Source organism: Nelumbo nucifera, chromosome 2 (genome assembly GCF_055504915.1).
Source record: "Nelumbo nucifera cultivar China Antique chromosome 2, China Antique-T2T, whole genome shotgun sequence".
Lineage (NCBI taxonomy): Eukaryota > Viridiplantae > Streptophyta > Magnoliopsida > Proteales > Nelumbonaceae > Nelumbo > Nelumbo nucifera.
The window spans coordinates 95,267,903-95,339,424 of record NC_142650.1 but is presented as its reverse complement, the minus strand read 5'-3'; the positions used below and the strand labels follow the sequence as shown (position 1 = coordinate 95,339,424).

The 71,522-nt window shown below is 40.4% G+C and overlaps 2 pseudogenes; both read right to left on the bottom strand.

Annotated features, from left to right (window-relative positions):
• Positions 1-20,008: 20,008 nt before the first annotated feature.
• Positions 20,009-28,364, bottom strand: LOC104590911 (wall-associated receptor kinase 2 pseudogene; annotated as a pseudogene).
• A 5,720-nt stretch (positions 28,365-34,084) lies between these two features.
• LOC148802566 (auxin response factor 19 pseudogene) lies at positions 34,085-41,401 on the bottom strand (annotated as a pseudogene).
• Positions 41,402-71,522: the final 30,121 nt, after the last annotated feature.

The following is a 71,522-nucleotide window of genomic DNA, read 5'->3' as shown; positions in this document are numbered from 1 at the left end:
ATTCAATTTGGATTGGATTGGAGGACCGGATCGGACCAAGTCTAGTCCAATTGACAATCCTACCGGTAAACATCTATGTTGATGATTTTGGAGACCTAGGCCAGTGGTTTATGAATGTTAACACAATTTTTTTTAAGAATGAAAAGAAACAACATAAGACACTTATTAGTTCGAAAAGAATTCATTTTTCAGGATAAAAATCGTTTGATTCATAGCAATATTTTCTTAATTAACCCATTTTTACCCGTTCTTGCATTTTACAATTTTATCTTGAACAAGAATGAAAAAGATTGAGAATTGAACCAAACATGTCCTTAATTGATTTATAATTTCTCGGGTGCTCTGTGACAAATTAAACTTTTTAAAAATCTATTTTAAGAGTTAATAAAAAAGACTTTCAAGCCTTAAGGAGCTTGTACATGAAATCAAAGGACCTTTGATGATGCTACTATTTGAAAATCTTTCTAAAAGATAAGTCAGTAAAAAGTCCATTTTGATAATAGTGATTTGAGACTTTGATTAGGACTGATACATAATGCATGTAATAGAACATATGTATAGGTCTTAAATACATGCATGTATGTCATATATACATATACATGGGCTCTCCATGATAAGGTCGGCAGACACATCATGTGCACCCTGGATATATATTCCCATCCATGAGTACTCCCATAAATATGTAATAAGAAAATGAAGCCCAACATATATACTTACCTCTATATATATATATATGGCTGTCTTATGCACATTGTAGGGTGGTAATAAGTAGGGGTGCAAGTCAAACCGAGTTAGGTTAGGTGGAGCCCTGAGCCCAACCTAAGTAATTGAACCATCCTCACCCACTCCAATAAATTTTTTTTCTTTATTTTGTTTTTTTATATTATATTATATATAATTCTCATTTCTTAAAACTTAAGAATACCATTCTTATGGGATGGACGAAAGACATAGTGTGGACAGGCTGCTTGTTTTCTTTTTTACCTAATTTTTATTTTTTTAAAGAGAGGCTGGTTGCTTGATTAGATTAGTCATTGCTGAGACCCATGAAGACGAAGTAAAGATGTTGACATTTAGACTATTTCTTTCAGGACAATAATGGTGAATGGATTTGCCTTTGTACCATTTTGGAAAGGGAAAAATAAAAGAAAAAAAAAGAACATATCACATATCGTGTAACATTTTGTTTTATTTTCCTTTCGCCTTTAATTTGATGGTCAGCAGATGCCCTTTGCTGTCTGTTATATTTTCAAATTAAAGCATGCCCTTGATGGTTTTAGAAGGACCTTTTTTCCCAACGAAAAAAAGTTAAAAGATGAAAGGAGAGAGATTGGTTGGAGTTGGAGAGGGAACTTCATCTTACAAGAAGGTTTGTAAAATCAAATCGGATAATGAACTGGTTAGTGGTCTAGTTTTCGGGTTGAACAGTCTGACTGCTTGAATTGAATAGATGGCTTGTTCTAACAAAAAATTTTAAAAATGGCTAAAACCGCTGATTCAAATGGTTCGACTGTCCGGGTCAATGGTTTACTGATCAAATTATCATTTTTTTTGGCAAAATAATAACTTTAGGGTAAAATGGAACCGGTCACCTGACCAGTTCCCAGATTTTCCGATCTGATCATCTGGTCTGGTCCGGTTTTGAAAAATCATGCCTGACAATGTTCTTCTTTCTTAAATTGATTAGGAAACCCAGTATTAGTGAAATAAATTGTGTAATGTTGCTCGCTTGCAACATATCAAACTTGAAAATGGGGAATGTTCCATGGCACCCCTCTCTCCAAGCTACTATAGAAGCCCATTACAAATGTAATTTAAGCTCAAATTCCGACAAAACACCAAATAATGGGATTGCTCAAAGCTCCTGAAATCTGGTAAAAACACTTCCAACTCCACCTAGAATTGATTTGAGGTGATGTTATCGGGTTTTAGGAACTATTTTCCCTAAGACCCTTGCCTTTCTACCTCTTTTTCTCAATCTGGAGGAAGCTGTGAATGCAAATTTCCTAAGATTTCAAAGCTTTAAGCAACTTGAAACTGAATTAAAAGCAAGGAGATGGTGGAATGAGAGGCTTACCTCTCGTGTACGACCTTGAAACAAGCTTTCCAGCAGCTGAATGGACTTCCAAATAAAACTTGAATGAGGCAGGAGCTAGGTTGGGCGCTTCTGGTGTTGAGTCAGGAAAAACAGAGGATGAGACTTGAGCTTGGCTTCAAGGATTCCGGGATTAAAAGTAAGTTGGGTGTGTTATTGGAGTTAGAAAACTCTCTTCCTTCAATCTCAAGCTGAGCCTCTATTTATAGAGACGATGGAGGGAGATGGGTTTGAAACTTGTCCAACTATAGTGTCTGTAGCTCAGTAGAGTTTTTTCACTGAAATAGGCAAGGATTTTGAGAGAAGGGGGCTTACAGTTGACCCTTCCTGTTTATGCAACAAATCTTCTAGATTTTTGGTGTTTTCTCATGGGTTTCGTGCGTCCAATGAGGGATTGGGGCGTGCTAGACATTGCATCCCCGTATTTGGGTCTGACAGTGGCACAAAACATAAATTTGATGAGATTTTAAAAGTGGTTTTATCATTTCTTGGTTTTAAGTGAGGGCATGTTTGGTATTTTAGGTTTTTTAAGCCTATTAGGCTCAAAATCATTGGTCTAGGTGTTTTAATGGGGCTAAGTAAGGATCTGGTGTCAGCCCCCACCCACTTAAGATCCTATGTTGGACAATTGATGTGGCGGTTCAATCTGGTGCTTCAAAAAAGTATCTCTCTAGTTTAATGATCAAATGGATGAATCTGGTAATGAAATTTGGTGTGTTGGGATTTTTTGGGTCTCTGAACACAGTGGTGAGGTTTGATCGGATAAACAGGGTCAGGAAGATTGAGATCTGTGGCTGATAAGTTCATATCAATAAGATTTGTTGAAATAAAATCTTTATTCGATAAAGGGTCAAATGGGGGAACTTTGGAATGAAATATGGTGGGTAGGCATTTTCAAATATGCTAAATCTGATGGAAGTGATGGATCATTGATTAGAGGTGTTGATTGACTGATTTAGTTCAGATCATGGTCTTAGCTTATGGTTTTCAATCAAAGAGAGGGCCCAAAATGGAATCTTGCCTTTTTAATGGTCAAATGGAGGTGTTTAGTCAAGAAATTTGATGTGTTGGGATTCTTTGGGTCATTGAATATGGTGGTGGAGTTTGATTGGTCAGATAAGGATTGGATGATGGAGGTTTGTAACAGGTGAGCTTTTGATCAATAAAATTCGCCAAAACTGAATCCAAGCTTGATGTTAGGTCAAACGAGGGAATTTTGGGATAAAATTTGGTGGGTAGGTATGGATTGAGATTATGAGTCTGTTGGATGGGTTTAATCATATTAGGTGTGCACAGATCACGAGTTTTAGGTTCGAGGAGCGTCGTAATGTTATGTGCGTCGAAATGAGATCTTTGATGATTGGCTAAATCCAAGAATTTGGGGTTAAAATTTTGCGTGATTGGTTGTTTGAGGATTTTGTTTCACGTGATAGATTTTGATCAGGGATCAGGTATGGTGATGTGGCATAATCAAGACCATCAAAAGGGAATCAAGTATACTTAATAATGGACTTATGGGCATTTGGGTTAAAATTTGGTTTCTTAGAGTTTAGGCATATTTTAAAGTGATTGGTGTGGTCTATTCAGGCATCCGGAATGTAGGAAATGGGTCAAAGGGACCGAGCAAAAATTTGGTACCAATAGGGTGTAAACAATATTCAAAAATCCAAGTTTAAATTCAAGAATTAACATAATTAAATGGAATTCAGATTGTTTGAATACCATTAATGGTTGAATTCAAATAAGAATTTTTACAAATTAATTTATTGAATCAAATTCAATTCAATTTGATTCTATTATAATATATATCATAAATATATAAATTATATATATATATATATATGTATGTATGTATACCAATATTATTATTGTTGTTATATTCATACTAGAGGGGTGTGCCTACATTATAGGGGTTGATAAGAATGCATGAACACATTAAAAAGGCAATTTTATTCATCTAGGTAGATTTAAAGTTAGTTACTTGGGCAAATGAAGCAAATCAATTTAGTGTAATTTAATTAGTTATTTTTACTTAATTGACTAAATATGGTAAATTAATTAATTATTAATTTAATTAATCTAACTAAATACTTAAATTACATTAATTACTTAAATTAAAAAATAATTTTACAATTACAATTAATTAATTTAAAGTAATTAATAAAGTCTTAAAAAATACATTTAAGTGAAATTAAGTAACTTAACATATGATATGCAATAAGAAATTTCACTAAGTATTTATATTGTTGGATGGTTGAGGGGGAGGGGGGAAGAGAGTGGGAAGGGATGGTGGGGAGTGGTTGAATTCTTGGAGAGAGAAAGAGAGTGAGAGGAGAGAGAATGTTTTAAAATATTATTTTGCTCTTGTTCCATGAAATTCAATTGAGACATTAAAGAGATGTAGATGAAAAGGCCTAGTTTGGCCCAAAAATTCTAGGCTTGGTCCTAAGTTTGTGTTTAGACTTTGTCTACACCTAGCCCTGCAAATTTTTAGCCCAAGTTTTGGTACAATACTTTAGCCCAACCTAAGCAATCATTAGACTCACAAATTTCTAAGTCAAGTTTGGGCCCAACCAGCCTAAGCTTGACCTAACTCAAAAATTTAAGGCTGGATCTAGTTTTCTTGTTCAAGCTTGGCTCGGGGCTTAAGTGTACATTAGGCCAACAAGCTTCAAAGTTGGGTTTGTTTCCGAAACTTCAACTCCAACTTGTGGCTTGCCTAAATGAAACACAATTAGACAACTTAATTAATTAATGAATTAATTATATTTATTAATTAAAAATATTAGAAATATTTATTATCTTGTAAATAATATTAAAAGTTCATCCTATACTTCAATCCCAACTTGGGGCTTGCCTAGATGACAGATAATTAGAAGAATTAATTAATTAATTAATTATACTGATTAATGGAAAAATATATATTAGAAAAATTTATTCTCTTGTAAATATATATAATATTAAAATTTCATGGAGAGAATGGTTGAAGATAAATGAAAATTTGAAAACAAAGATAAATGAAAAGTTCAAAAAATAGTGTTATAGTGGGAGGGGAGAGAGGGATAGGGCTGTCAATGGGTTGGTCCAAGTAGAACCGCAACCAACCTGACAAGAATTACTAGGGACTCGAACTTAATCAGAGCCGATAGGATCTGTAATTTTAGAGACAAAATCAAACCAATCGGTTCTTGGGACAATCGGCCGGGTCTAACCCAATGGAGCTGAGTAATGGTTTTGTTAATCAAGAATGTAACAATCAAGACTTATAAACAAATTGAAAGAATCAAAATAATGGTTTAATCAATTTGTCAAAAAACTAAGATAAACTATAATAAGAATGGCCAAAACAAAGTCAATTGCATAGTTTATTTTTTATAATAATAATAATGTTATTAAAATACTATTAATTATTGAAAATAGTGTTAATTAATGAAAACATTGTTAATAACTAAAATACTGCTAATTAATTTAAATACTATTAATTATTAAAATATTCTTAATTATTGAAAATACTATTAATTATTATTATTTATAATATAAAAATATAATATATTTTGTTATATTATTAAAATACTGTTAATTATTAAAATATTGTTAATTAATGAAAATACTGTTAGTTATTATTTATAATATAAAAATATATTATATTCTACTATATTATTAAAATACTGTTATTGTTTTTCTTCTTATTATTTCTGATGATGATGATGAGGATGATGATGATTATTATTATTATTATTATTATTTATTTAAAATATATTATGCACATTTCCAGCTGACCCGTAATCAGTATGGGTCCAAATCAGCTGGACCCAACTATTCATATTTGGGTTTTTTAAAAACGAGTTGTCGCAAACCCGTTTTCGTTGTCTTCTTTGCTTGAAATGTTATACGGGTCATTCATCAACCCGTCTAGTTTCTATCTGTTTCTTTGTTTTCTCACTCTTTTTTTTTGTTAAATCTTCATTTTTTCAGTTATTTATGCGTCGTTTCTCAATAAAATAGAGGTTTACCTTCTACCTGCTGTTTGGGAACGTTTGAAGAAGCTGAAATGTATCTGGAACATTTGGCAACGTCTGCTCAACTCAAAAGCAGCTGGAATGTATGCTCTATCAGAAATAAAAAAAAGGTAAAATGTATGAAACTCCTACAACATTTGCAACGACTGAAACCTCACTGAAACTTTTGCAACGCTGGCAACCGAAGAAGCTAAAACTTTTGCTTGGAAGAAAACCTACGTAAAAAACTTAGAAGTGATCAGAGGTTACATACGAATGAAAGGAAAGAAAATCTCAGTAAAAAAGAGTGGCTGAGATGGTTCAGCCTTTGGTCTCTTGAAGGTGTCCACAGTCCGAGATAGGGTGTGGGAGTACTAAATGTTGCTACACATTTTCAGAAGTCATTGAATCAGTTCTCTCTCTAACAGTAAAGCTCTCTTCCAATCTTTGTTTCATTCCAATGTGAGTCGTTGCATCTTCCAAAGTTAGTTAGTTCCAAAGTTAGTTGATTCTGCTCCCAAGGTGAGTTAATGTCAGTCTTCGTTCAATGTAAGTTGGTTCACCTTCAACCGACTCCATCTAATATAAATATCTCCCTCTTGTATTGGTTTAGATCATCAGAGAGAAACAACAGAATACATCTACAAAATTTTTCTCTTGATCTACTAAGTTCTTTTCTCTCTTTTCTATCATATATTTTACTGTTTTTTCTGTTACTATCATCTGCAAACCATCAGTGGTATCAGAGCTTCGTCCGATCTATTTTCTGGGCGTGATTTCTTCTAACCATTATGTGTGCTGACTCCAATCGCTCTACTCTTTCTCTTCCAATTTTCAATGGAGAAAACTATGACTTCTGGTCCATCAAAATGAAGACCTATTTTCGGTCACAAAGTCTATGGAAAATTGTTGAGGAAGGATTCTGCATTGCTGAAGATACTTCTACTCTTTCAACAAATCAAAAGAAAATCTATGAAGAGAATCAACAAAAGGATTGTCAAGCACTATTCTGCTTGCAACAAGCAATGGCTGAGGAGATATTTCCTCGAATCATGGGGAGGAGTTTCAAGGATCTGTCAAGGTATGCACTGTTAAATTGCAGAAGTTTAGAAGGGATTTTGAAAATCTTAAGATGAAGGATAATGAGACTGCAAAAGATTACTATTCTAGAATAAAAGAAATAGTAAATCAAATTAGAGCCTATGGGGAGACTATTTCTCACAAGAAAATAGTCGAAAAAATTCTAATGTCTTGTATAGAGAGATATGATGCAATAATTTCGGTGATAGAAGAAACAAAGGATCTAGAAACACTATCACCAACTGAATTAATGGGTTCTCTCGAGACATATGAAAATAGGCGTGATAGACAGAATGAAAATTCGGTTGAAGCTGCCTTTCAATCTAAAGTTAATCTACAGTCTCATAAACCAAAAGTTGATGGGAGAAAGTCACAAGGAAAATCAAAAGAAAATAATGACAAGTATTCTTCCTGTGGTATTTGTAAGAAGAGAAACCACTTGGAGAAAGATTACTAGTTTAAAAGAAAACCACAGTGCCAAAATTGTAAAAAATTCGGCCATGTTGAAAAAGCTTGTAGATTTAAGAAAACCCATCAAGCTAATTTTTCAAAAAAGAAAAATGAGGAAAATAATCTCTTTTATGCTTGTCATTCTGCAATAGAAGAAAAAAAATGATGCTTGGTGCCTTGACCACATGACTAAAAATGAAAGCATCTTCCATAGTCTTAATAAAATCAAGACAAAAGTCAAAATTGGTAATTGCAACTTCATGGAAGCAACCGGCAAAGGCACCATTGTTGCTGACACCAAAGAAGGCAAGAAATACATAAATGATGTACTTTTGGTCCCCAATATTGATCAAAATCTACTCAGTGTGGGCCAAATGATAGAAAGAGGTTACTCTTTACATTTTGAGGGAAACTCTTACACAATCTATGACAAGCAAGACAAGTCCCTTGAAATTGCAAATACAAAAATGACAGAAAACAGATGTTTTCCCATTCAATGGAGAGATGCAAGTTATATAGCAATGCAAGCACAAGTGGACGAGTCATGGCTATGGCATAGAAGATTCGGACACTTTAATTTCTATGGATTAAAGATTCTTCAGTAGAAGAATATGATGCGTGATCTACCAGCTATCAAGGAGTTCAACAATGTTTGTGAAGGGTGTATGCTCGGAAATCAACATCGACATCCCTTCCCATCCGGAAAGGCTTGGAGAGCCAAAGAGCCACTAGAGTTAATTCATACAGATGTTTGTGGTCCAATGCGTACTCCATCAAATAATCAAAACAGGTATTTCATTCTCTTCATTGATGATTATACTAGAATGACATGGGTTTATTTCTTGCGAGAAAAATCGTAGGTTTTTGATATTTTTAAAAAATTCAAAGCCCGTGTCGAGAAGCAAAGTGGTCACAATATCAAGACCATAAGAAGTGATAGAGGCAAAGAATATACTTCTAATGAATTCAACAAGTTCTATGAAGATGAAGGCATGGAGCATCAACTCATAGTCGAGTACGCTCCAGAACAAAATGGAGTATCTGAAAGAAAAAACATAATAGTTATGGAGACAGCAAGAGCCATGCTCATGGAAAAGGGTCTTCCCAAAATTTTTTGGGTAGAGGCAATAAGCACTGTTGTCTATCTGCTCAATAGATATCCAACTAAAGCTGTGCAAGATAGGACACCAATTGAAGCTTGGAGTGGGAAAAAGCCATCAGCAAAGCATCTCAGAGTTTTTGGGTGCATATGCTACACACACATCCCACAAGAGAAAAGAGGCAAACTGGATGAGAAGACTAAGAAAGGAATTTTTTTAGGCTATAGCACTCAATCAAAAGGATATCGAGTCTATAGCTTAAGAAAAGAAAAACTCATAATCAATCGAGGCATAAGATTAGACGAGGATGCTGCATACAATTGGGAGACAAAAGAAGTTGAAAGAAAGATTATCAACTTGCCTCTATTACCAAGTCAAGGAATTGAAGAAGATCATGATCAAATCAGTTCGCCAACACAATCGGAACCGGAACAAGCTTCACAGTCTACTCCAGACTCACCACCAAGGCGAACTAAATCCTTAATAGAAATATATGAAACATGCAACTTGATGATCATAGAACCAGAAAGCTTTGAAGAAGCTTTTAAGGAAGAAAGATGGAGAAAAGCTATGAATGAAGAGATAAAAATGATTGAAAAAAATGAGACTTGGGAGCTTGTGGATCGTCCACAAGACAAAGACACTATTGGAGTTAAGTGGGTCTACAAGACAAATGTTAACTCAGATGGCTCAATCCAGAAGCTTAAAACAAGGCTAGTTGCCAAAGGATACTCTCAATAATACAGTATCGACTACAATGAGACATTTGCTCCAGTTGCTCGCCTTAACACAATCAGGGCATTAATAGCACTAGCTGCACAGAAGAAATGAAAAACTTTTCAACTAGATGTGAAATCTGCATTCCTCAATGGCTATCTTAAGGAGGAAATCTATGTGGAGCAACCTCAAGGGTTCGTGGTACAAGGGCAAGAAGACAAAGTTCTCAGATTAAAGAAGGAATTATATGGCTTAAAACAAGCTCCACGAGTTTGGTATAGCAGAATCGACTACTTCTTGGAGCAAGGATTCAGGAGGAGCTATAGTGAACCAACACTCTACATCAAGACTCAAGGTACAAATGACACTCTCAATGTTTCTCTATATGTCGGTGATCTCATTTATATAGGAAATAATGAGAAGATGGTCAAGAAGTTTAAAGAAGACATGATGAAGACTTTTGAGATGACCGATTTGGGCCTAATGCACTACTTTCTTTGAATTAAAATAACACAAGAAGAATAAGGAACCTCATCTCACAAAAGAAGTATATAGAAACTCTTTTAAAGAAATTCAAAAAGGAGGGATGCAAAACAATCTCCACCCCATTAGACAACACTAGAGCATTCAAAAAGGAAGATGGCTCACCCAAGGCAAATGAATCACAATTTCAGAGCATGATTGGAAGTCTCCTCTATTTAACTGCTACAAGACTAGACATCATGTATGCAGTTAGTCTACTATCAAGATTCAGGCAGAATCTAAGTCAAGTCCATCTTGGAGCAGCTAAAAGAATACTAAAGTATTTGCGAGGTACAAAGAGCTATGGAATTTGGTACAAAGTCACACATGACTCTAAGCTTATTGGCTACACAGACAGTGACTGGGTAGGTTCGGTAGATGACATGAAAAGTACATCTGGTTATGCTTTCACAATTGGATAAGGGATATTTTCTTGGGCTTCAAAGAAGGAAGCAGCAGTTGCCCAATCATCAGCTGAAGCAGAATATATTGCAGCAGCAATAACAACAAGCCAAGCTATATGGCTCAAAAGGATATTTGATGACATGGTAGAACCACAAGTTAGTGCTACTGAAATCTACTGCGATAGCAAATCAGCTATTGCAATGAAAAAGAATCCCATATTTCACAACAGAACAAAACATATTGGCATCAAGTATCACTTTATCAAAGAAGCTAAAGAAAACAAAGAAATAGAACTCAGACATTGCAAAACTGAAGAACAGTTAGCTGACATATTCACAGAGGCACTACCAAAAGGCAAGTTCGAATTATTACGAGACATGATTGGAGTTGCTGAAATGTGCACCAAGGAGGAGTATTAAATTTTGCTACTCATTTTCAGAAGTCATTGAATCAGTTCTCTCTCGAACAGTAAAGCTCTCTTCCAATGTTTGATTCATTCCAATGTGAGTCATTGCATCTTCCAAAGTTAGTTAGTTCCAAAGTTAGTCGATTCTGCTCCCAAGGTGAGTTAATGTCAGTCGTCGTTCAATGTAAGTCAGTTCACCTTCAATCGACTCCATCTAATATAAATATCTCCCTCCTGTACTGGTTCGGATCATCTGAGAGAAACAACATAATACATCTACAAAATTTTTCTCTCGATCTACTAAGTTCTTTTCTATCATATATTTTTCTGTTTTTTTCTGTTACTATCATCCGCAAACCATCAGGGGACGTTGGAGACTGGGTGTTCTTCATCTGCTGAAGGTAGTGAAGTTGTTTGCGGTCTAAGACTAAGAGAATGTGATTGCTGGAGGTCCGAGAGGGAGAGGGTCCTGTGTGTTAAGAGTTTGAATGTGAAAAGTGTTAGAGAGAAGAGATGTTTGGTTTCCCACCATGTTTTGGGAACCAACACGTCATTAATGTTTTCATCATAGATTTGTCCAGTACTTGTCACAAATGAATCCCATTGATTTTTTAACATACAATGGCAACCTATTTTTCCAAAAATGACCAAAGTGAAACATCAAAGCAACATTTTCGAATTGTTTATGTTATAATAAGAATTATCATTACATAGCTGAAATGAAAAATAAAAAGTTTTAAAAATCAAGAAATTGAAATAAAAATAAAATATTGAAAGAGAAAAACTTTAGAAGCATTCTTGGCTTACCAAAGGAGAGCCAGATTACAACACATTCAAAATATACATTATTAATTCAAGAGCTACAAGTAAGTAGATTTCTTTCATGTGTTCACTTAAGAAAACATGATAAAATTGGGATCACATTACAATAAATCAAATAAAACTAATAGTACCAATCAAAGGAAGTATTCTCAAATTCCATATCCTATAGCAATAATAAATCATTGGAAAAAAAAAAGACAGAGCCCACTTAGGTTGAAGAAAAAGTAGGATGCAATTCAAATGAATCGACCCCAATCGATTCAGGTCCATCGGGTCTAACTTGACCCATTGACAATCCTAAAGAGAGAGAGAGAGAGAGAGAGAGAGGTGTAATAAATGAAAAGTAAAGAGAGTAATAACAAGTGTTGTCATTTATAAAATAATAGCTAAGTTGATAACTAGTAGACTTCGTACTATCCTGAACAAGTGTATTGCTCCCAATTAGGTAGCTTTTGTATCAGGTCGTCAAATGTCAGACAATTCCATCATTGCTTAGAAAATGTTCCATTTTCTTAAATATAGAAAAAGAGGTATAGGCTATATGGCTCTAAAGTTAAACATGACAAAAGCTTATGATCGGTTGGAATGGAACTTTCTACTTAAAGTTATGTCTCTGTTAGGGTTTTTAGATGACTTCTGCCTTCTGATTAAAGAATGTATCTCCATAGTCTCCTTTTCAGTTCTTATTAATGATAATTCTGAAAGACATTTCTACCCTTCTAGAGGTCTTAGACATGAAGATCCTTTATCTCCTTATTTATTTATTTTAGCTATGGAAGGTCCTTTTAGACTTCTTTTCAAGGCATCCCTCTTACTCCTTCCCAAAAAATCTCCCATCTATTCTTTGCAGATGATGTGATGATTTTCCTTTGGGTCCATAGGGATGAAATTGCTAACATGAAATAAGTCTTAATCAAGTTCATATTACAATGCATGATCAAGAGACAACTTAATATTGGGTCTATCAATAAAAATTTTAAATATCTAGGATTTCCTCCTTTTTGGTCTAGGAGGGCCTATCAAGCATGCTAATTTGAATTACATTCTAAAAACTCTCAAAGCTAAGCTAAATAATTGGAGGGCCTCGATAATCAGCAAGGCAGGAAAGAGAATCTTAATTGAACCTGTACTCCAAGCCATCCCTCTCCATGCAACAACCTTAGTTAAGTTCCCTCAAAAAACAATTGATCACATGGAAAAACAATTAGGAATTTCTAGTGGGGTGTTTCCAACACTCGTAAGCATCCTTACCGTTAGTGTTCTTGGAATACTCTAACCCTTCCAAAATCTCATAGAGGCCTAGGATTTAAAAATTTAAATATAGTAAACCAAGTCCTCCTTAAAAAAGTTGTCTGGAAATTTCTAAATGAACAACATAAAATTTTGGTTCAGATATGGAAGTCTAAATATCTCAGAAACTAGACTATTTTTCCGTACTCTACAGCTTCTTCGGGTTCCATTTACTGGAAAGCAATTTGCCCAAAGCTTATTGAACTAGCTACTGAATGTGGCTATTTAGTAAATGAAAACCCTGCTTTCCTGGTTTCCCAAGTCCCATGGATCTAATCAAAGAATAAATTTTCTTGGGTTTCTCTCCCTTTAGACCCTCACCTTTGAAACTTAAATATTTCCCACCTATTCCTTTCAGGGAGTTGGAATGTGAATCTCATTCATTCTTTATTCCCCTTAGTTGAGTCATCCAAAATTTTGAGGAGCCCTATCTTTCCCTCTAACAATGATCTTTCTTGGATCTGGACAAGTCACATTTCTAGTAAACATTCGGTTAAAGAAAATTATAAGAATGAGTAGCCAATTTTCTTCCCAATATCACACCTGGTTTCAAATTTTATCTATAAAAAATTTGGACGTTGACTATTCCTCCCCGATTCCAATTATTTTTGTGGAGAATAATTAACAACTCCATTCCAATAAAAGAGCTCCTATGTCTAGAAGATCAACAAAAGCTTTGTGTCCAACGCAACTCGGAACTAGAATCCTTAAGTCATCTATTTCTTACTATGCAATTCTCTTTGAAAATCCATGGAATCTTCAATTGCCTTATATTTTTCAAAACTCTTGGATTTCGGGTATCTAAAATTTACATAACATAATTTCTGATCAGCCTCTTTTTATGCGAGTGTTAGGATGGATAGCTATGGCATGTTATTATATTTGGTATGCTTGGAATGAAAAATCTTTTAAAAATAGGCAAATTTTACCTTTAACAATTGCCAATATGGTCAATCATGCTTTCCTAGGTAATTTAAATGTTACTAAATCTGTATCAAATCATCTAGGAGAAAATATATTTTCTCTTGTTATAAATCAAGCTACTAAGTTCATCGTTTTCAATGATGCAAGGAAAATATCAGACTCCCTATATAGCTATGGCTTCATTATCTTGTCACCAAATTGTTCCTACCTGAAAATTATTGGAGGCCAAACCTCTCAAGTTACTTCTGTTATCCAAGCTGAATTATTTGCTATTATGCAGGTTTTACTGGAACTTCAAAGTTGGATTTTTGAAGAAGTCAGTATCTTCTCAGATGCCCAGCAAGTTATAATGGCTTTTGAGCAACAAGTGGATATTCCATGGTCCTGCCAATGGCTTTTGTCTACAACCAAGAACTTACGATGAACCTTTGTAAAGTTAATTTTTGCTATGTAAATAGAACTTTGAACAAGCCCATGAGGTATCCCAAATAGCTAAGTCTCACTTATCATCTTCTTTTGTAGTATTAGATTATCTAGATGGGATATCTAGGGTTGAGGACTTTGTTATTCTCTCTGTTCGCAAATATAGTATTTACCTTTCAAAAAAAAAAGTTTGTATCAATATTATTATTACATTTTGATGGCACTTTTGTAATTACATGAAACTCAATGTCATATGCACAATTACAAAAGAGGCAATGATTGCTTTCAATGGAACTTGTAATTATTAAAAAACTCAAGGTGAAAAATAATGACATTCTTGTAATTATATGAAAACTCGATGACATATGCACAACTAAAAAAAAGGCAATGATTGCTTTTAATAGCACTCTTGTAATTAATAAAGAACTTAAGGCGAAAAACAATGACACTCTTCTAATTAGGAAAAAACACAATATGAAAAATAATGGCATTTTTGTAATTAGTAAGTGCTCATGAACATCACACGAACCATTGGTGCCAAAATAGCAAAATATTTCATATGACTTCTTATAACCTTCACATGCTAGGATTCTATTTCAAGCAAAATGAATGCTTTGTTCGTACCCATTTTTCTTTTAGTATATACTAACAGGATGCCCCTGCATTGCGAAGGCTAATAATAATACGAGAACACATTAAATAGGCAATTTTATTCATCTAGGAATATTTAAAGTTAGCTACTTGGGTAAATGAAGAAAATTAATTTAGTGTAATTTAATTAGTTAATTTAACTTAATTTATTAAATATGGTAAATTAATTAATATATTAAATACTTAAATTACATTAATTACTCAAATTTGAAAACAAATAATTTTACAATTACAATTAATAACTTTAAAATAATTAATAAAATCTTAGAAAATGCATTTAAGTGAAATCTAGTAACTTAACATATGATATGCACTAAAACACTTTAACAAGTGTAACTATTTGAGGGGTTAATAGAGGGGGGAGGGGAAGGAGTAGTTAAATTCATGGAGAGAGAGAGAGAGAGAGAGACTGTTTTAAAATATTAGTTTGCTTTTGTTCCATGGAATTCAATTGAGATGTTAAAGAGATGTAGATAAAAGGCCCTACTTGACCTAAAAATTCTAGGTTGTCTTATGTTTTGTGTTTAGACTTGGTCTAGGCTTGGCCCTACAAAGTTTTAGCCCAAGCTTTGGCCCAATAATTTAGTCCAACCTAATCTCACATTAGGCTCACAAATTTCCAAGTCAAGGTTGGGCTCAACCAACCTAATCCCACCAAACTAAAAATTATAGGCTTAGGCCTAGGTATTTTATTCAAGCCTGGCCCTAGGCTTGAGTGTGTATTAGGCCCATAAGTTTACAATTGGGTTTGTTTCCAACACTTTAATCCCAAATAGGGGCTTGCCTAATAAAACATAATTAGAAGACTTAATTAATTAATTAAAAAATATATTAAAAGCATTTATTATCTTTTAAATAATATTAAATGTTCATAGGGATAGTAGTTGAAAATAAGTGAAGATTTGAATATAAAGATAAATGAAAAATTAAAAATAGTATTATTAGTAGGAGTGAAGAGAGAAAGAGAGATAAGGTTGTCAATGGGTCGGGTCTAGGGTAGAACCGGAACTGACCCGACAAGAATATTGAGAACCCAAAACTGAATCGGACTTGACAGGTCTATAATTTTAGACCCAGAATTGAACTGATTAGTTCTTGGGTTAATCAAGTCTGACCCGATGCACCAATTTATAATAAACCTATTGAAAATATTATATATATAATATTAGTTTATTTAATATATTATACGTTTACTATATATATATATATATACTAAGTTATATATACAAAGCTTGGGTCAAATCAGAATCAGTTCGTGACTAAGTGGAATCAGCTCTGACACGATAAGATTCAGGACAATATATCAAGAATTGAAACTGAACTAACCGAATCAATTTGGGTCCATTAGGTCCAACCCAACCCATTGGCAACCCTAGAGAGAGAGAGAGAAGGGGTAATAAATAAAAAGTAAAGAGAGTAATAACAATTTTGTGACAATATTGTAATTATATGTGATGACACTCTTGTAATTACATGAAATCTCAATGTCATATGCACAACTAAAAATGTGGAAATGATTTTTTTCAATGACATTCCTATTATTAATAAAAAACTCAAGGTGAAAAATAATGATACTCTTATAATTAGATGAAAATTCATCGTCATATGTACAAATAAAAGAAAGGCAATGATTACTTTCAATGGCACTCTTGTAATTAGTAAAAAACTCAAGGTGACAAATAATGACATTCTTGTAATTAATAATAGAAAATTCAAGGAGACAAATAATGTCATTCTTGTAATTAGTAAATGCTTGTTAGGATTCCATTTCAAGCAAAACGGGTGGTGTGCTCGTACCCATTTTACTTTTAGTATATATATGATATGATTAAATAAATATATTAATGCATTATTTTGTTAAAGTATAGGGTGATGATTTTTGAAAATTCTCCTTCAAATATTATTTTAGTAATAAAAGAATTGAATGAAAAGACTATTGTATTGGCAATGATGATTTCTTGAAACAAATAATATTTTATTATTTTTTTTATCAAAAGGCGGATATCTCCTATGTTTTTTTTTCATTTCACAATTATAGTTTCACTTTCTTCTTCTTCTTCAATTCACCATCTGCATTTCTTCTTTGTTCTTCTTAAATTCACCATATACATTTAGAAGTCTTTTTGTTTCTTCATTTTTCAATTCATCTCTCCCTCTCTTCCTCTTTCCCTTTCTCTTGCTTTCTCTACTCTATTCATGTTGTTGAGCACAAGAACATAATTTCTCTATGACTATTGCAAACCACACCAATGGTGATCTATGTGGTTGTAGAGCACACCAACATGGCAATACCACATAGATAGCAATGGTTAAAAAATTTTTTTAACTTGTTTTTGTCTTAAAAGTTGGATTGATAGAGAATGAGAGAAAACTTTGAACCAAGTTTCTTTTTCCTCCTTCCATGAAGTTGGAGAGATTAGAATTAAGGCGCCATTCGCTTTTCACTAAGTTACTTAACCAGGTAAATGTACTTACCTGGGTAAGTTTTTATTGGGAAACACTTACCCAGGTAAGTGCATTTACATGTGTTCTTTTATTTCTCATGTAAATAAGGCAATAACCATTTTAGCCATAAAAATTCATTATTAAAAGGGACATTTTTGTCCCATTCAAGTGTTGGCAACTTTCCCCCTAGGTGGGAAAGTTATTTACCCACCTATGAGATGGGTATACCCAGGAAAATAAATTTTCCTTGGTCCCCACATAAATCTAAGAAAAAAAGAATATGGGATTCTTGGTCAATGGGAACCAAAATCCCATTCACCAACTTCCCCCCTTTTCAAAATCCGAAAAAAAAACACCCCCTAAAGATTTTGACAAATTCAAATTGAACTTGAATATTTGATTAATTAGATGACTTTGAATTTGGTGTATTGTTTTAAAATAACCATCAGATATCAAATTGAATTCAAATGCATCTTTATCTACTTAAACAATTTTGAATTTGAATTAGGCCTGATTCAATTTAAATTTACTCCATTTACGCTGCTATTTTCAGCCCTTCTCGCTTGTTTTGATATAGGGGAAACAGAATTTGCAATATAAAAGAGGCAAAACATAGCTGAAATATTTTTTCTTGAAGAAAATTTCAAATTGTTTTATGTTGAAACAATGGAACCTATTGGAAAATTTCCAGATGCTCTTGGAAGAAAATAAAAAGATGTTAATGATGTAATTAGGACGCTATTTTACATATTGAAATTTTAGAAGCAAGATGCTTGAAGCCATTTACTACTATTGATAGCATATTGAAAAGACTTCGAAATTAGGAAACAAGTTGTAGGTTCCCATTTTAAAAATTACAACAAAATCAATTACATGTGAGATCCTTGTGATAGAATACTAGTAAATGATTGGAACAAGAAACAATGCTACACGTCAACATGATCACTCAAATATATATATATATGTCATATATGAAGTGACATCTATATAACCATGAAGTAGCAAGCATTAAGGCTCGTTCGTTTACCTGTAAATAGGGGCGAGAGGAAGTTGGTCAATGGATATGTTTTTCCCATTCACCAATTTTATAGCATTCTTTTTATATTAACTACGGGGCCCTACTGTCAAAAGAGTAAAATAGGTAATTATATTACTTAGTTGGAAATTAAAAGAACATGGGTAAATGAATTTATTTAGATAAATTCTACCTAGGACATATTTATTTGGGTAACTGCACTTATCCGGGTAAGTTACAAAATTGTAAATGAGAAAGGCCTAATTGTAAATAAGGATATACTAGCAGAGGGACCCCGCTTCACAGGGGATGAAATGGAACCATTGACCTGTTGACCCAGTCCTTGACCAAAAACAGTTGAATCGGTCAATGACCCATTGACCCAAGCGGTTGAATCATCGACCCGTTGACCCATTCAATGGTTTTTGGCCTTTTTTATTTTTTTTAATTGGGAATCATCTAGGCAACCGGTTCCGTTTTAACCTAATCTCGATCCCTAGCCAAAAATCATTGAATCAGTCAACAACCCATTGACCTGGGTGGTCAAACCATTGACTCGTTCAATGGCTTCTAGTCATTTTTTTTTATTTTTTCATTTTTGTTATCAGAATGGGCCATTTGTTTAAACCAAACAATCGAACCGTCGACCCCAAAAACTGGTGGCCAGAACGGTTTTGTTTTAGGTCATATGAGTAACATGCTTGAATGGCATAACACCTATGGTACTGCTTAATGGACCTCACACACTCAATTCTTTGCCTGTAATTTTTTTGTCAAAACGGGTCATCCGTTTTTTTGTTATTTTTAATTGGGAATGGTCCAAGCAACCAGTTCCATTTTACCCCAATCCCGGTCCCTAGCCAAAAACCGTTGAATTGGTCAACGATCCATTGACCCGAGTAGTTGAACCGTCAACCCGTTGACCCATTCAATGGTTTTTGGTCTTTTTCTTATTTTTTTTTAAATTTGATTGTCAAAACGGGCCGTCCATTTGAACCGAATGGTCGAACTATCAACCCAAAAACCAGTGGCTAGAACGGTTCCATTTTCGTGTCGTATGAGTCACGCACTCGAATGACATAACATCATGGCTTTTAAAACCAACCCGGAGACTGAACCGGTCAGGGTTCCGGTTACCGGGTCGAATGGTTTGACCATTTGAACCGAATGGTTGGCCCATTCTAACAAAAAAAAGTAAAAATTAAAAAAATTAAAAAACAGTCAAAACCACACGAACGGTTCGATATCTAGTTATTAACAATATTTATAATAATTATTATATATTTATATAATTAGATAATTATAGCACAATTATATATGTAATTATATAGGAAATGGGTTGCTCTCACGTGAGAATCTTCTCGTACGAGTATATTCCATTTCCCACACGGAGAGAGAACCCCTGGTATATATATATATATATTCTAAGATGTGCAAGGATAAGATGTGTGCATATTAATAAAAGGTAGAACATGGCATCATAATAACTACAAATAAATTATTTTCCAGCATCCATATTTGGTGACAAAAGCGGGTAAATTTTTATTTCCTAATTGGAAGTTTTAGGTCTTTTTTCATGATTTTCTATCATTTTTTGTCATCCAAGTTGATATTTTCAGTCTACCCAGAAGTCCTTCACAGTGCATCCTATATCAATATCTTATTTTAAGATGATTGAGAGGATGGATTAACCAATAGTGGTTGTTCATCTAGTTGCAATATGGCACCACTCTCCAAACTTTTATGTCCAGCTGATATTAAACCTGTATCCCATAAACCTAATGGTTCTTCTATGATGAACTGCACCTCTTGAATGTTCTTTTGAACTTGAGAATATCTTCTATGTCTCTTCAATCCCTCAAGTTCTAATGCAACTTCTTTCATTGTTGTTCTTTCTTTGCCATTCAAACTCAAGCACCTTTTTGCAAGGTTGGCAACCTCTTGTAGCTCCTCTTTTCTATCCTCTTTTATGATATGAGCATCAAGAATCTCAAAAAGTCGATTCTCAGTTATCAAAGAAACAAAATATGTGATTAAGCTTCCCCCTTCTGTTGATCTAGTAGAAGATATTGGTTTCTTTCTTGTTAGGAGTTCCACAAGAACAACATCAAAACTATAAACATCACTTTTCTCTGTGAATTGGCTTGATGGGAAATACTCAGGATCCAAGTATCCAAAGGTCCCTTGCACCAATGTAGTTAAGTGGGTTTTATCAATTGCAATTGTCCTTGAAGTCCCAAAGTCTGATATTTTAGCTCTACGTTTATCATCCAAGAGAATGTTTGAAGATTTTATGTCTCTATGGTATATAGGCATGGAAACTGCTGAATGTAAGTAAGCAATTGTTCCTGCAACTTCTGTAGCAATTCTTAAGCGGTCATCCCATGACAATGGAAAATCCTCGTTTTCATTATGGATATTGTGGAAAAGTGTTCCACCAGAGATGAATTCATAAATTAATAGAGGAATTTCTGTTTCTAAACAGCATCCTAATAGTTGAACCACATTCCTATGATTGAGTTGGGAAAATATGACAACCTCATTAATGAATTGCTCAAGTTGACTTTCATCCACTATTTTGGATTTCTTAATTGCAACAATTCTTCCATCTGATAGCATGCCTTTATAGACCGTACGTTGTCCCCCTTGACCAAGAATTCAATTCGAATTATATTGATCAGTTGCCTTTGCTAACTCTTCTACAGTAAAAACTTTTATTTTATCGAAAGTACCTTCTTTTGATGAAATTTGTTGTTGTAATAACAAACCACCATTTCTTTTAAAGAAATTTCCTTTATGTACTTTAATTTGTCTTTTCTTCCAAAGTAGGTACAACATATAACCATCAAGAAGTAACACCATTCCTAAAACTGCACCTGCATAATGATAGAACTTTAATGAGAGTTAAAAATAAGTAATTTTCGAATGACCACAAAGAACTAGTCAAAGATACATATGTTTTAATTTTTTTTTTTTTAATTTTCCAAAGACCATAAAGGACTTTCCCTATAACTCTCACATCCTATATATCTTTCTTAATTTTAAACTCTGTGCCTGGTTGATTAAATTAGTTACGTTTTATATAAACAAAAAATAAGATTTTGAATGGCTAATGATAATTTTCAAAAATATTATTACAAGGTGGAAATATAACTGATATAGATTGTTCAATTGAATATATGTTTCCAATATAATGACCCCCTTTCCAATTAAGGCTGTCAATGTCTAAATCAAATCCATGTTTATTATCTCGGATGGATTTTAAATCATAATATTATTAAAACTATCCGTTTATATTTGTTCTTGTATTTAAATTTCTTATTTTTATTAGTATTTATTAAGTTTGATTTTTAAGTACAATTGAAATATTTTTAATTAACATCTTAAGAAAATCAAATTTCTTTTTTTTTTATTAACTATTGTAAGATAATAGTTATTGTTTTTAAGTTAAATTTAGTGGGTTCTAAATTAATAATTATTTATAATAATACTTTTATTTTGTTGTTTGATATTTTATTGTTTAACCAGCCTCAATTTATTAGGTTATTTGATTTATTAATTATTAATAGTTATTATATTTAGGTTAGTTTAGTGGAAGTTATCCTTTTTTTAGGGTATTACTTTTATTTTTTAGCCTCAACCTATTTAGACTAATATTTTAAATTAATATTTTATTATAGTATGTTGTGTCTCTCTCTCTCTTTTAAATGTCTCTCTATATCTCTTATATGTCTTTCTTAGATGTATAATCAGTTGCATTAAGATGAGATTTGTGATTCAATTTCAAATTACCCTATAGCTTGAGATGAGGCCTCTATATGTAATATGTACAATACCGTGTAGTTACAATGCAAGGGACAAGGGATGCATCTTAGGCAAGCCCAACTTAGCTTGAACTGGCACAACCCACATTTTTGCATGGATTGGGCTTCCATTTTCAGTCTTTAGGGTAATAAAATTATTAGTTTTAAGCTTAATTATTATTAATTTAAAATCCCATAGTCCATTAGAAATGTCACAATTTTCCTTCTTGGGGTGAAAGTTGTGTGTGTTGGGTCAAGTTGAGGGTCAACCCAAGCCCATCCTAAGTCTCAAATCTCAAATTCAGGCTTAGCCCAATTCAAGGTTAAGCCCAAGTTTACCAATGCACCCTAACCTAAGATTAACCTAACATCTCAATTTGGGCTTGCGGTAGGGTGTGTTTAGCTTTGTAGCCCAATTTCTAGGTAGAATAAATTAACAATAAATAGATATGTATATCATAAAATGTTGGGCAGGCTTAGGTTGAGTCAGGTGGAGCTTGGGCTAATCAATACCACAATCTAAACCCAACCTAAGTTTATGTTAGGCTTGATTATTTTGGCCCGAGCCAGCTTGATGTTTGAAAAATCAACCCCAACCCATGCAAAAGCTTAGATTGAGTCAAGTTTGGCTCAGATTGGGCCCATCCAAGTTGCATCCCTATCTCCTTTTGCCTAAAACTCTTTTAACAATGTATTACATGGGTCCCCACTAGTACATACATATATAGATATGTATTTTCATATATATTTATATATATATATATATATATATATATATTTACATCTGCAAACATATTTGCATAAGTACATATATGGATGTGTAATTTTAGAGTCGGTTCATTGACCAACCCAAACCCATCCAGGTCCAAGCCCAACCAAAGTGCATCAAATTACAATGCAGGTTGGGCTTGGGTTGGGAAGATCAGTCTTGACCTTGGCATCGATCCAAACTCGGGCCTTATGCCAACATCTTAGGTTTGGGCCTATGTTGAACATAAACCTGGCCCAAATCTAGGGTTCTCACTCTTAATTTTAAGGATAATTTACTACACATCCCCTATAGTTACATGGATTTATTAAAACCTGTCATATAGTTTTCATTTTACTAAAATACCCCCTATAATTGGGGTCAGGGTGTGGTGGGGATCCCTATCCCATTCCCACCTGGTACCCGGCAAATAAAACACAAGTCTTTTGTTTAGAATTTTAAACACCATGACCTAGTTTATTCATAATGCAGTTTCTAATGGTTCAAAAATATTGAGTGTGAATTCTGATTTATTTTTGCATTAAAACTTAGTTTGTGTCTGAATAAGATTCTTTTTTAACACTTGTGTGCTTCAGGAGTAAAAATTAGATTTGGAGTTAAGTGTTCTTATGAAAGTGGATTCCTTGAGATCAGAACAAAATCTAATCTTTAAGAAAAAAAAGGCATGAAAACATTTTTAGCTACTTGATGCTTGAAGAGTTGATTCCGTGCCTTGAATCCATCACTGGAGGGCGGATATGTTTCTTCGGCTGAGAGGGAGGGTAACACGTTGGGGCCAGCACCGAATTCGGTGGCTAGCGGCTCCAGTTTTTGGAGGAGGCAGGGGGATCAGGTTCGGTTATTTCTGAGGCAGCCGAATCTCCAAATCTGATTCATCAACTGGAGAATACGGTTCAAGCAGTGAAGAGATCCGCTCTAGGGGTTAGGGGTGAGGCCTGATTCTGAAGATACGTTGAGGGCATTAGTTTCGAATGCCTCAATTTGGAACCAATTAGGCGGTAGACCTGTTCATGGGCCGGGTAGTCCGATGGCCCGGCCCGCATCTCAGTTAGGCTTGGTCATGTAATTAGGCCCGTGGGCCTAACCTCGGGCCTAACACAGTAAGCCCGACTGTATTTTGGGCCGGGCTCGGGATTTGTCAAAAAAGCCCGGCTCGAATCTGGCCCGGCCCGAGTCAATATTATATATTTTATAAAATACATAATATGTATTTTATATATTATATAAAATATATAAATAAAATAATATTTATTAAAATATATATATATATATATTTATAATTTAATATATACATTTTTTTTCTTTTATAATTTCTCTCTCTCTCTATTCAGCCCGGGCTTTGTGCTTTTTATGAGGGTCGGGCTCGGGCCCAAGTTGTAGACCCGATGGTCGAGCAGGACTCGGACTCGGGCCTTAAAAAAATTTGTTAATACAGAGTAAAAGCCCGACCCATAAACAGGTCTACTACGCGGCAATGGCTTGTAGGAAAGCTAGGGTGCACATTAACTTGATTAGAAACTTAGGCTATGTTTGGTTTGAAAGAAAGGATAGGGAAAGGAAGGAAATGGTAGGGAAATATATACAAAGTTTGTAAAAGTTTCCTTACCTTTCCTTTCCTTTCCCTACTTTTTCCTTCAAACCAAACGTAACTTTAAGAAAATCTAGGCTGAAAGTGAGGTTCGGTATGCTCTAGAGTTGGCAAAGGAGGTTGAGACCAATTCAAGTTTAGTCCTTTTGTTAGAGAAAGGAGAGGTCAAGATCTTAGTACAGGTGTCTCAAAGGAGGAGAGCAGAGGATGGAGAGGTAGATTCTGATTTACCGGTTAGACAAACAAGGGCTGAGGTGCGGGTGCCTGCATCTGAAATTAGTGCGAAGGATGTGAGGTCTGTAGAAAGCTTAGTGGATTGAGAAGACCAGGTGGCAAAGTCCTGCAGCTCATTCTTCTTGGGTGGTGAATCGCACGTAAGAGAGGCCTTAAAGAAGTTTTGAGATAGAAGCGACGAAAGAGAGGTAGAGGGAGAAGTTGGGAAGCGACGAGGAAGATGACTGAGTAATGTTTCTCTGAAGAGGCTGACAAATTTAGGTTCGAAGGTCTTGTTGGCAGCAGAAAATTAAGAAGATTGTTAGATTTTCAAGGCAAATTTAAGGGGGTGAAAGCGATAAGGTAAAGGGATGGGCGAGGTCGGGTGGTGAGTTAGTTCTCCCCACTAGGCTAGGGGTTCCAGTCCGAGATTCAGTGTGAGAGGTTTTGTATGGGCCAGATCAAATGAAAGTGTATTGCACATTGTGCTTACCTAATGTACAGGGATGGGCTAGATCAAATGAAAGTGTATTGCACAAAAGGAGTTCTATCGAGCTATTTTTTATTTTTTATCTATTTTTAATTTGATTAATGGCATTTCCGACCATAGTCATAGTTTATTTGTGCTGTTGTAAAAATAGGTAGAGACAAAAAGTGAGGGGGTTGATGGCTATTGTAAGGATTTTAGGGTCCATTTGTTTTACAGGAATAGGCGCCTTCCAATTCCTATCGTTTGTTTGACAGGGATTCTTATTCCCATTCTTAGGGGAATTGCCATTCCAAGCCCCTTTAGGGTATGGAATTCCCATTCCAGAGTCTGTCAACAGTAAATAATTCATGACAAAAATGCCCCAAACCTTATTATTAATAAAATAATAAAATAGTATTAAATTAATAATAAAATATTAATAAACTATTAACAAAAAATTAGTGAAATACTAACAAAATAATAGTATTATAATCAAATATTTATACAATATCATTAAAACAATAATAAAATAATAACGATTTATTAATAACATATAATAATAAATATTATTAAAGTAGTGCTAATAATAATAATATAATGATATATTAATGAAACATTTATAAATTAATAATAAACACCAAGATATTAATTATGAAATACTAATAAAATAATAACTATATATTCATAAAATATTAATAAAGTAATAATAAAATAATAAATAGATTAATACAAAATTGAAAATTTTTAATTGATTCAGATTCCAACTTCTAATGAACCAATCTATAATGATCAGAATTCGATTCCAATTCCTACATAAACCAAAGAGGCATCAGGAGTAGGCGGTTCAGATTCTGATTCCGAAAGGATTTTGATTCCGATTACTATTCTGGTCCAGTCCACAAACTAAACAGACCCTTATTCTACCATATAGAGTTGTTGACGGATCAGGTCTAATCTAGAACAGAGTGAACCAACCCAGAACCAGATCCTTATTCTACCATATATTGCCTTTGAAATTTAACCCTTTTAAACTTGATGTATAAAAAAATACAAAAAAGAAAAAAAAAAACATGAGACCTTTATATACTATTAATTACATAATTGGTTTGGAATAGCAAAAATGGTTCCAACCCAATTATAATTTGGAAACAAAATTCATAACTAAAACCAGTATATCTGGTTTGGTTCAGTTCAGTTCTATCAAATAGCCCGATCCATTGGCAGCCCCAAAATTTTCCATCTTGCATGTCTAGGGGTGCAAATTAGGCTGGATTAGGTCGGATTGAGTTCAACACTAACCCAACTCGAAGTTTTTGGGCTGAATTTAGGATGAAGTTGAGTTGGGTTAAAGATGGGCTTGGTTGGGCTGGTATCAGGTTGATTTGACTTTTCTACATCCTTTTGTCAAATGATCATTGTTCCTTAATTAAGGCTAGAGATTAATTCAATTTTAGCATTATTGTATGTAAAAAGGATATAATTTTCTTGGTTTTGAAAAATATTACCTTCAAACTTAAAATTATTGACATATACATATTGATAAAATTAATTTGTACACTTAGATACATGCAACATGCATATATACATACATTAATTACAACAAATTATAAACTTTACATTATTGAAGTAACTAATTAATTTGAATTAAAAATAGTTAAATTTATTCAAAATTAAGATCAATTAACATAAAATTAACAATAATAAATTTAATTGAGTTAACCGCAAATTGTTAAATTGGCAACTGGTGGATCTGACGATATTTTTCCGTGCAATGCACGTCCCCGATAGTATTTTAATTATTGACAACTGGTGGATCTGACGATTCCCAAGTTGAATAGAATACTTATTTAAGTGTAGATATTAAATTAAATATTACCTGAGGAGAATTGAATCACCCGAAGTTTAATCTGTGAAGGTGGAGGAGGGATGCAACCACGCCCATCTCTTCTTCCGTCACCCTCTTTACCAGATGGGCAAGAGCAATTATAACTCCCTGGCGTATTTGTGCAAATCCCAGATGGAGATGGTAAGCAGTCATTCTTAGTTGAATCCGCGCATTCATCTATGTCTGTGAAGTGTGAACAACAATTTATAAAATAAAAAAGATCGATCAAACCAAATCAGAAAGAATGATGGGAAAAGGAAGGTGTTGGCTGTAATATTAGGTACCTACCCTGGCAACCATCTTGGAGATAAGGGTTGCCTCGATAGCCTTTCAAACATTTGCAGAGATATCCCATGCCGTTGGGGGACTTGTAGCAGTTGCTGTTATTCCCACATGCATAACTAGTTGCGTTTTGTTGTCCATAAAAGAAAGTAGTGGTGGTGTTTCTCATTGTAACATTATCACAGGATCCGTTCTCTATTGACCAGTCGAATACGATCCGAACCCTTCCTTTGTTTCTCTTATAAAAATCAAAGCCCGAGAGATCCGCCACAGAGAAGTTGTACCACTGCTTATCAGCGATGAAAGAGTATTTGCATGTATTGAAATCCCAAGTGTCCCACGAATCGTTTCGTCTGAGATCCAAATTCATAGAAAGGAATTTTACTCCCTTGGGGATGGGGGTGTGGCAATAACCCATGCCGGTGAAATTCCCACTCAGCGTTTCCGCTTTGTCGTCGCAACCAACCATACAGCCGTATTGGAGGGCTCCATACCATCCGGTAGTTTCATCATTCATATGCATGAAGTAGGCTTTAGCGTCGCATCCGGCAGCGACGAACATGTTGCCGGTGTCGGAAAAGGTATAGGGCGTATCCGTCAAATCACGGTTGAAATCTGTGGCATTGACGGAGCTAACAGAGGAATCGTTGTGGCAAATGTAGTTCATGACAAGGTAGGCGTGCACTTGACCTTCTAATGATATTTCTGCAACTTCAATGTAATCAGAATATATTGAGGCATGTCTTCCGGACCTGGGTTGAACATGATACAATGTGGGAGGAGTGGAAGTTTCGTTGCAGAATAATTGGAAGCCTGGTCTGTAACACCTTGGATCGTCTTCGATGGGGAACGGTCCTCCGAGGCCGAACGGGTAGGGAACGGTGATGTTTCCACATTTGTCTCGGCAGCCTGGCTTTGCCAGCTGCATTGACATAGCCGACGGTGGTGTCGTAGTTGCTGGATACGAAGAACAGAACAGCAGAAGGAGCAGTACGACCAGAGGAGGAACCATTGGTCTGTTTAAGTCAGTACATAATTTGTTTGGTGATGGCGGCCGGGGATATCGACTTACTCCTCCAACTCTCATTTCTCACTAATATTTGTAACTCCCTTGCTCAATCCCTTGGCACACGAAATAGTATGGGTGGCGTTGGTTTTCATATAAAAGGTAGATCGCAAGGTTCGAGGCCTTTGGCGAGTGAGCTGTGTGGGTCTGTCAAGCTTAGGTATAAGTTTAGTGGAACAAAAACGTCTAATTTATTAGGAGACGTGGTTTTGTTCACTGAAACAAAAACGATATACATTGGGGGACTAAATAATTATTAGAAAACCCAAAACTCTCAAACCAGCTTTTGCAATTCAAGTTGCACCTCCAGTGAGATTGATCCATTTTTTGTGCTCTGCTCTTTGTACAAAATCTCAGAAGGTAGTTTTAGTAGGTTTCCCCTTCCAAGGTCATAATTAACTTAATGCCCATTAAAACTAAATGATGGGAAATACAAACATTACATTACAAAATATACAATTTCTAACTCCAAACATAAAAAATTGTAGCATAAACTGATTTTATTTTTTAATATTAATTTTACTTTCATTATTTTAAAAGTAAATTTATTAATAATATCAATTTTTAGTACTATTTTATTATTTACAAATATAATAAGTTTTCTATTTTTAACTGTTTTATTAGTTAAAATGAAAATTATCAATTAAGTTTTATTCATTTTACTCACTTGATTAAAATTTCACTATTTTTTATTAATTTTGGTTAATATTTATAATTTTTAAATGAAATTTAAATGGATTCGAATGGATTTAAAGAGTATATCTAATGAGTACTACCTTACTTTTATGTGATAGTACTTGTGATATCCAACGTACTAGATAATTCAGCTTTAAAATTCTCAATTAGAAAGTCCCATTACTTGCTATGAGAGCCATTTTTTAGCATGCTTTCACCGAAGTAGAGGTGCCAATTGGACTGGATTTTGTCTAATCCGATCCAGTCCAATGTGAGTCCATTATAAATGGACCACGTTCAATCCAGTCCAATGAATAGTTTGGATCATTTTGGACCAGTCCAATTTAAGGCCTGGATCATCCAATCTGTTCAAATTTGTTTTTAATTTAGATTGGTTTAAACCCAAATATGGTCCATTGGCACCTACATTCTTATCTTATATCAATGGACCAGATATTGGCTTAATCCAACCCAATCCAATATAAATTTATTACGAATAGACAAGATCCAATCCAATCTAATAAATATTATGGACCAGATTAGTCCAATCCAATATGTCTTGTTGGTCCGTCCAATCTGTCCAAATTGATTTTAGACTGGACGGAGTCCAATCCAAATCAGTCCATTGGCACCCCTACACCCAAATATATTTCATTTGGGGGCACTTCCTTCACACCAAAACCTGCAACGAACTCTTTTTATTCCTTCAGTGTAAATTGTTGTTGAAATAGATGCTAAAATTGGCATCATCAACCAAGTCTGGATCTGCTGACCACAGCATATTGCTGGCCACGCGCATCCAGCTGTACATCGGGAACACCGGTTCTGTAAAGTACAACCAATGTTCCCGATGTGCGGCATCATGCGCGTGGCCCGCAATTTGTCACGGTGAGTAGATCCGAACTCTATTTTGTTTAACCTGCTATACCAACCAATTACAACTCATCAAATTGAGTGCTAACCCCTAAATTACGGTGCAATTTTCAAATAAGAGGAAATCATCGACAAATAGATGCTTTGTTTGGGTGCAGTGCAATTTTATTTGCACTAGAAAAAAAATGCATGGGAGTGCAAATGAAACAAATGCAAATGCTCATTTAATTTTCTTTTGGGTTTTACTTTGTTCTATTTTAAACAAGTTAAGCTAAAATTTGAAACAAAAATAGGTCAATATTTACACTCAAATCATTTGCATTGCCATAGTTTTGCATCAGTACAAATTTATTTGCATTGCAACCAAACACAGCCTAAATGATTCATAGGCTCCATTTATCTTGCAACCCTTGCTCCTTTTAACCCACTATTGTGGATAGGGGTGGTCAAGAGCCGAGCTCTTCATGATCTATTCGAGCTTGGATCGTGAAAAGTTCAGCTTGACTCGATTTCAACTGAGCTTCGAGCCGAGCTCGAGCCCAATAGAGCTCGGCTTGTGAGACTCGCGAGCCAAGCTCAAATATATATAATAAAAGGGAAAATTCCCAATATGTACCCCGTACTTTAGGTCGAGTGCCATTTTAGTACACGAACTTTAAAACATGACAATCTAGTACCCGAACTTTCATTTTATAACAATCTAGTACCTACAGTTAATGGACCGTCAGTTATGTATATGTATCACATGACCTCATGTGCGACTTAAAACTTTCAAAAATGTCAAAATTACCCTTAGACACTATTCGTCATCTTCTTTCTCAAAAAAATGAAACAGAGCCCAAGATCTCTGTACTAAGTTGAGGGACGACTCGGATGTACTACCAGTACCACCCTTCATCCAACTATGACGACGGAAACAACCACCACCAGCTCCCCAGTCACCCTCACAATGGTACCGCCAATGGCAGCAGCGAGAAGCGAGTGGGTCGCTAACTGTTGGCAGTATCACAGACTCCCAGTCTTAAACCAAGAAAAGAGAAGAAACAAAAAGAGGATGACGAAGACATCATCCTGTTGAAGAGTGAGATGGAAATAGATACAATGACATCGTTGACGTCCCTAAAGACTCCAGGTAGCTCAACATCAACGTCTGATAAGGAAGCAGCTAGTGATGGCACCAAAGACCTCCTCCTCCTCCCAATGCATCAGATGACAAATACAAGTTTGGACATCTCCTTATACACCATCCTCTTACGAGCCTTGATGTAAGACACGATATTGGAATCATCGCTCCTTCAGTTAAAGAAACGATACGAAGAAGATGGTCTTAAAAGAATGGGTCGAATTTCATTAATTTGAGAGTATGTACAAAGCTGAATATATACAACAGCAATAGAGAATAATTTAGAAATAATTACATGTATAGAAATAGAAAAATAAGGAAGGAGCTTCAATGGGAAACTTCCTAGGAGGAGAGTTTCCTTTATGCCTTGATTGATCTTTCTTTGCTAAAAATCCTTTGCATAGTAGGTGGTCCATCTTTAGCAGGAAGACTAGAGCCTTCTTTGGTAGGAAACCTAGAGCTCTCTTTGGTAAGAGATCTAGAGCTCTCTTTAGTAGGAAGGCTAGAGTTGTTTTTGGTAAGAAGAGGAGGGCTAGGGTTAGCTGATTCCTCAATACGCCCCCTCAAGCGAAAGTGACCTGGAAGCACACAAAGCTTGGACCGAAACCACTCGAACCGGTGAGAGGAGAGTGGCTTAGTGAAAATAATAGCAACCTGGTCCTAAGTGGGAAGAAACTGCACCACCAAAGACTTCTTAATAATAAGATCTTAAAGAAAATGAAAATCGACCTCAATGTGTTTAGTGCGAGCACAAAAAATGGGATGAACTGCAAGGTATGTGGCTCCAATATTACCATAGTATAACACTGGTGGCAGCTGGATCTTGACCCCAAAATCAGAAAGTAGAGAGTTTAGCCACAAGAGTTCTATGGGGGCATTAGCTAGGGAACGAAATTCAGCCTTTGTGTTTAAGCGACCAATAGTAGGTTGTTTCTTAGCACTCCAAGAGATCAAGTGAGAGCCAAGAAAAATGCCATATCCTCTAAGTAGATCATCTGTCATCTGGGCATCCGGCCTAATCAGCATCGGAGTATGCAGACAAGTTATTGGATGTGTGTGCTAAGAAAAATAATCCATTGTCAATGGTGCCTTTCAAATACTGTAGAGTACGCTTAACTGCACCCCAATGCTCTTCAGTAGGAGCATGTAAGAATTGGAAAACTTTATTTACTATAAAAGCAACATCTATCCTAGTAAGAGTAACATATTGAAGAGCACCTACAATGCTCTGGTACTAACTGGGATTAGGTAAGTGTTCGCCATTAAACCGTGAGAGGCGCAAAGGTGTAGCCATGGGGCTAGAGACCGGTTTGGCCACAACAAGGTTAGTCTTTAGCAAGAGATCTAATATGTACTTACGCTGATAGAGAAATAACCCTGTGGCGTCACGGTGAGATTCAACACCAAGATAATAATGCAATGACTCCAAATCCTTTAGTGCAAATGTCTGAGATTAACTGCTAATAAGTTGAGAAACATGAGCAGAAGAAGAGCCAGTAATAATAATATCATTAACGTAAACAAGAATGTAAATGATAATCTGCTCTTGGTTGTAGATGAACAGAGAGGGGTCACATTGTGAACCACAAAAAGCAAGGTTAAATAAGTAGCTTCTTAGATGAGAGAACCAAGCCCGAGGAGCTTGTTTGAGTCCACAGAGGGCATTGTGAAGCTTGCAAACATGATGAGGATAATTGCTATCCTCAAAACCCTTCGATTGACACATATAAATAGTTTTGGTGATAAACCCATTAAGGAAAGTGATGAAGTGAAATTTGGCCCGACCTCGTAACAGGGAGACACGTGGACGTGACTCGGCATAAGTGACAACTCAACATGATCAAATCGATACATGGACGTGACTCGACATAAGTGACAGCTCAGCATGATCAGTTCACTACAAAGCAACCTCGGGTACCCTGTTACCCCAAACTAGAGTTACTTTGAGCTAAGATCACTCGAATCTAAGATCACCTCAGTACCAGTTCGCGACTAGGATAGTGGTACCAAGTCCGCTACAGATCGAGCTCGGACAGCTGGGCCCACCTCGAAAAGAGTTCACCTCGGGGCAAGCCTACCTCGGTGCAAGATCATCTCGGTACTAAGGCACTTCGACATTTAGAACAGGTCGGGTCTGAAGAACACGAGCTCAGGCAGCTCGCCACCAAGCAAACCCGACACTTCACAAGCAGCTCGCTACCTAGTCAAGTCGACCTCAGCATGACAACCCCGAGGATCTCACCACCGTACCCCGTATTTTACGGGATTATGACTTGTAAAGGCTATATTAGCTCACCTACTCCCCGAGTCAGGCGGAAGTGGGCAACCTTATCGGTTGGTGGCGTTGTCCCCACCTAACACGAAAATGGATCCCATCACAGCAAGGATCTAGGAACCACTCCACCAAACTCGCGAGGACTCGGTATATAAAGACCTCACCCCCCAGGGGTGAAGGTATGCATAATCTTTGCTCTCTAGCTCTCTAATTCTCTGATATCATCTTCAAGCTCTCTACTAAGTGCTAACTTAGCCATCGGAGTGACCTTGCTCGGTAAGCCACCCCGGGTTCTCTGATTCGTCTCTTGTAGGTTCCTCAGTTCCCGTCGTTGCTGGTAGCCAGATCGTCTCCAACAGGGAGTGTCCGAATTGCACTACATCATTTGGTGCCGTCTGTGGGAAATTGTTACTAAAAGCCCTTGTTTCCATTTCCAAAATCTTAAGCTCATAATCAAATCCATGGCTTCCTCCAGCAACGCCGAACAAAACAACGAAGCGAACGTCTCCCGGAGGAAACCTCAGTTCCCGTCTGTCTACATAGGTCAGTTCACCATACCGCTCTCCGCGGGTGGGATCCCAGCACTGACTATGCCTCAACCAACTATGCCCGTGAACGCCCCACTTCCCCTTGTAGTGGGTGCGACTTCCATTGAACCCTTTGGGGTTCCCCCTAGAGTCGGACAGAACCAACTAAATGACCTGGTACACTATGTGCGAGCTATTCAAGCCCAAATGCAATAGGTCCAACAGTTCCAGCATTACCAGCAGCAGGTTTTACACCACATCTACCAGCAACAGGTTCTGCACCACATCTACCAGCAGTAGTTCCCACCGCTGCAGCAGAACCAATAGTCAGCCCCTCCTCAATGTCCGATCACACCAAGCAAGCCTCACCATCAGAACATCCATCCTCCTCGCCGGGGAGAGACTTCCTAGGTCTTGTCTCACAGTAGGAGGGAAAGACAAGTTGCTCCTCCCACCTCGCAGCAAGTAAACAAGTCGGGAGATACTCGATCCACTAGAGCTAGTCCACCCCGTCCCTCGGAACCTGAAGGTTCACTTGCAAGGAACCGGTTCGAGGTCCTAGCTGCGGACTCCAGACATGGAATTTATGTCCATTGTAGCTAGCGTCAGCAGTCCGAATCACTTTCGGCCAAGACGCTACCTGACAGCATGGAGGTCAGCAGCACTACTGTGGAACCAGTCAAGCAGCAGTGCAGGTGACGTGCTAAGGCACCGCGAGCAGTAGATCCGAGCCAACTCGCAGGACCTAGCCGACCCAGGCAGCCCAAAGGCAAGGTGGAGATAAGCTCGGAAATCGCAAAAACCACTCCCCTCCTCTCTGTGCCCTCTCCTTTGTCCTCCGAGCTCCTACCCACTCCGATGCCGAAGGACTTCAGGGTCCCCCCTGGATAAGTATGATGGGTCTTTCGACCCAAATGATCATGTGGACTCTTTCCAGTCCCAGATGCACCTCGCTGGGGCTGATGAAGCTGTTAGACAGTTTTGTATGCCCTTAGCTTCAATCAGAATGATGTACTTTATAAGTTTATTGTAAATGAATAAAGATACATATTTGATTCATGTTCCCTTGGTATGTTTCTATGTAATACCCTTAAACTGGACACTTAATGAGACTCGTGTTAGTTTAGAATGTTCACAGCCAGTGGGTCGGTCTGGGGAGACCTATCCTGACAAGGCTGACACTGTAGTGCCACCAAGTCGGTTGAGGTGGCCTGTCTCAGCTGCCAGGGTGAGACCCTAGGCACATACAGTGTAGGATTAATTGAATCTTTGAACTGGACCAGATTTCCAGTATTGCCCTGGACCTTGGAGATTGATGGGCAAAACTGGAAAGTTACACCCGACCCCTAGACTCGATTATGATACTGCACTAGGTGTCGGATTGGGCTATCTTTGATGTACCAATCAGTGACATCCTTAGCGGGGGTCAAAACCTGGGTATGTTGGGACAGTCCGAGAATTCATCTGAGTGGGTGATCATAGTGACAGGATCAGCCCCTTTGTCGGACAAAGGTAATGATCGGGGATGCACTCTCATTGATGGAAACCAAGACTGCCGGCAGCCGATTTCAACCGTTGAGATTTGTTTTGCAAATTATATTTTATAAGATATAAAAGTATATATGGTTTCAAAAATGTTTGCAAGAAGGTTTTAATTCCCGGGATCCATATGAGTGGAGAGTGCAACACTGTTCCTTGCAGCCGAGGGAGAGGTCCTCTCTTGTCGGGTAGTGTATGATCATTATGGGCTGAGAGGTTAAGTGTAAGACCATTGAGGATAATACTTGATGGGCTAATCTTGCATCTGCCCACAGTCCCTGGGTGTTACAAGGTGGCTTGGCCCAGGGACCTCTTAGGGTAAGTGTTGGGCCCGTAGAGCCCATTTGATGGGTTTTAGGGGGTGCACTGTCTTTAACAGTGTATTCGGCCAGGCCTTGTAACAAAGGCTGGGCCGAACCCATGTGGCTGATGTGTAGATCAATGCTTGGGTCCCACGCCGTACAAGGAAGCCCAACTGGGCAGCAGTTAAGAGGGTTAAGTGAGCACATAAGCTTAATGGGCCTGAAGCCCATTTCGAACTGGGCTGTTTATTTAGTTAATAAAGGGGCAAAATCTAAAGTGGATCAGCTAATAGGATTGGGCTTAGACCCTATCCACTTAGAGAGTCCAAGATCTAAATAAGATTTAGATCTGGAAACCTCCTAATCAGATTAGGAGATGGCTAATCTGATCTCCAGATAAGATAAGGATTATCCCTTATCACTTAAAGGGACTTCTAACCCATATGTGATTTGGATTAGCAACTCCTAATCTGATTAGGAGCTGATCCCTTTAAGATTATAAAAGAAGAAGGGGGCGGCAGCCTAAAAGACACACAACACACAGATCATCAGGTTTTCTTTAGTGCTGAAATCAAGAAGAGAGAATTCTGCTCCCTGCAAATACTCACTTGCCGCCTCCTTGTTCTTGCTGCCCTGTTTGCCAGTTCGATCTCCACTTGTGGGAGAAGTCAAGATTGGATCTTGACATCAGTCCTTTGAGAAAGGATTGAAAGGAAGCAGTGCTCACGTACCATCTTGCTGATTCTTGCGAATGACAGAGTTCTTGGAGAAGAACACTGCTGATTCTGCTCCACCTGCACTGCGCCATCTTCAGTGGGAGCAGTCTTTGGATCCTTCCTTGGGCGTGAACACCTTCGTTGGGAGATATTACTTCTCCGTATCAGGTATAATCCTTCCCAATCCTTTTTGGTTCAGATCTGGTTCAGTTTATGGTTCAAGATTGATCCTTGAAAATATGATTTTCTAAATAGGGAATACGATTCCCAGTTGAAGGGAGAGAAAAATTTTTGAAATTCGCCCCTTATTCCGCAATCTTTGGGCGTCCATAGGATGGATCTCTCATCCCTTCAGAAGCTTGCATGTGTGTTGCCTTCTCCACGACCTTCAAAGGGGTAGCTTGCATGTGGTACAGAAACCTCGCACCCGGGACAATTAAAAGTTGGGTGCAGCTCATGCAGTTGTTCACCTCGTACTTCATCACTAGCAAGAAGTGCCTGATGTCACAAGAAAGCCTCCTCAGCATAGTCCAAAGGGAAGGAGAGTCGATTTGAAGCTACATCAAATGCCTCAACGACACCTGTTTGCTGATCCCGGACTTAGATCCTGTCGTAAGACTCGCGACAACAAAGAAGGGTATTACCTATAGGGAGTTCAAGTGGCATGTGGTGGCAAACAAGCCTAAAGACATCACCAAATTCCTCAAGTTCGCTGATCAGTTCATCGGGACCGAAGAGGAGATGAATAAAAAAACTGAAGCCCCGGCAGAGAAAAGAAAGAGAGAAGACAACAGCTCAAACAATGGTAGCGGAAAAAGGAGGAAAAGCAAGTCCCCAACCAGGGGAGGGAACAGGTCAGATTTTCACTCCCGAACTCCCCTGGTTGAAAGAACGAACTTCACACCCCTCAACACGAAGCGGGGAGAAATCCTCTTGGCAATTAAAGACGCCCCTTTTGTAAAGTGGCCACTTCGGTTGAAGGGAAACCCCGCCACAAGAAATAAAGATGTGTATTGTCACTTCTATAGAGACCATGGTCACAACACCAAAAGTTGTAAAGCCCTCCACAACGAGATAGAAGAGCTCATCTGTCGCAATAAGAACCAGATAGATCGATAGGGGGAGTAAAGGAGAGATTCTCCCAAGTCCAGCAGCCAGCATAATGAGCAATCGCAAAGGCAGTTGCCCGAGGAGAGACCGATCCGCGGGATGATCAACATGATTATTGGCAGATCCATAGTCGCGGGCTGCACCTCGGCAGTAGGGAAGTCCTCATTTCGCGAACTGGAACACGAAGAGCAGAATCCACCAAAGCAACCTAGGCCCGAAGACCCGATATTCTTCACAGAAGATGATGCATGTGGGGTCCAGTACCTCTATGGCGATGCACTGGTTATAAAAATGAGGGTCAACGACTTCGAGGTGAAGTGTATCTTAGTTGACTCCGGCAGTTCAGCGGACATCCTGTTCAAAGATGCGTCCGACAAGCTCCAGCTCCAGGAAGGCGACCTCAAGCCAACAAGCACTCCACTAGTAGGCTTTAGCGGAGAAGAAGTCAAGCCCCTAGGGCGAATCTTAGTACCTGTGGAGGTCGGCACCTGGCCTAGTATCGCGAGGTTCAAGCACACCTTCTTGGTGGTCGTGACTCCCTCCCCGTACAATGCCATTATAGGTCGGCCTATCACCCACGTGCTTCGCGTAGTGGTATCCACCTACTACTTGGCTATGAAGTTCCCCATGGACTTCGGAGTTGGGGTAGTGCGAGGTGACCAGCTTGAGTCCCGCAAGTGCTATGTCGCCGCCCTCAAAGGAAATGCCAAACTGGTTGACGATGTCGAGCTAGAGCGACCTGTGGAGTATTTCGAGGAGTGAGCTACACCAATCAAAGAGACGGTCCATATCCCGACCTCAAAAGATCTAGCCAGGACCCTCCAAATCGGGGCATCGATCGAGGAGCCTCTCCGTTCCCAGCTGTCAGGCCAGTTAGACAGAAGAAACGCAACCTCGCCCTAGAGCGTTGGAGGATAGTCGATGAGGAGGTCGGGAAACTCCTCGCAGCCGATTTCATCAGGGAGGTCCATTACCCGAGTTGGGTAGCTAACCCCGTTCTGGTAAAAAATGCCAACGGTAAATGGCGCATGTGCGTCGATTATACCGACCTGAATCGAGCTTGCCCAAAGGACTGTTTCCCACTCCCTAAGATTGACCATCTAGTGGACGCGACCTCATGGCATGAGTTGTTGAGTTTTCTAGACGCATACTCAGGTTATAACCAGATCAAGATGGACCCCGCTGACAAGGAAAAAACAACATTCATAACCGAACTAGGATTGTATTGTTACAAGGTCATGCCCTTCAGGCTAAAAAATGCTGGGGCAACCTTCCAAATACTTGTCAACAGACTGTTTGTTATGGGCCCGGGAAGAGGATCTCGTCACGGGTCGGTCCACGGGGAAAACCTCCTGTTTTCCTTTGTTCCTCCCTGCTCTTGATAAACCTATCTTGGTGCCTAGGTGGTGATTTGTCCAAGAGATCACCCTAACTCTCCTTAACTCTTTTCTTTACTGAATTTCTGGATACCTTTATTCAATATTAGTGGCTCCTTAAATAGGAGATTACAAGAGTCCTACACTTAAGGAGACTCCTTGCTGAATAGGGAGACCTCCAATCCTATCTTTTTAAGATAAGACTGATAAAATAAGATAAGTCTCTCTTAATCCTAATCTGATAAGATAAGATAATCTAATCTACTAACTTAATAAGAAAAGATAAGAATAACAAGATAGTCTAATCTAATCTGCTAAATGGATAAGACTGTTGCTGCCGAATTGGATAGGATGAGAACACCGAATCATTATTCTTGCTACTCCCAATACGCGTCCACATCATTACTCCCCTCTTGGACTACGAGCTTGTCCTCAAGCTCGAATTCAGGATATGTGGCCTGGAACTCTATCAATAGGATCCATGTGGCTTCGGCTGATGGTAAGCTACACCATTCCACCAAGACTTCAAGAACTCCTCGATTGAAATGAGAGCAGATGACAGCTTTAGGTTGGGGAATCAGTTTGCCATCTTTCAGGGGTGGTAGGGAGGGGACTTGGTCCGGAGGAACACCCGTAAATGGCTTCAGCAAGGAGATGTGGAAGACATCATGAATCCGGCTGGTCTCTGGCAGTTCCAGCTGGTAGGCCACACTGCCAATCCGTCGTAGAACCTTGAAGGGCCCATAGAACTTAGGGGACAGTTTCGGAGCAACTACACTGGGACTAGTAATAGCTGCTCGGAGAAGCTGTTGTTGCTGTTGCTGATCATGTTGTTGCCTCTGCTGCTGCAGTTGTTGCTGTTGTTGGTTGTTTGGCTGCTGTGGCTAAGGGTGTTGCTGCTGCTGTGGACCAATAAGAGTCTGCTGCTGCTTTTGAGGCCATGACAGGGGTTGTGGTTGTAACTAATGAACTTGTGAGTTATATTGATTTAGTTTTAGAATATTGAACTGGAAATTTGGTGCAGACAAGCTGTGGGCTTGAAAGTTTAGCATTTTAGAGGGGTTATAGGTGCTAAGATTATTATGGAGTGCAGAAGACGAAACCATGGATGGGAAAAATCCTGACTGAGCAACTGAAAACTGAGGATTCTGCTGCATATTCATCCACTGGATCAGACTCAAGCCAGGGAAGATTGGGCTCTGAGTATCCTTCATGCCAAAATCATCTGCAAGCCAAGGCATTGCCCTCTTGAAAACATTATCTACGTCAGATTCACTATCTGGCATCCCTGATTATCTAGGGAATTTTGACCTAAAAAATGGAGGTGGGCAAATGTAGAATGAGTTACAACAGGCTCAATATCCCAAATTGAAACTCGGTTTGGACATTCACCAACTGTTGATTCATCCCATCCAACCTGAAGGTTGCGCCATTGTGAATTTTTCCATCTCACAGGATCCAAATCACTGATACCTGTTATTGTCCCCATGTATCTGCGTACCCATGATTCCTCAGTCTCAAACATCATCCTAAATCTCATCCCAAGAGAAACTTGGGTGTACATTGCTTTATTATATTTTGATAACGGAATTACAAATTCTGAAGGACTGACCCTTGGGTTATAAAATATTGTAAATGGACTGTTATTTGTAGCAGCATGGGCGGCAACAGCAAGAATTCCAATATGCATGCTATCACTAGATATGACTGATGACGAAAGGGCTGGTTGCTGTCTGCTTTCACGCCTTGTTTCCAGGAGAAGCTGTGACTTTTCATCTCTTATAAAAAGAACAGAATCACCAGCAAGGAGTCTTTTTGTGCTAACAAACACACTCCAACCTATAGTCAGCAAGTGCCTTTTTGGTTGACCACGATAGATATGTCTAAATGTCCATGCAACATCATGCAAATCTCTCGCTACCAGTTCTTGGGCTGGGGGTTGCATTGAAAAATATAGAGGTGGGAAGATCTTCTCTGCTGCCCGGCGAGGTACAGAAAATCCACCATGAGTGCTCGTATCACTAGCTATAAGTGTTTTGCAAAAGAACTCAATGGGTTATTTGCTTTGCTTGAGCCCCATGTCCGATGCCAATAATGCTTCCTTGTCATATTTATTTACAGGTCGAAGAGCCATCTGCGCATAAACCTCATCAGTTTTAGGATCAGCCTTATCCCTGTCATCTGTTCGTTGATTCCGGAAATACTGCTCGCAGCAATATAGCCAGCCTAAGGGGTCTCCGTTGCCATTAAACGACGGGAATTCTAACCTGCTATACTTGGGGATGACTGCGGCTCTATGGCTAACGGACTGCTGTTCGCCGGAAGACTCTAGCAGATCTGGTCGGCGGCCGTTAGCGGCTGTCCCTCCTTCAGAGTTCCTTTCCCTGCTAGAAAGGAACATCTCCATCAGATGTCGCAACTCCCTCACTTCGTCTTTGATCTCACGTACTCCGGAGCTGGTCTCCATGAGTTGGTGCTCAAGGTCATGGACCCTGGATGATAGCTGCTCCAGATCTCCCATAACGGTTGGCTCTGATACCAATTTGTTATGGGCCCGGGAATAGGATCTCGTCACGAGTCGGTCCATGAGGAAAACCTCTTGTTTTCCCTTGTTCCTCCCTGCTCTTGATGAACCTATCTTGGTGCCTAGGTGGTGATTTGTCCAAGAGATCACCCTAACTCTCCTTAACTCTTTTCTTTACTGAATTTCTGGATACCTTTATTCAATAATAGTGGCTCCTTAAATAGGAGATTACAAGAGTCCTGCTCTTAGGGAGACTCCTTGCTGAATAGGAAGACCTCCAACTCTATCTTGATAAGATAAGACTGATAAAATAGGATAAGTCTCTCTTAATCCTAATCTAATAAGATAAGTCTCTCTTAATCCTAATCTAATAAGATAAGATAATCTAATCTACTAACTTAATAAGATAAGATAAGAATAACAAGATAGTCTAATCTAATCTGCTGAATGGATAAGACTGTTGCTGTCAAATTGGATAAGATGAGAACACCAAATCATTATTGTTGCTGCTCCCAATACGCGTCCACATCACTGTTTGAGCCATTGATCAACAATAAGGTTGAATGCTATGTAGATGACATGGTCGCCAAAACCTAATTTTCGAACTGTCTAATAAATGACTTGCAATGTGATTTTGAAATTCAACGCAAGTATAATATGAAAATGAACCCTAACAAGTGTGTATTCGGTGTCACCTCAGGTAAATTCCTGGGTTACATAGTTAATCGACGTGGCATCAAAGCAAACCCCGAAAAGATAAAGGCTATCCTGGATATGAAGCCACCTCGCAAGTTGAAAGAGGTTCAAAGGCTGAATGGCCATATGGCTTATCTAAGCTGCTTCATGTCCAAGTCAGCAGATCGCTGGCTGCCTTTTTTCAAGGCAATTAAGAAAAGTAAAGGCTTTGAATGGACTAAAGAATGTTAGCTCGCTTTCGATGAACTGAAGAAATATCTAGTTAGTATCCTGATTCTGACCTGACCCGAAGAGGGTTATGTTTTAAAGTTGTACCTCTCCACGGGCGATGAGGTGGCTAGCTCGGTACTAATAAAGGAAGTAGATTGGGTCCAACGACCTATCTACTATGTGAGTAAAGTTTTGTAAGACGCCGAAACCAGGTACTCAGAGATCGAGAAGTTGGCGTATGCACTGGTCACAGCAGCTCGAAAGCTTCGCCTGTACTTTCAAGCTCACATAGTCGTCGTTCTCACCAACAAACCTCTAAGGTAAGTCTTACTCAAGCCCGAGGTATCTGGCAGACTGACAAAGTGGGCCATCAAACTTAGCGAGTACGACCTCCGGTATGAGCCCCGGATGGCGATTAAGGCCCAAGCCTTGGCTAACTTCGTTGCAGAATGCACCTTCAGCACTGTAGTCCCCGAACTGATTGAGCTCAAGCACAGAGAGGAGGCTTCGACCAGTGCGGCACCGGCCCCGGTTAGAGCAAGGCCAACCTGGGACGAGGAGTCCTGGATCCTCCATGTAGATGGCTCATCCAATCAGCAAGCAAGCGGAGCCGGCGTTATTATGCACGGGCCAAGCGGGGTGAAGCTGGAGTACACACCATGGCTACTTATTTAGCCAAAGTCAGAGAAGTTCTACGTAGCTTCCAGTCATACTTCATTAGGAAGATTCCAAGATCCGAGAACGCTGAGGCCAATGCCCTGTCCTAGTTTGCCAGCATGAGCAACAATCCCATGAGGACCGTGTACATGGAGAACCTACCTCGGCCCAGCATTCTCGGGGGGTGGGGGGGGTAGAAGAGGTCGCTCCTATTACACAAACAAAGCTGAGCTGGATTGACCCACTCGTGAGCTACCTACTTCATGGAACCCGCCCTGCAGATCACAACGCGACTAGAAGGGTAGAGTGAAAGGCAGCCAAGTATGTCATGATAGATGGACGGCTGTACTGGAGATCCTACACGCTCCCCTACTTGCGCTGCTTGCGACCTTCAGAGGCTCAGCTCGTTCTCCATGACACTCATGAAGGCCTATGTGGCGGACACTTGGGGGGCAGGGCTCTCGCCCAGAAAGCGCTACGACAAGGATATTACTGGCCCACGATGAAGGCAGACGCACTTGAGCTTGTCAAGAAATGCGATGAATGCTAGAGGCATGCCAACATCCATCACTAACCTGTTGTCGACCTGAAGTACCTCACCAACCCATGACCCTTTGCATAGTGGGGAATCGACATTCTTGGACCATTCCTACCAGCGACAGGACAGAGGAAATTCCTGGTGGTAGCAGTGGATTACTTTACAAAGTGGGTAGAGGCGGAACCCCTAGCAACAATCATAGCTTGAAGTGTACAAAACTTCTTTTGGAAGAGCATAGTATGCCGCTTCGGACTGCCTCGAGTGCTCATCTCTGACAACGGTAAGCAGTTCAAAGATATCAAGTTTCAAAACTAGTGTACCGAGATGGGGATACAACAGAACTTCACTTTGGTAGCACACCCTCAAGCAAACAGGCAGATGAAAGTCACGAACAGAGCCATACTCTGCGGACTAAAAACTCGCTTAGCCCGAGCTAAGGGACTATAGGTAGACGAGCTGTCCAGCGTACTATGGGCTTACCGAACCACTATCAAGACCGCCACAGGTGAAACCCCCTTCAACCTCACCTATGGCACGGAAGCGGTAATCCTAGCCAAGATCGAGGTACCTACATTATGCCTGGAGACATACGACGATGAAGAAAACGATAACGAGCTCCGTACCAACCTCGACCTGGTGGAAGAAGTACGGGACCTCGCATATATCTGGACCGCAGCCTACCAGCAAAGAGTGGCTCGGTACTATAACGCCCGGGTTAGGAAGCGGCACTTCTGTGTTGGAGACCTGGTGCTTCGGAAAGTTATGGTGCCTGAGCCCGGTGTAGGTAAGCTTGGACTGAGAAGGTCCCTACCGAGTAGAGCGGGTACCTGGGGAAGGTACCCTTCGACATGGGCAAGCTAAGTCTCAGTCGCCTCTTTGGCATGGGCGAGCTAAGTCCCAGTCGTCTCTTCGGCATGGGTGAACTATGTCCCAGTCGCCTCTTCAGCATGGGCAAGCTAAGTCCTAGTCGCCTCTTCGGCATGGGCGAACTAAGTCCCAGTCGCCTCTTCGGCATGGGCAAGCCAAGTCCCAGTCGCCTCTTCGGCATGAGCGAACTAAGTCCCAGTCACCTCTTCAGCATGGGCGAGCTAAGTCTCAGTTGCCTCTTCGGCATGGGTGAACTAAGTCCTAGTCGCCTCTTCAGCAAGGGTGAACTAGTCCCAGTCGCCTCTTTGGCATAGGCAAGTTACTTTTAATGCCTAAGCCATAGACAACTCGGGTATAAACCCTATGATGTCTATACCACCTCGGCAACAATCACAGTTCTGGTTTGTCAGGGAACCAACATTTAAATAAGTAGCCCGTGCGCGAATAGACCGGGTACATACCCTATGATGTCGCTCACCGGAGTCACCCCTACTAATAGCCCTAGCAGACAGCTCAGGGTGACAACCACTTGGAAAAAATTCCACTTTGGTTACCCTTACTTGTTACCGAGCTCGATAGCTCAATAGTTCGGGGTAACCCATACAGCTCGGGGTGGAAACCACTTTGAAAAAATCCACTTCGGTTACCCTTACTCGTTACCAAGCTCGGTAGCTCAAAGTTCGTGGTAACCCATACATCCAATTATTTCAGTTAGAAAAATAAATTGCACAACATTTAGCAAAAAAGTGTATTTCATTGATGAAAGAAGCTCGTTACAACAAGGGGGGAGAAAAAAGAAAGAAATAGACATTGAGCGCGCAGGCTCGAAGTACAACTCGAAAGACTATTCCTCCTAGTGCCCATCACCCTTGCCCGAAGCCTCGGTAGAAGGACCAGCATTATCAGTTGTACCGGCGTCTTTGATGTCAAGCAACTCATCGACACTCTCAACTTTAGAGTCCAGGTCTCCTTGCGCTTCAAGGGCCATTTCCTCTGCAATCCGCGAGGTGGTGATGGCACTTAAGTCGAGCTATGGGAACTTGCGCTTGGTCAGCCACCTAATAAGCTTAAAGCCTTTGCGGTAGCCCTCTGACCCTGCCTCGATCAGCTCACCTTCCAACACCTCAGAGCTCTTGAACTCCTTGACGGCCTTGACTTTGGCCTCCTCCATGGCCTTGAGGAGGATCTCGGTCCGTTCCTTGACAAGGGCCCCGAGGTTCTCCACCTCGCACTGCAACTCCTCCTTCTCCGACATCAGCACCATAAGAAGCTCTTTCTAATCCCGTTCCCTACTCTCCAGCAGATGGATCTTGCTACGAGCCAAGTTCAGCTCAGTATGAGCCTCGTGAGATAAACTCTCAGCTGCTAGAGCTTGACTCTCGGCTGCTAGAGCTCGCTTCAAATTTTGCTCGGACTGATACGTCAGGGCGTGCACGGCAGACTTCACCTACCAAAAGAATACAAGTTAATACCAGCAAAATCACAAGTACAAAATTGAAGAAGTAAAACAAGACTTACCACCATGCAGTGCGTAGCCGCCCGAGCCCCGAGCTAAGCGGCCGATAGTTCAGCCCAGCTCTTGACCTCCTTTGCATACACTGTGTCCTTGCTTTTGAGGAGGCTGTTTTTTGGAGTCAGGATACTCCAACCTGCTTTCTCACTACTCGAAGAAGCTGCTGTAGTAGGGGCAGGCTCCAAAGATGCCTTAGGAGCATGAGGTGGGGTCCTCCACGATTCCTCCAAGTCGATTACCGGAGGCATTGCAGAGGGCTGCTCGGGCTGTTCGGGCTCGGGGACAATAGGCTGCGGAGACTCAGTGCGAGCTCTTTTCTAAACTCGCTTCTTCTTTCCCTTCATCCGCCCAAGGAGTTTGTCTGCACTGAGGTGCATGGGAGCTGCAACAAGAACACGACATTAGCAACATTACCAAGAATAAAGTGCCTAAAATGAAGTACTACTCTAAACCAAGGATGACCTACTAGGGCTCAAGCCATCCTGCACGAGCTTATCTTCGGCGATGTAGTCCACGAAGTTGAAGCCGAGTGATGCGAATAAAAGTTATCATATTTTTATCCCCAAATATTCAGTCTTTTATACTGAATTAGTGCTTATTTGGACTCATATTTCTTGTATTTCGGTTCAGGACATGAAAGAAGGCATCAGGAGAAAAGCAAGGCAAATCGGATGATTTTTCACAGTTTCAGCACCGTTCAGTAATCTGGGCCTAACTCTCGTATCCCAGATCCGATTGGGCGGATTCAAGACTCACTGGAAATATAAGAGAGAAAGTTACAACTTTCATGTTTTGGGCTTTCGCAGATTCGGCCTGCATCGAAGTAAAATCCGAGCCCGAAGTCGGGGAAAATTCGTAGGAAGGCCTTGCAGCTGAAGCCCAACTTGCAAAAAAGCCTTGCAGCAGCCCAATTCGCAGAGGCAGCCTAATACGAATGCAAGAACAAGAAACTGAGAAGAGTCCTATCAGATTTAAATTTATGATATAATCCTAGAAAGATAAAGAGATTGAGTTCACTAGATAAAGAGATAAGAATAGGATTAGATTAGGACTTTCTAATTTTGAAGATAATCTCCCAAGAAGAAGTTGGAGACCACCCCCTCCCCTTTAAGCTATATAAAGGGGGGGGGGGTGGCGGACCAACTTTAGGCATCAAGAAGTAGAGGAGCAATCAGTCAAGAAAGCAAGAAGACTGCAAGAAGAAGGTGGCGGCAAGGAGAAGAGGAGACCTCAGCTCTAAGGGCGACACCATGAGTTCTTTCTTTCCTCTTGTTTATTTTATTTCCTCTATATGAACTGATTTATTTGTAGCTAGGACTACAGAAAGCCTAATCATAACAATGAATACATTTTTATTCTAATTTATCCAAGATCATGATTTCCATATAGTCTATGAGTTATCTTGCTTAATGGTATTAGGAGTGACCATCTCTTAATTGATTAGGTTTATGTGAATGAATCGAGAGAGGAATTCATATAGCAGACCAAATAATTCATGGTGTGAATTGAATGGTATATAGGGGTATATACACATGATTCATCTGAATGTAATAGTTTTTCCTTGAACTTAATGCACTTCTACCTTGAGAACTCTAGTCGAGAGGTCGAAGGGTTACCTAATAGAAGTAGTTTTAGTATATCTCGAGAGAGAATATTAAATAAAATTGGAAAGACTTCAGATTATGGGAATGACAAATTATCTTGGGTTATCTCATACATTAATATTCATTGGAATGGTTAGGTGGACCAAAAGTCCTAGCGAATTCAATCAATCGTTACATACTTCAGCATTGGTTACTTCTACTCTTGTTTTCTTTTTCTGATTTTCATTAGTTTTTATCTTCAAATCTAAAATTTGATTGTCCAAATAATTAAGGAAGGCTGTAGTTCTAATACTTATTTTGTTAAATCCTCGTGGGAACGATATTTTTATACTACTTGATAACTAGTGCACTTGCTAGGGTTATAATCATAGCTATCACCGAGCTCCGCCCAAGACTGGAGCGTTTCCCTTGTCATCAGGTCCAGCCTAACACCGGAATCCTGAATGGCAACCCTCCAATAGGTAGGGAAAGGCCACCCTGTGGGATTGCGGACTACAAAGTAACTCCGGTTCTAGGCCGGGATCCTATTGGGTAGTTCGTGCAAAAGCTTATAACTCGGGCGAAGAGACAATAGGTCCGCCTATGCTCACGAAGGACACAAGAAGAGTTCTTCTTGATAGACATGATTGAAGAAAAAATATCGAGGTCGAGGAGCATACAGTACTTATAAAAAAGCCAAATGGTCCCTACTACATTGTGGATGGAGTTCAGGTGTAACTGGTATATGGTGATGTTAAGGAACTTCAGGACCTCTATTATTAAGGGGTGCAAAGGTAAACGAAGACCAGCCATGAGCTGCTCTTCAAAAATCATGATATCATTGTGATCGTGTTCCCAAGGGAAGTTACCTATAGGGAGACTATAGGAGAGCTCGCCCAGGAGGTTGTACTGGTGTACTAAGGCCCGGAGCCTGTCCAAAGTCATTATTGAACAGCCAAAGTGGTCTGACACCCAACCTTAATGAGAAGTGGATGCCAGGTTACCCGAGGCCCCTTGCGCCTCCTAGGGTGACTGCACCTCAGGTGGGCCACGGACTACCTCTGGACCCAAAGTAGCCTCATCCCAGCTATCAACCTGGGCTGAGGTACCCTCCTCGGCCTCATCTAAGAGGCTATCAAAACTAAAGGAAGACATTGACAACAAACTGAACTAAAAGGGAAAGCTATAGAACTGAGCTGAACTGAAAAGAAGAAGCTAAGGACGACTGACCAAAGAAGGACGACCGAACTAGAGGAAAGCGGCGAACTAGAGGAAAGCTAAGGACGAGCTAAAGAAGCTAAGCGCGACCTCAGATCGAAGGCTAGTAAGCTTATGGCGAAGAAAATGAGTCTCGGGTCCCCCCTACTTATAGCCATTGTATCGAAGAAGCAACGATCAAGATCAAAGCAATCTAACAGCTCATAAGAAAACAGGTTGCATGACCCTCAAGGCCAAAAACAGTTTAGCACATTTTTTGGTGTCCGCAAAATTTATAGATTGCGTGACGTCCGCACATAAACCGCACGTGACCTAGGTTATTCCTAGTTGAGGCGAGCAGCCGAACTGGTCTGACCGGTGACCTATCTAACAGAGCTGCTTGAGCTTCGAGCCAAATCCACTTGTCACATCGTGAACTCCCCGCACCAGATCAAGACCCTTAGCTCAGGGAATGCGGGGCAATTGATGAAGGGAAATTTGGCCCGACCTCGTAACAGGCAGACACATGTGTTAGACAGTTTATGTATGCCCTTAGCTTCAATCTGATTTGATGTACTTGTTATTTAGTGGAAATAAATAAAGTGCATGTTTGATTCATGTTGTTTGGTTTAATTCTGTGTAAAACCCTAAAACTGGACATTTATAGAGATTCACGTTAGTTTTAAATGTTCACAGCCGTTGGATAAGTTTGGGGAGATTTATCCTGCCAAGGCTGATGCTGGTGTGCCACCAAGTGTTGGGATGGCCTGTCTCAGCCATCAGGGTAGGACCCGAGGCACATGCAGTATGGGATTACATGAATCCTTGAACTGGACCAGATTTCCAATCTTGCCCTGGACCTTGGAGATAGATGGGCAAAACTGGAAAGTTACACCTGACCCCTAGACTCGATTATGACACTTCACTAGGTGCTGGATCAGGCTGCCTTTGATATGCCAATCAGTGAGATCCTTAGTGGGGATCAAAACCTGGGTATGTTGCGGCAGTTTGAGAATTCATCTGAGTGGGTGGTCATAGTGACAGAATCAGCCACTTTGTCGGACAAAGGGTAATGATCGGGAATGCACTCTCTCTGATGGAAACCAAACTGCCGGTAGTTGATTTCAATCATTGGAATTTTGTTTTGCAAAATTAATATACTTATATTATATGTACGGTTTCAAAATGTTTGCAAATGGTTTTAATTCCCGGGATCCATGTGAGAGGAGAGTGCGGCACTGTTCCTTGCAGCCGAGGGAGAGGTCCTCTCTTGTCGGGCAGTGCTTGATCATTAAGGACTGAGAGGTTAAGTGTAAGACCATTTAGGATAATACCTGATGGGCTAATCTTGCACCTGCCCACAGTCCCTGGGTTTTTATAAGATGGCTTGGCCCAGGGACCACTTAATGTAAGTGTTGGGCCCATAGGGTCCATATGATGGACTCAAGGGGTTCATTGAGTTTTTCAGTGAATTCGGCTGGGCCTTGTATTAAAGGCTGGGCCGAACCCATGTGGCTGGTGTGTAGATCAATGCTTGGGTCCCACGCCATACAAAGAAGCCCAACTGGGCAGTAGATTGGAAACTAATTAAACACTGAATACTTAATGGGCCAAAAGCCCAATTCGAACTGGGCTAATATGATCACCCAAAGATGGGGCGAATCTGAGATTAATGTTAGTGAAAAGGATGGGGCTTTTAACCTTATCCACTCTGGGAGACCAAATTCAAATCAGATTTGAATCTGGTAACCTCCTGATAAGATCAGGAGTAAACTAACTTTATCTGTAGATAGGATTAAGATGATCCTCTATCCAGATACTGATTTGGATTGGGATAACTCCTGATTAGGAGGTTTCTTAATCAAGAAGAAAGGAGGAGAAAAACAAGAGAATTCAAACCAAGGAAAATCGCAAGAAAGGTTCCTGCGAATAGAGATTAGATTTCATACTCTCCAGAAAAGGAGAAAAAGCAGTTCAGCTTTTTCGGTTTTGGTTCTCTCCTCCTGCCGCCGCCATCTGCCATTGCAAGATTGGATCTTTGCAGAAAAGAAAGTCAAGAAATCTATTCTTGACATCAGTCTTGCAAGAAAGACTGAAAAGGTTACAGTGTTTAGTTCTTCCAGAGGATTCTTGTGAAGGATCCAGTGTGTAGGATGCACCCTACTGGTTCTGTTCCATCCACAACTGTGTCATCTTCAGCAGGAACAGATCTTGGAGCATTCTTTGGGCGTGAACACCAACTTTGGGAGATACTGCTTCTCCGGATCAGGTATATTCCTCCCATTTACCTTTTGGTACAGATCTGGTTTGATTATGGTTCAAGTAGGATCCTTGAATAATATATTCTAAATTTAGGGAATATGATTCCCAGTTGGGAGAAGGTAGGAAATTTTTGAAATTCGCCCACCCATTCCGCAACCTTTATGGCGTCCATTGGATGGATCCTACCATTCTCTCAGTGGTATCAGAGCCATAGGTTCGAATCTTGAACCAAAAGAAAATCAGATCTGACCCTGCGCAGATGGATAGAAGGTGTTCTTTCAAGATTTGCGCAGATTGTTTACTTTATTTCAAGAAACTGTTTCTTCTTAAGGGCGATTGATCTGAAATTAATTTTATTAAATCCAAAATTTATTTAGAATTGTTCTTTATTTATTTTGATTTAATGGACTGTTCGAACATGGAGATTGCAGTGCAGATTTGGCGCAGATGGTCTGCGCACCCTTTTTCTTTTCTATTTATTTATTTCATTTAATTCGGTCTGTAAATAATTTTTTTTTTATTTTAGACTGAATGTATAGTATTTGATCAAGAATGTAATTAATAGAAATAGGATTTCTGTTTTTTTATTTTTCTTGATTAAAGAAGAAGGAAGAAGAAGGCGGCGCTGGAGATTTTGCAGTTGGAGAAATCGCTTTCTGCGATTTGCAGTTTGTGAAACTGCAACCCTTGTGATTAACCTCTGTTTTGCAGGTGGTGCGAACAGTCCATGGATTGATTTGTGATTGTTTGAAATTCAAAATTATTAATTTCAGATCTGTCGTGAATTAATTCTTGAATTGAAAATCAGTTCTGGATCCTCTCGGACCAGATTGGACCAAAACTGTTTGGACCGAATCTGGGGTTCGAAAGGGATTGTTTTTCAGTCCATATTTCTCACATTTATTGTTCCAAATCTGATGTTCAATTACAGGGATTAATTCGGCCCACCGTAAAGCCCAGTTTTAAAGGGTTAAAACTGCAAAAGCCCATTATTGTGAGATGAGCTGTATGGGCCGAACTGCTATCTACGATTCAGCCCATACACCAAGTAGACATTAATTGTTGATGACTTGGATTTTAAATGGGCTATTTGATGGGCTTTACAGCAGTTAATTGATTGGATCAATTCCTCCTTTACATGTGATGTTTGGATGTTTGATGTGCTGCGACCATGGGCCATAAGTGCTTGGCCCATGAAGACTCGTTAGTGGCTCTTGCGCACACCATGGCTGAATGCACATCATTGCCATGGTGTCCCTCAAGGTCATTGGATGACCCCTCCTTGCTTGGTGGGCCCCACAACCCTGAAAAGGGATGCGTACGGAACCCCTAGCCAATTGAGGCCCACCAGAAATCTAACATTATGAAAGTCAATGGGAGTCACTCTGGTTTGACCTAAATTAACAATAGGGCGTAATTTTGTTCCCTCTGGCAAATATGAATGCATGTGATAGGGAGATCCATATGATGGACTCTCTAAAGGCCTTCCGTCATTAGCACAAGGATAGGTCCTTCAGTAATGAGGAAACGCACCATAAAATTGGGCTATCCATTTGCTGTTGGATCTATTAGAGTGTTTCATAAGATGATAGGGGCGTCAGAGACCGATGTGGGAGAGGCTTCACCAGAAAATGAAAACTCTCTCACGGTACCTTGGCGTAACCTGAATATGATGGGTGTGCACTCACTGGACAGAAAGGTTTACCTGAAAACGGCTCTGAACTTTGTCTGACAGAGGCCAAAGGGAAACTCATTTGATGAGTGGATATGATCCGTCACAGAAAGGTGGTGGGGTTATGCAGCTGAAACAGTTGGCTTCACGCACCCCATGTGATTTCCCACATTTCCAGAGACATTTTCGTCGTCTCCGTCGCTGAGAAAGGAGGGAAATCTCAGAGATGAACAAATGGGAATGGAACATAGATTAAAAGCCATATCTATGTAGGTAACATGAATCAAACTAAGGTTGTGGACCAATGATTTTGCTGTTTTATCAGAAAATGGCAAACGGTCAATTTGCAAAGCTTCTAGACGATAACAAGCTTAAGGGCCCAAACTATGCCGACTGGTACAGAAATCTTATGCTGGTCCTAACTTCCGAAAAGTTAGACAAGGTGGTGAAAAATCCTGCCCCGGAACGTCCGGGTGATAGGGCTTCTGAGGCCCGTAGGAGGGACTACCAAGATTGGGAGGATAAGAACTCCCTGGCCCACTGCTTTGTCATTGCCTCATTAGACAACTCAATACAGAGGCAGTTTGATCAGATCGAACTAGCCAAGGACATATTGGACAGTCTAAGAACAACGTATGAAGAGCAGAACCGTTCTACTCGACAGAAGGTCCTGAAATTGTTCATGACCGCGCAGATGACCAGAGGGCAGAAAGTTCATGACCATTGTCTTCGGATGATGGGATACATTAACGAACTTGAAGCTCTTGGATCTGGGCTAGATCTTGGCACGCAAGTGGATGCCATCCTAAATTCTTTGCCCTCTTCCTTCAATGCGTTCACTATGAACTACAATATGAATAAGCTTAATGTCAGCGTCCAGGAACTCAGCAATATGTTGTAGAGGGCCGAGGATTTACTCAAGAAGGATGAGCCTGTGGTTATGCTTGCTGAAGCTAACAAATCGGGCAAGAGAAAGAGAAAGGCAAAGAAGCCCCAGAAGAAGACTACCAAACCTAAGAAGCAGAAGAAGAACAAGGCATCTGATGTCTGTCACTTCTGCAAGCAGACCGGCCACTGGAAGAGGAATTGTCCTGCCTACCTGGAATCTAAGAAAGGTAACATCGAAACTTGTGTCATAGAAACTAATATGTTAGTTACTTCTATGTCCTGGTGTGTTGACTCCGGGGCTTCAACTCATGCGTGTAACTCACTACAGGGGTTCAAAGTTAGCAGAAGGTTGAATGAAGGTGAAGTGACACTGTTCTTGGGAACGACTGCAAGTGTTGCAGCTGCGGCAATTGGAACCGTAGAATTAGTTTTTAAAGAAGGAATACTTGTACTTAAAGATTGTCTTTATGTACAGAACTTGAGAAGAAATTTAATTTCTGTTTCAAAATTGTGTGCTGATGGATATACTGTTTATTTTAGTAATACGATTACTGTTAAACGGAATAATAAATTCATCGCATGCGGGGAACTAGAGAGCGGTCTCTATGTTCTACATCCTTCCCTGGAAACTAACTTAACCGAAACTACGTCGGTCAAAAATCCCAAGAAAAGGAATCGTGATACAGTAAGTCCCACGTACCTCTGGCATTACCGACTTGGCCATATCGGTATTGACCGAATCACAAGGCTAGTAAAGTATGGTCCTTTGGATTTTCTAACCGTAGAAAATCTTCCCACTTGTGAACCTTGCCTTCAAGGTAAAATGTCTAAGCGGCCATTTGACGGTAAGCCTGAAAGATCTGAAGGCACACTTGACCTGATACATACTGATGTATGTGGTCCCCTGAGTGTTAGGACACGGAATCAACACGTGTACTTCATCACCTTTACAGATGATTTTTCACGATATGGTTACGTGTACTAATGAGACATAAGTCTGAATCATTTGAAAAGTTCAAAGAGTTCAGACAGGAAGTCGAGAAACAGTTAGGGAGAGAAATTAAGGCCCTTCGATCAGATCGAGGTGGCGAGTATCTCTCTGACGAATTTAGGGACTACTTAAAGGCCAATGGGATAGTGTCACAACTAGCTCCTCCTGCTACACCTCAACTCAACGGTGTTTCAGAGAAGAGGAATAGGACCTTGTTGGACATGGTCTGGTCGCTTCTCGTACACTCACAATTACCCACATCCTTTTGGGGATACACATTAGAGACTGCTATCTACGTGCTGAATCGGGTTCCAACCAAATCAGTTCCGAAAACTCCATATGAACTTTGGACCGGAAGGAAGCCAAGTGTGAGACACTTGAAGATTTGGGGTTGTCCTGCACACGTTAAAAAGAACAAGTGCGGACAAGTTGGAATCTAAAACCAGCCGTTGCTTGTTTATAGGCTACCCAAAGGATTCGGTGGGTTATCTATTCTATGACCCAAGTGAGCAGAAAGTGTTCTGCAGTCGAAACGCCAGATTCTTAGAATTCGATTACATCCTGGACACTCATCGCCAGGAAATAGTTCTTGATGAGGAGAGCTCAGGAGCAGTGGGAGATGTCCCACAAAATCTAGGTAATGACCAACCTAGAAGAACCACCCGGGTATCCAGACCACCAGTCCGATATGGCTATGACCAGGACAGTTACCTGGTGGAAGCCTTGACTAGTGAAGAGGATCCCGTGACTTACGCGGAAGCTATGTTAGACATAGACTCCCAGAAGTGGGTGGAGGCCATGAGAGCTGAGATGGACTCAATGGAGACCAACGGAGTCTGGACTCTAGTGGATCTGCCCTCCGGGGTAAAAGCAATTCGTTGCAAATGGATCTACAAGAGGAAGAAGGGCCCCGATGGCAGGATTGAGACCTTTAAAGCTCGATTGGTGGCAAAAGGGTATACTCAGAAAGAAGGCATTGACTATGAGGAAACCTTTTCGCCCGTGGCCATGCTTAAATCCATTAGGATCCTGCTAGCTGTAGCAGCGTACCATGACTACGAGATTTGGCAAATGGATGTCAAAACAGCGTTCCTGAATGGAGATCTTAGTGAAGATATCTACATGCAGCAGCCACAAGGCTTCATTGCTGCTGGTCAGGAACACATGGTATGTAAACTTAATAGATCCATATATGGACTTAAGCAGGCATCTAGGAGTTGGAACATCCGTTTTGATTCTGCAGTCAAAACGTTTGACTTTGAGCAGAACCCGGATGAACCCTGTGTTTACAGGAAATCCAGTGGGGATAAGATCACCTTTTTGATCTTGTACGTGGACGATATCCTACTCATTGGGAATGATGTAGGAATGTTGACTTCGGTCAAGGTATGGCTATCACAGCAGTTCTCCATGAAAGATCTTGGAGAAGCTTCGTACATACTGGGTCTTCAACTCTATAGAGATAGATCGAAGTGGATAATTGGATTATCCCAGGCTGCTTATATTGACAAAATTGTCAAAAGATACAGCATGGAAAACTCCAAGAAAGGAAACGTTCCTTTCAGGCACGGAGTCACTCTCTCCAAGAAGATGTCTCCCAAGACTTCTGAGGAGATTGAGAGCATGAGAGATGTTCCCTATGCCTCAGCCGTGGGGAGCATCATGTATGCCATGCTGTGCACTCGCCCGGACATAGCTCAGGCGGTGAGTGTCGTAAGCAGATTCCAGGCAAACCCGGGGCAGGAGCATTGGACTGCTGTGAAGAACATACTCAAATACCTTCGAAGGACAAAAGAGTTTTGTCTAGTATTCGATAGTAGTTCACTGCAAGTTCTAGGGTATACTGATGCCAATTTCCAGTCGGATCCAGATGATAGAAAGTCTACATCTGGGTATGTTTTCACGATAGGATCGTGTGCTGTTTGCTGGAAAAGCAGCAAACAGGGGTCCACTGCAGACTCCACAACCGAGGCCGAGTACATTGCCGCAAGTGAAGCTGCCAAGGAAGCCGTATGGATGAAGAAGTTCATACACGAATTGGGAGTGATCCCATCCAGCACATCACCCATCCCGTTGTTGTGTGACAACAATGGAGCGATCGCCCAGGCTAAAGAGCCTCGGGCTCACTTGAAGTCAAAGCACATCGAGAGAAAGTACCATGTACTGCGGGAGATTGTTGGTAGAGGGGACGTCCTAATTCAGAAAGTAGCATCAGCGGACAATGTGGCAGACCCATTGACTAAGCCACTGACACAGAAGGTGTTTGAGAAACACGTGGAAAGTATGGGACTCCGGCTTGTACCAGATTGGACCTAAGTGCAAGTGGGAGTTGTTAGACAGTTTATGTATGCCCTTAGCTTCAATCTGATTTGATGTACTTGTTATTTAGTGGAAATAAATAAAGTGCATGTTTGATTCATGTTGTTTGGTTTAATTCTATGTAAAACCCTAAAACTGGACATTTATAGAGATTCATGTTAGTTTTAAATGTTCACAGCCGTTGGATAAGTCTGGGGAGATTTATCCTGCCAAGGCTGATGCTGGTGTGCCACCAAGTGTTGGGATGGCCTGTCTCAGCCATCAGGGTAGGACCCGAGGCACATGCAGTATGGGATTACATGAATCCTTGAACCGGACCAGATTTCCAGTCTTGCCCTGGACCTTGGAGATAGATGGGCAAAACTGGAAAGTTACACCTGACCCCTAGACTCGATTATGACACTTCACTAGGTGCTGGATCAGGCTGCCTTTGATATGCCAATTAGTGAGATCCTTAGCGGGGATCAAAACCTGGGTATGTTGCGGCAGTTTGAGAATTCATCTGAGTGGGTGGTCATAGTGACAGAATCAGCCACTTTGTCGGACAAAGGGTAATGATCGGGAATGCACTCTCTCTGATGGAAACCAAACTGCTGGCAGTTGATTTCAATCGTTGGAATTTTGTTTTGCAAAATTAATATACTTATATTATATGTACGGTTTCAAAATGTTTGCAAATGGTTTTAATTCCCGGGATCCATGTGAGAGGAGAGTGCGGCACTGTTCCTTGTAGCCGAGGGAGAGGTCCTCTCTTGTCGGGCAGTGCTTGATCATTAAGGGCTGAGAGGTTAAGTGTAAGACCATTTAGGATAATACCTGATGGGCTAATCTTGCACCTGCCCACAGTCCCTGGGTTTTTATAAGATGGCTTGGCCCAGGGACCACTTAATGTAAGTGTTGGGCCCATAGGGTCCATATGATGGACTCAAGGGGTTCATTGAGTTTTTCAGTGAATTCGGCTGGGCCGTATATTAAAGGCTGGGCCGAACCCATGTGGCTGGTGTGTAGATCAATGCTTGGGTCCCACGCCATACAAAGAAGCCCAACTGGGCAGCAGATTGGAAACTAATTAAACACTGAATACTTAATGGGCCAAAAGCCCATTTCGAACTGGGCTGATATGATCACCCAAAGATGGGGCGAATCTGAGATTAATGTTAGTGAAAAGGATGGGGCTTTTAACCTTATCCACTATGGGAGACCAAATTCAAATCAGATTTGAATTTGGTAACCTCCTGATAAGATCAGGAGTAAACTAACTTTATCTGCAGATAGGATTAAGATGATCCTCTATCCAGATACTAATTTGGATTGGGAGAACTCCTGATTAGGAGGTTTCTTAATCAAGAAGAAAGGAGGAGAAAAACAAGAGAATTCAAACCAAGGAAAATCGCAAGAAAGGTTCCTGCGAATAGAGATTAGATTTCATACTCTCCAGAAAAGGAGAAAAAGCAGTTCAGCTTTTTCGGTTTTGGTTCTCTCCTCCTGCCGCCGCCATCTGCCATTGCAAGATTGGATCTTTGCAGAAAAGAAAGTCAAGAAATCTATTTTTGACATCAGTCTTGCAAGAAAGACTGAAAAGGTTACAGTGTTTAGTTCTTCCAGAGGATTCTTGTGAAGGATCCAGTGTGTAGGACGCACCCTGCTGGTTCTGTTCCATCCATAGCTGTGTCATCTTCAGCAGGAACAGATCTTGGAGCATTCTTTGGGCGTGAACACCAACTTTGGGAGATACTGCTTCTCCGGATCAGGTATATTCCTCCCATTTACCTTTTGGTACAGATCTGGTTTGATTATGGTTCAAGTAGGATCCTTGAATAATATATTCTAAATTTAGGGAATATGATTCCCAGTTGGGAGAAGGTAGGAAATTTTTGAAATTCGCCCACCCATTCCGCAACCTTTATGGCGTCCATTGGATGGATCCTACCATTCTTTCAGTGGTATCAAAGCCATAGGTTCGAATCTTGAACCAAAAAAAAATCAGATCTGACCCTGCGCAGATGGATAGAAGGTGTTCTTTCAAGATTTGTGCAGATTGTTTTCTTTATTTCAAGAAACTGTTTCTTGTTAAGGGCGATTAATCTGAAATTAATTTTATTAAATCCAAAATTTATTTAGAATTGTTCTTTATTTGTTTTGATTTAATGGGCTGTTCGAACCTGGAGATCGCAGTGCAGATTTGGCGCAGATGGTCTGCGCACCCTTTTTCTTTTCTATTTATTTATTTCATTTAATTCGGTCTGTAAATAATTTTTTTTTTATTTTAGACTGAATGTATAGGATTTGATCAAGAATGTAATTAATAGAAATAGGATTTCTGTTTTTTTATTTTTCTTGATTAAAGAAGAAGGAAGAAGAAGGCGGCGCTGGAGATTTTGCAGTTGGAGAAATCGCTTTCTGCGATTTGCAGTTTGTGAAACTGCAACCCTTGTGATTAACCTCTGTTTTACAGGTGGTGCAAACAGTCCATGGATTGATTTGTGATTGTTTGAAATTCAAAATTATTAATTTCAGATCTGTCGTGAATTAATTCTTGAATTGAAAATCAGTTCTGGATCCTCTCGGACCAGATTGGACCAAAACTGTTTGGACCGAATCTGGGGTTCGAAAGGGATTGTTTTTCAGTCCATATTTCTCACATTTATTGTTCCAAATCTGATGTTCAATTACAGGGATTAATTCGGCCCACCGTAAAGCCCAGTTTTAAAGGGTTAAAACTGCAAAAGCCCATTATTGTGAGATGAGCTGTATGGGCCGAACTGCTATCTACGATTCAGCCCATACACCAAGTAGACATTAATTGTTGATGACTTGGATTTTAAATGGGCTATTCGATGGGCTTTACAGCAGTTAATTGATTGGATCAATTCCTCCTTTACATGTGATGTTTGGATGTTTGATGTGCTGCGACCATGGGCCATAAGTGCTTGGCCCATGAAGACTCGTTAGTGGTTCTTGCGCACACCATGGCTGAATGCACATCATTGCCATGGTGTCCCTCAAGGTCATTGGATGACCCCTCCTTGCTTGGTGGGCCCCACAACCCTGAAAAGGGATGCGTACGGAACCCCTAGCCAATTGAGGCCCACCAGAAATCTAACATTATGAAAGTCAGTGGAAGTCACTCTGGTTTGACCTAAATTAACAATAGGGCGTAATTTTGTTCCCTCCGGCAAATATGAATGCATGTGATAGGGAGATCCATATGATGGACTCTCTAAAGGCCTTCCGTCATTAGCACAATGATAGGTCCTTCAGTAATGAGGAAACGCACCATAAAATTGGGCTATCCATTTGCTGTTGGATCTATTAGAGTGTTTCATAAGATGATAGGGGCGTCATAGACCGATGTGGGAGAGGCTTCACCAGAAAATGGGAACTCTCTCACGGTACCTTGGCGTAACTTGAATATGATGGGTGTGCACTCACTGGACAGAAAGGTTTACCTGAAAACGGCTCTGAACTTTGTCTGACAGAGGCCAAAGGGAAACTCATTTGATGAGTGGATATGATCCGTCACAGAAAGGTGGTGGAGTTATGCAGCTGAAACAGTTGGCTTCACGCACCCCATGTGATTTCCCACATTTCCAGAGACATTTTCGTCGTCTCCGTCACTGAGAAAGGAGGGAAATCTCAGAGATGAACAAATGGGAATGGAACATAGATTAAAAGCCATATCTGTGTAGGTAACATGAATCAAACTAAGGTTGTGGACCAATGATTTTGCTGTTTTATCAGAAAATGGCAAACGGTCAATTTGCAAAGCTTCTAGACGATAACAAGCTTAAGGGCCCAAACTATGCCGACTGGTACAGAAATCTTATGCTGGTCCTAACTTCCGAAAAGTTAGACAAGGTGGTGAAAAATCCTGCCCCGGAACGTCCGGGTGATAGGGCTTCTGAGGCCCGTAGGAGGGACTACCAAGATTGGGAGGATAAGAACTCCCTGGCCCGCTGCTTTGTCATTGCCTCATTAGACAACTCAATACAGAGGCAGTTTGATCAGATCGAACTAGCCAAGGACATATTGGACAGTCTAAGAACAACGTATGAAGAGCAGAACCGTTCTACTCGACAGAAGGTCCTAAAATTGTTCATGACCGCGCAGATGACCAGAGGGCAGAAAGTTCATGACCATTGTCTTCGGATGATGGGATACATTAACGAACTTGAAGCTCTTGGATCCGGGCTAGATCTTGGCATGCAAGTGGATGCCATCCTAAATTCTTTGCCCTCTTCCTTCAATGCGTTCACTATGAACTACAATATGAATAAGCTGAATGTCAGCGTCCAGGAACTCAGCAATATGTTGTAGAGGGCCGAGGATTTACTCAAGAAGGATGAGCCTGTGGTTATGCTTGCTGAAGCTAACAAATCGGGCAAGAGAAAGAGAAAGGCAAAGAAGCCCCAGAAGAAGACTACCAAACCTAAGAAGCAGAAGAAGAACAAGGCATCTGATGTCTGCCACTTCTGCAAGCAGACCGGCCATTGGAAGAGGAATTGTCCTGCCTACCTGGAATCTAAGAAAGGTAACATCGAAACTTGTGTCATAGAAACTAATATGTTAGTTACTTCTGTGTCCTGGTGTGTTGACTCCGGGGCTTCAACTCATGCGTGTAACTCACTACAGGGGTTCAAAGTTAGCAGAAGGTTGAATGAAGGTGAAGTGACACTGTTCTTGGGAATGACTGCAAGTGTTGCAGCTGCGGCAATTGGAACCGTAGAATTAGTTTTTAAAGAAGGAATACTTGTACTTAAAGATTGTCTTTATGTACAGAACTTGAGAAGAAATTTAATTTCTGTTTCAAAATTGTGTGCTGATGGATATACTGTTTATTTTAGTAATACGATTACTGTTAAACGGAATAATAAATTCATCGCATGCGGGGAACTAGAGAGCGGTCTCTATGTTCTACATCCTTCCCTGGAAACTAACTTAACCGAAACTACGTCGGTCAAAAATCCCAAGAAAAGGAATCGTGATACAGTAAGTCCCACGTACCTCTGGCATTACCGACTTGGCCATATCGGTATTGACCGAATCACAAGGCTAGTAAAGTATGGTCCTTTGGATTTTCTAACCGTAGAAAATCTTCCCACTTGTGAACCTTGCCTTCAAGGTAAAATGTCTAAGCGGCCATTTGACGGTAAGCCTGAAAGATCTGAAGGCACACTTGACCTGATACATACTGATGTATGTGGTCCCCTGAGTGTTAGGACACGGAATCAACACGTGTACTTCATCACCTTTACAGATGATTTTTCACGATATGGTTACGTGTACTAATGAGACATAAGTCTGAATCATTTGAAAAGTTCAAAGAGTTCAGACAGGAAGTCGAGAAACAGTTAGGGAGAGAAATTAAGGCCCTTCGATCAGATCGAGGTGGCGAGTATCTCTCTGACGAATTTAGGGACTACTTAAAGGCCAATGGGATAGTGTCACAACTAGCTCCTCCTGCTACACCTCAACTCAACGGTGTTTCAGAGAAGAGGAATAGGACCTTGTTGGACATGGTCTGGTCGCTTCTCGTACACTCACAATTACCCACATCCTTTTGGGGATACACATTAGAGACTGCTATCTACGTGCTGAATCGGGTTCCAACCAAATCAGTTCCGAAAACTCCATATGAACTTTGGACCGGAAGGAAGCCAAGTGTGAGACACTTGAAGATTTGGGGTTGTCCTGCACACGTTAAAAAGAACAAGTGCGGACAAGTTGGAATCTAAAACCAGCCGTTGCTTGTTTATAGGCTACCCAAAGGATTCGGTGGGTTATCTATTCTATGACCCAAGTGAGCAGAAAGTGTTCTGCAGTCGAAACGCCAGATTCTTAGAATTCGATTACATCCTGGACACTCATCGCCAGGAAATAGTTCTTGATGAGGAGAGCTCAGGAGCAGTGGGAGATGTCCCACAAAATCTAGGTAATGACCAACCTAGAAGAACCACCCGGGTATCCAGACCACCAGTCCGATATGGCTATGACCAGGACAGTTACCTGGTGGAAGCCTTGACTAGTGAAGAGGATCCCGTGACTTACGCGGAAGCTATGTTAGACATAGACTCCCAGAAGTGGGTGGAGGCCATGAGAGCTGAGATGGACTCAATGGAGACCAACGGAGTCTGGACTCTAGTGGATCTGCCCTCCGGGGTAAAAGCAATTCGTTGCAAATGGATCTACAAGAGGAAGAAGGGCCCCGATGGCAGGATTGAGACCTTTAAAGCTCGATTGGTGGCAAAAGGGTATACTCAGAAAGAAGGCATTGACTATGAGGAAACCTTTTCGCCCGTGGCCATGCTTAAATCCATTAGGATCCTGCTAGCTGTAGCAGCGTACCATGACTACGAGATTTGGCAAATGGATGTCAAAACAGCGTTCCTGAATGGAGATCTTAGTGAAGATATCTACATGCAGCAGCCACAAGGCTTCATTGCTGCTGGTCAGGAACACATGGTATGTAAACTTAATAGATCCATATATGGACTTAAGCAGGCATCTAGGAGTTGGAACATCCGTTTTGATTCTGCAGTCAAAACGTTTGACTTTGAGCAGAACCCGGATGAACCCTGTGTTTACAGGAAATCCAGTGGGGATAAGATCACCTTTTTGATCTTGTACGTGGACGATATCCTACTCATTGGGAATGATGTAGGAATGTTGACTTCGGTCAAGGTATGGCTATCACAGCAGTTCTCCATGAAAGATCTTGGAGAAGCTTCGTACATACTGGGTCTTCAACTCTATAGAGATAGATCGAAGTGGATAATTGGATTATCCCAGGCTGCTTATATTGACAAAATTGTCAAAAGATACAGCATGGAAAACTCCAAGAAAGGAAACGTTCCTTTCAGGCACGGAGTCACTCTCTCCAAGAAGATGTCTCCCAAGACTTCTGAGGAGATTGAGAGCATGAGAGATGTTCCCTATGCCTCAGCCGTGGGGAGCATCATGTATGCCATGCTGTGCACTCGCCCGGACATAGCTCAGGCGGTGAGTGTCGTAAGCAGATTCCAGGCAAACCCGGGGCAGGAGCATTGGACTGCTGTGAAGAACATACTCAAATACCTTCGAAGGACAAAAGAGTTTTGTCTAGTATTCGATAGTAGTTCACTGCAAGTTCTAGGGTATACTGATGCCAATTTCCAGTCGGATCCAGATGATAGAAAGTCTACATCTGGGTATGTTTTCACGATAGGATCGTGTGCTGTTTGCTGGAAAAGCAGCAAACAGGGGTCCACTGCAGACTCCACAACCGAGGCCGAGTACATTGCCGCAAGTGAAGCTGCCAAGGAAGCCGTATGGATGAAGAAGTTCATACACGAATTGGGAGTGATCCCATCCAGCACATCACCCATCCCGTTGTTGTGTGACAACAATGGAGCGATCGCCCAGGCTAAAGAGCCTCGGGCTCACTCGAAGTCAAAGCACATCGAGAGAAAGTACCATGTACTGCGGGAGATTGTTGGTAGAGGGGACGTCCTAATTCAGAAAGTAGCATCAGCGGACAATGTGGCAGACCCATTGACTAAGCCACTGACACAGAAGGTGTTTGAGAAACACGTGGAAAGTATGGGACTCCGGCTTGTACCAGATTGGACCTAAGTGCAAGTGGGAGTTGTTAGACAGTTTATGTATGCCCTTAGCTTCAATCTGATTTGATGTACTTGTTATTTAGTGGAAATAAATAAAGTGCATGTTTGATTCATGTTGTTTGGTTTAATTCTATGTAAAACCCTAAAACTGGACATTTATAGAGATTCATGTTAGTTTTAAATGTTCACAGCCGTTGGATAAGTCTGGGGAGATTTATCCTGCCAAGGCTGATGCTGGTGTGCCACCAAGTGTTGGGATGGCCTGTCTCAACCATCAGGGTAGGACCCGAGGCACATGCAGTATGGGATTACATGAATCCTTGAAGCGGACCAGATTTCCAGTCTTGCCCTGGACCTTGGAGATAGATGGGCAAAACTGGAAAGTTACACCTGACCCATAGACTCGATTATGACACTTCACTAGGTACTGGATCAGGCTACCTTTGATATGCCAATCAGTGAGATCCTTAGCGGGGATCAAAATCTGGGTATGTTGGGGCAGTTTGAGAATTCATCTGAGTGGGTGGTCATAGTGACAGAATCAGCCACTTTGTCGGACAAAGGGTAATGATCGGGAATGCACTCTCTCTGATGGAAACCAAACTGTCGGCAGTTGATTTCAATCGTTGGAATTTTGTTTTGCAAAATTAATATACTTATATTATATGTACGGTTTCAAAATGTCTGCAAATGGTTTTAATTCCTGGGATCCATGTGAGAGGAGAGTGCGGCACTGTTCCTTGCAGCCGAGGGAGAGGTCCTCTCTTGTCGGGCAGTGCTTGATCATTAAGGGCTGAGAGGTTAAGTGTAAGACCATTTAGGATAATACCTGATGGGCTAATCTTGCACCTGCCCACAGTCCCTGGGTTTTTATAAGATGGCTTGGCCCAGGGACCACTTAATGTAAGTGTTGGGCCCATAGGGTCCATATGATGGACTCAAGGGGTTCATTGAGTTTTTCAGTGAATTCGGCTGGGCCTTGTATTAAAGGCTGGGCCGAACCCATGTGGCTGGTGTGTAGATCAATGCTTGGGTCCCACGCCATACAAAGAAGCCCAACTGGGCAGCAGATTGGAAACTAATTAAACACTGAATACTTAATGGGCCAAAAGCCCATTTCGAACTGGGCTGATATGATCACCCAAAGATGGGGCGAATCTGAGATTAATGTTAGTGAAAAGGATGGGGCTTTTAACCTTATCCACTCTGGGAGACCAAATTCAAATCAGATTTGAATCTGGTAACCTCCTGATAAGATCAGGAGTAAACTAACTTTATCTGCAGATAGGATTAAGATGATCCTCTATCCAGATACTGATTTGGATTGGGATAACTCCTGATTAGGAGGTTTCTTAATCAAGAAGAAAGGAGGAGAAAAACAAGAGAATTCAAACCAAGGAAAATCGCAAGAAAGGTTCCTGCGAATAGAGATTAGATTTCATACTCTCCAGAAAAGGAGAAAAAGCAGTTCAGCTTTTTTGGTTTTGGTTCTCTCCTCCTGCCGCCGCCATCTGCCATTGCAAGATTGGATCTTTGCAGAAAAGAAAGTCAAGAAATCTGTTCTTGACATCAGTCTTGCAAGAAAGACTGAAAAGGTTACAGTGTTTAGTTCTTCCAGAGGATTCTTGTGAAGGATCTAGTGTGTAGGACACACCCTACTGGTTCTATTCCATCCACAGCTGTGTCATCTTCAGCAGGAACAGATCTTGGAGCATTCTTTGGGCGTGAACACCAACTTTGGGAGATATTGCTTCTCCGGATCAGGTATATTCCTTCCATTTACCTTTTGGTACAGATCTAGTTTGATTATGGTTCAAGTAGGATCCTTGAATAATATATTCTAAATTTAGGGAATATGATTCCCAGTTGGGAGAAGGTAGGAAATTTTTGAAATTCGCCCACCCATTCCGCAACCTTTATGGCGTCCATTGGATGGATCCTACCATTCTCTCAACATGGATAGCGGTACCATGTCCGCTACAGATCGAGCTAAGATCATCCCGAGCTAAGATCACCTCATTACCAATTCGCAACCAGGATAGCGGTACCATGTCCGCTACAGATCGAGCTCAGATAGCTGGGTCCACCTCGAAAAGTGTTCACCTCGGGGCAAGCCTACCTCAGTGCAAGATCATCTCAGTACTAAGGCACTTTGGCATTCAGAGTAGGTCGGGTCTGAAGAACACGAACTCAGGCAGCTCGCCACTAGGCAACTCGCAACCAAGCATGCCCGACACTTCACACGCAACTCACTACCTAGTCAGGCCGACCTCAGCATGACAACCCCAAGGATCTCACCACCGTACCCCACATTTTATGAGATTATGACTTGTAATGGCTATATTAGCTCACCTACTCCCCGAGTCAGGCGGAAGTGGGCAACCTTACCGGTTGGTGGTGTTATCCCCACCTAACACGAAAATGGATCCCATGACAATGAGGATCCAGGAACCACTCACCCAAACCCGTAAGGACTCCGGTATATAAATACCTCACACCCCAGGGGCGAAGGTATGCGTAATCTTTGCTCTCTATCTCTCTAATTCTCTAATATCATCTTCAAGCTCTCTACTAAGTGCTAACTTAGCCATCGGAGTGACCTCGTCGGGTAAGCCACCCCGGGTTCTCTGATTTGTCTCTTGCAGGTTCCTCAATTCCCATCATTGCTGGTAGCCAGATCGTCCCCAGCAAGGAGTAGCCGGATTGCGCTACATAAAAAAGCATTATGGACGTCCAACTAGAGAATGTCCCATCCACGGGAAACTACGAGTGAGATAGCAGTACGCACAGTCGCAAGTTTAACCATAGGACTGAAGGTCTCAATGAAGTCATCCCCTAGAACCTAAGTAAAGCCTTGTGCAACAAGACGAACCTTGTAGTGGTCAATTGAACCATTAGGGTGCCATTTGATTTTAAACATCCACTTAGATCCAACTACATTCATAGAGGCATCATAGGGAACCAACTCCCAAGTACCATTTTGAATCAATGCATGAAACTCAGTAGCCAATGACGAGCGCCAATGAGGGGACTTAGTAGCTTGTCCGTAAGAAGAGGGCTCCTCTTCATGAGAAGGAACATTATGAAGTAGAGCAGACGAAAGAGGATGGAGAGTAGTAGATAAAGCCTATGCTGATCTAGAGGTCATAGACCTTGTTGCCATGGAACGGGTGCGCACAGGAGGTCCTACAACAGAAGTGGTGTTGAGCAGTTCCTGAATAGGTTTGGTGCGCTGAACTGGTAATACATCAGTGCTGGGGGAAACTGCTTGTTATGGTTCATAGGAAATAGTAGCAGATTGCTCAGGAGCAGGATCAAGAGGAGCAGCGGGATCAACATGGCAAGTTGGATATTTGTCAGCACTAATGAGACCCAAGGAAGAGAGAGTAATGCTAGTAGGAGCAGCAGAGCTAGAGGGTGGTGATGAAGGTACCATTCCTGGAAAGGAATGTTCATCAAACACAACATGGTGAGCAATGTTTTCTTTGCCGGTAGCGGGGTTGTAACAACGGTACCCTTTGTGACTATTGTTGTAGCCAATAAATATTCAAGGAGCAGACTAAAAATCTATCTTGTGAGAATTATAAGGACGAAGCAGAGGATAACACCTTTAACATAGAGTAATCAAGAGGTTTTCCAAACAGCTTCTCATAAGGAGAGAGATTACCATGACACAGAGTCAGCAATCGATTGATAAGGAAGACTGCAATTTCAGCAAAATCGGCGAGGAGGACGCTAGTAGAGACAATGTGGACTCAATAATGTGCCAATGTTTGCATTTAGCACTACCATTTTGCTCATGTGTATGTGTGCAGTTGAGACGATGAGTGATACTGTCATCATCAAGGTAGCAAGAAAGAGAGCGAAATTCACCACCCCAATCACTCTGGAACATCTTAATTTTTGTAGAAAAGAGAGTCTCAACATGATTCTAAAATTTAAGAAAGGTGTTAAACATATTCGACTTCCTCTCAAGTGGAAAAATCCAAGAAAATTTTGAATATGCATCCATAAATAAAACATAATAACGAAAACCTTTATTGGACAAAATAGGGGCAGGTCCCCACACATCAGAAAAGACTAACTCAAGAGGAGAAGAAAAAGTTGTATTTGAAGATGGTAAATTTAAACAATGGGCTTTTCCCAACTAACAACCTTCACACACAAAAGAACAATTAAGAGATCCAAAACAAGGTATACTAAACTTAAAAACAATATCTTTCACAACTCTTAGAGAAGCATGACCAAGTCGTTGATGCCATTATGCCAATGAGGTTTTTTGCCTACAAAATCTGCCAAGTTCTCTGTCTTGTGCTGAACTGCTCTAGGAAACTGATAGAGTCCATCTCTACTGGGTCCTCAGAGTAAAACTCTCCCCGTACGATCCTTCGAGACAAAGAAATTCGAATGAAATTCAAAGATCAAATTATTATCCTTGGTAAATTTACTTACAAAGAGCAAATTCTTAGTAAGAAAAGGAACATAAAAAATATTCTTCAAAGCAAATTGATTATGATTGCGAAATAGAGAAGTCGGTCCTATACTATTTATAATCGGACATGTTCCATTACCAATCTTGACTTGATCAAAACCTTGGTATTCAGTTCAAATTTGTAAATTATTAGTATTTGGTGTCATATGATGAGTGGTGTCACTATCTCAATACCAGATTGATAGACAATTCATGAACTATTATGAGAGACCTGGTTTGTTACAATATGTTGATAGACAATGCAATATTTCCTTTTCCATGACCTTGTCCATGGCCTGAGGACTGACCACCACGCCCCCTGCCACTGCCACTGTTGTTGCCACCCCTATTTTGATTATAGGAGTTTTGAGAGACTTGAAAACTATTACTCACATTTTTATTATTCATAGCAACATTTGCATTGAGAAAAATATGTTGTAAAAGCCAAGCTTCATGACTCAAAAGCAACCCAACAACATCACTAATGTTGAGTTGATCTGCATCAGTTCGATTGGTGATGGCTGTAATGAGGGATTCATACTCACTTCCCAAACTGGATAAAATATATAGAACTAGATCTTCTTTTGCTACTGGTTCTGAAACTACAAAAAGATTATCTACAATGGTCTTGGCTTTTGAACATAATCACTAATGGAGAGATTTCTCATCTTGAGATTCTGAAGTTGGCACCTAAGTTGTAGTACCCTAGATCGAGAATGAAAAGAGAAAAACCTTTCAAGAGCACTCTAGACTTCGACAGCTGTGGAAAGTCCAACAACTTGTGCCAGGACTCCCTCAATTAGAGAAGCAACAAGCCAGCTTAGAACCAGGTGATCTAACTGTACATAGGTAGAGAATTTTCTTACTATTGATATTAAGATTAGGTATCTCTTCTAAAGGTGGATTGACCGATCCATCAATTAGCCCCATCAACTTGTGAGCTCGAAGTACAGGAAGCAATTGGGCCTTCTAGAGGAGAAAGTTGTCACCATTAAGCTTGATTGTCAGGTAATGAATGATGTTGGGAACTGAGTTGATTCTCATAGACAGAGAAGAGGTTTGGGAAAGGGATGAGCTCGCGCTCATTGCTTAAGACACATGGAGGTGTTGTAAGCCATGGCTCTGATACCAAGTTAAAGAAACAATATGAAGAAGATGGTCTTAAAAGAATGGGCTCAAGATCTAGAACTCTCTTTAGTAGGAAGGCTAGAGTTGTTTTTGGTTAGAAGAGGAGGGCTAGGTTTGGCTGATACCTCAATACCTTCTAACAGCCACCTGCACCGCCAAGTGTTGCTCCTTGAGAGCCGTGAGAGTGGCTTGGAAGATTCTATAGGTGTTGACGAAGTGATACAAATCTTGTTTTGAAGTTCTGATGTAGCCATTCGAACGTAGAGATCTTGCCCACTGCCACTGTCAGAAAACCGTCTAATATCGATTAAATCACCAAACCAAATAGCACAACCACTGCCTCCACTAATATCAGAGTTTGCATATGTTGTACAAGAGCAGTTCTTTAGGCATTCTACTTCACAATCTTTAAGATTAATGTTCTTGTCCACCCAAGTATACCTAGTATCCGGCAATTTGATCCTTGTAAACTTCACAAATCCTTCTCCCTTCTAGCAATCCAGAGATGCTTGGTGTACACATCCCCCGAACCAATCCATTAAGTTCCAATCAGTTGGAGATTTTGGTTTAAATCCATTCAAACACTGGAAAACCGGAGATTCATTAATGTCACAATCACTGTACGCACCACAAAGACCATAACTGTCACAGTAGTCTCTCGGCACCGACAAGAAAAGTTGCCAATTATGACTCAAGGCATTCCATGTATAGCATTCAGCAGGTGGTACATGTAAGAAGGATCCGCATCACTATTTCAGGGTATTCGTTAAGCTCTATCCCATAAGTTAGATCTCCGGTAGAAGGACCATCGACACTCTTCCACGATGATAAGCACCGGTTCATTCCCATCTTCAGGTTCCATCCTAGTTTCATCCTGGGTAATAATGTATCACATGGATAATCAAAGCTCTACCATAGGAAGCTTTCTGAACTGCCATCTTTCCCATCATTCAGAACCAGTACCACCCTCCATCCAACTACGACGACGGAGACAACCACCTCCCTGGTCACCCTCACAACGGTACCGCCAGTGGCAGTAGTGGGAAGCGAGTGAGTTGCTAACTGTCGGCAGTATCCCAGACTGACCATGGGAGAGGGGATAGGGATTGGATGATACCCAGGTTCTGAGCTCATTGATGGCATCCTTGAGTTGGGAGATGAGAGGATGGTGTGATCTGCAGGGGAAACTAGTGGATCTGATGTGCTAGGATTTCTCCCGTGGTGATGGCCGACTAGGATTAGGAGCTGAGAAGGAAAGAGTATGATGGATCTGCTCACCATATCTTCCTTCTTCTTCTTCTTCTTCTTCTTATGCGTATTTTTCTTCTGAGTTGCATTTGTTTGTCCCATCGGGGAGTTTATAAAGGGAGAGGGGAGAAAGAGTGAGGAAAGACGAGACGGGGAATAGGCGGCATTGCTAGTCTGATTTTATTGGATGGTTGATAAAGAAAATTAGATGACTCTTGAAGGG